This window comes from Somniosus microcephalus, unplaced genomic scaffold (genome assembly GCF_052327205.1).
Source record: "Somniosus microcephalus isolate GS21.2 unplaced genomic scaffold, FLI_Smic_1.0 unresolved_chr7, whole genome shotgun sequence".
NCBI classification, from domain to species: Eukaryota; Metazoa; Chordata; class Chondrichthyes; order Squaliformes; family Somniosidae; genus Somniosus; species Somniosus microcephalus.
The window spans coordinates 23,419,588-23,490,388 of NW_028225185.1; the positions used below are offsets into that span (position 1 = coordinate 23,419,588).

General features: G+C 58.1%; 2 protein-coding genes across 3 annotated transcripts; one reads left to right on the forward strand and one right to left on the reverse strand.

Moving 5' to 3' along the window:
- The first annotated feature begins 2,687 nt into the window (after positions 1-2,687).
- On the forward strand, positions 2,688-30,483 carry rbm8a (RNA binding motif protein 8A). 2 transcript variants are annotated; one of them, XM_085978765.1, is made up of 6 exons: positions 2,689-2,810; positions 2,901-2,960; positions 28,733-28,810; positions 29,614-29,750; positions 29,993-30,129; positions 30,269-30,483. In XM_085978765.1, exons 1-6 carry the CDS (start codon positions 2,744-2,746, stop codon positions 30,312-30,314), a joined length of 525 nt encoding a protein of 174 aa, XP_085834891.1. In that variant the 5' UTR covers positions 2,689-2,743; the 3' UTR covers positions 30,315-30,483. The 2 variants fall into 2 exon arrangements, with proteins under 2 accessions (XP_085834892.1, XP_085834891.1); XM_085978766.1 differs by lacking the exon at positions 29,993-30,129 and having other exon boundaries at positions 2,688-2,810.
- A 17,735-nt stretch (positions 30,484-48,218) lies between these two features.
- On the reverse strand, positions 48,219-49,594 carry LOC147086628 (uncharacterized). Its single transcript, XM_085978372.1, has one exon. The coding sequence runs from the start codon at positions 49,442-49,444 to the stop codon at positions 48,281-48,283; it is 1,164 nt and encodes a 387-aa protein (XP_085834498.1). The 5' UTR covers positions 49,445-49,594; the 3' UTR covers positions 48,219-48,280.
- Between the last annotated feature and the right edge of the window lie 21,207 nt (positions 49,595-70,801).

The window sequence follows — 70,801 nt, forward strand, 5'->3', positions numbered from 1 at the left end:
GAAAGAAGGGGTTCAGAGGTCGAACGCGTGCGCGGGAGAGGCAGCACGTGCGCATCGAACTTCGTTTTTTTTTTTGCCGGTTTTCCCAGGAGGGTAAGTCTCCAGAAGTTACACATATAAAAAGCAGGCGTAAGGCCTGCTTTTTACAAGGTAAGTGGTGAATTAATTAAAATTAAAACATTTTTTCCACAGGTTTATTATGTTTAGCCCCGTTAGAAAATAAAATTATTTTTTTCAAAAATTTAAATTATTGTTTAAAATAGTTATTTCATGTAATTTATAGTTTATTTAAAAAATGTGATGTTTTAAAAAAAAATTATTTGAAGATTTAGTGCTGTTTTGGGGCCGTAGTATTTATAAGTTTTGACAGCTCTTCCTGTCAATCTTATGAATGGAGCATTCCCTGCTCCGATTGGCTCCCCATGGCCCATGTGATCCCAGGGGACGCTTCGAACTAACTGCGCCCCTGGGATACGCAAGCACTAGCGCGTCGACAGCTGGAGCAGGCCCAGGATCGGAATCCCACGGGGGCCCACAGCTCAACGGCCGGCGCGCAAGGTAAGTGCAGGTCGGGGGCTTGCACACGCGGGAAGCCCCCCGACCCGAATTTCTGGGCCATTATGGTCACTTGTCCCTAAAGGCCCCTTTACCACAAGATTATTGATTAACCCTTTCTCATTACACAGTACCAGATCCGGAATAGCCTGTTCCCTGGTTGGTTCCTCCACATACTGATCCAGGAAACCATCTCTCATGCATTCCAAGAATTCGTCCTCCACACCATTAGTGGTAATTTGATTTGCCCAGTCAATATGTAGATTAAAGTCCCCCATGATTACCGTATTGCCCTTGTTACATGCACTTCTAATCTCTTGATTGATACCGTGCCCTACATTACCACTACTGTTTGGTGGCCTATACACAACTCCCACCAATGTTTTCCGCCCTTTGCTGTTTCTTAGCTCCACCCAAACTGATTCCAGTTCTACATCATGATCTGCCGAGCCAAGATCTTTTATCTCTACCGTACCGATCTCATCTCTTATTAACAGCGCTACACCACCTCCTTTTCCTTTTTGTCTGTTTTTTCCTAAATGTTGAGTACCCTGGAACATTCAGTTCCCAGCTTTGGTTACCCTGCAACCATGTCTCTGTAATGGCAATTACATCATACCCATTTACTTCTATTAGTGCCATTAATTCATCCACCTTGTTGCGAATGCTACGTGCATTTAGATAAAGTGCCGTCAACTTTGCCTGTTTAATATTTTTCTGCACTTTGACCCTCTTTACCGTTGGCCTTTGTTTCTGCTCCCTACTAGTTTTGCTGACTACTTTTCTAACTTGCACTTCCAGCTTTGTTTCTCTCCGTTCTGGGCCCACACTTAGGTTCCCAGCTTTAACCGCTTTCTCAACCTGCCCTGCCGCCTTCGAGGATTTGTGCGCACAATACCCCAGGTCTCTCCGTTCCTGCATCCCTTTCAGGATTGCACCCTTCAGTTCATTCTACCAAAATGTATCACTTGGCACTTTTCTGCGTTAAATTTCATCTGCCACGTGTCCGCCCATTCCACCAGCCTGTCGATATCTTCTTAGAAGTCTATCACTATCCTCCTCACTGTTCACTATACTTCCAAGTTTGGCGACATCTGCAAATTTTGAAATTGTGCTCTGTACACCCAAATCCAACATCAGTTTTAAAAAAAAGACAGCAAAATACTGCGGATGCTGGAAATCCGAAATAACAACAGAAACCGCTGGGAAAAACTCAGCAGGCCAGGCAACATCCGTGGAGAGAGAAACAGAGTCAATGTTTCGGGTTGAAGCCCTTCTAAGGTTGACTCTGTTTCTCGCTCCACGGGTGTTGCCCTGGCCTGCTGAGTTTTTGCAGCATTTTCTGTTATCACTAAAACTGATGATCCGGTCATTATCACATTGCTGTTTGCGGGAGCTTGCTGTGCGCAAATTGGCTGCTGCATTTCCCACATTACAACATGGTGTGGAGATGCCGGTGTTGGGACTGGGGTGGACAAATGTAAGAAATCACACAACACCAGGTTAGAGTCCAACAGCTTTATTTGAAATCACAAGCTTTCGGAGCGCTGCTCCTTCGTCAGGTGAAGTGGAGAGATGCATACAGGCACAGCATATATAGTCAGAGAATAATGTCAGATGTTTACAGGTAATCTTTTTAACTGCCATTTATCACACCTCGGCAGAGAGATGGCGGTTAGAAACCTTTGATTGCTGTGATTATCTCTCTGCCGAGGTGTGATAAAGGGCAGTTAGAAAGATTACCTGTAAACATCTGACATTATTCTCTGACTATATAAGCTGTGTTTTTATGCAACTCTCCACTTCACCTGACGAAGGAGCAGCGCTCCGAAAGCTTGTGATTTCAAATAAAGCTGTTGGACTATAACCTGGTGTTGTGTGATTTCTTACATTACAACAGTGACTGCACTTCCAAAAAAAAAAAAAGGTGTTTCATTGGCTGTGAAGCGTTTTTGGCACCTCCTGAGCTGGTGAGGGGTGAGAGGAGCTGCAGCAATGGGACTCCTTCCTTTGACAAGCACTCAGCTCCACTGCGCAGACTCAGTCGGTCGGCTGCCGGGCCCGGCCTGTGCGCCTGCGCGCTGGGGCAGGGGGCCGGGCGGAAGCGACGTATATAGCCGGCACCCCTGACTCTCGGCGGCCTCCCAGAAGTCCCCGTGGCGGCGGCGACAGTGACAGCAGCGACAAGATGGCGGACGTGCTGGACTTGCATGAGGCGGGCGGCGAGGACTTCGCCATGGATGACGAGGGAGACGGTGAATGAACTCACTCACACTCTCTCTCACTGCTGGAGACACCAGCCTCACACCCCACTCACGCTCTTTGTCCTTTCTCCCTCCTCCCAGAGAGCATCCACAAGCTGAAGGAGAAGGCCAAGAAGAGGAAGGGCCGCGGCTTCGGCTCCGGTGAGCAGTGAGTGTGTGGGATCCTGCTGTGCTGTGGGTGTGTGGGATCCTGCTGCGCTGGAGGTGGGGGGGTGGGATCCTGCTGGGGTGTGTGTGTGTGTGTGAATCCTGCTGGGGTGGGGAGGGGGGGGGTGTGTGATCCTGCTGGGGTGGGGGAGGGGGGGGTGTGTGATCCTGCTGGGGTGGGGAGGGGGGGTGTGTGATCCTGCTGGGGTGGGGAGGGGGGGGTGTGTGATCCTGCTGGGGTGGGGAGGGGGGGTGTGAGATCCTGCTGGGGTGGGGAGGGGGGGTGTGTGATCCTGCTGGGGTGGGGAGGGGGGGTGTGTGATCCTGCTGGGGTGGGGAGGGGGGGTGTGTGATCCTGCTGGGGTGGGGAGGGGGGGTGTGTGATCCTGCTGGGGTGGGGAGGGGGGGTGTGTGATCCTGCTGGGGTGGGGAGGGGGGGGGGTGTGATCCTGCTGGGGTGGGGAGGGTGGGTGTGATCCTGCTGGGGTGGGGAGGGTGGGTGTGGGATCCTGCTGGGGTGGGGAGGGTGGGTGTGGGATCCTGCTGGGGTGGGGAGGGTGAGTGTGGGATCCTGCTGGGGTGGGGAGGGTGGGTGTGGGATCCTGCTGGGGTGGGTGTGGGATCCTGCTGGGGTGGGGAGGGTGGGTGTGGGATCCTGCTGGGGTGGGGAGGGTGGGGAAGGGGGGGTGGGATCCTGGTGGGGGGGTGGGATCCTGGTGGGGAGGGGGGGGGGTGGGATCCTGCTGGGGTGGGGAGGGGGGGGTGTGGGATCCTGCTGGGGTGGGGAGGGTGGGTGTGTGATCCTGCTGGGGTGGGGAAGGGGGGGGTGGGATCCTGGTGGGGAGGGGGGGGTGTGGGATCCTGCTGGGGTGGGGGGGGGAGGGGGGTGTGGGATCCTGCTGGGGTGGGGAGGGTGGGTGTGGGATCCTGCTGGGTGGGGAGGGGGGGGTGGGATCCTGGTGGGGAGGGGGGGTGTGGGATCCTGCTGGGGTGGGGAGGGGGGGTGTGGGTTCCTGCTGGGGTGGGGAGGGGGGTGTGGGATCCTGCTGGGGTGGGGGATCCTGCTGGGGTGGGGAGGGGGGTGTGGGATCCTGCTGGGGTGGGGAGGGGGCGGTGGGATCCTGCTGGGGTGGGGAGGGGGGGTGTGGGATCCTGCTGGGGTGGGGAGGGGGCGGTGGGATCCTGCTGGGGTGGGGAGGGGGGGTGTGGGATCCTGCTGGGGGAGGGTGGGTGTGGGATCCTGCTGGGGTGGGGAGGGTGGGTGTGTGATTCCTGCTGGGGTGGGGAGGGGGGGGTGTGTGATCCTGCTGGGGTGGGGAGGGGGGGGGTGGTGTGATCCTGCTGGGGTGGGGAGGGGGGGGGTGTGATCCTGCTGGGGTGGGGAGGGGGGGTGTGATCCTGCTGGGGTGGGGAGGGGGGGTGTGATCCTGCTGGGGTGGGGGGGGGGGTGGTGTGATCCTGCTGTGGTGGGGAGGGTGGGTGTGTGATCCTGCTGGGGTGGGGGAGGGTGGGTGTGGGATCCTGCTGGGGTGGGGAGGGTGGGTGTGGGATCCTGCTGGGGTGGGGAGGGTGGGTGTGGGATCCTGCTGGGGTGGGGAGGGTGGGTGTGTGATCCTGCTGGGGTGGGGAGGGGGGGGGTGTGATCCTGCTGGGGGGGTGTGGGATCCTGCTGGGGTGGGGAGGGGGGGGTGGGATCCTGCTGGGGTGGGGAGGGGGGGTGTGGGATCCTGCTGGGGTGGGGGGGGGGTGGGATCCTGCTGGGGTGGGGAGGGGGGGTGTGGGATCCTGCTGGGGTGGGGAGGGGGGTGTGGCATCCTGCTGTGGGTGTGTGCGATCCTGCCGTGTGCGTGTGGGATCCTGCCGTGTGTGTGTGTTTGGGATCCTGCTGTGTGTGTGGGATCCTGCTGTGCTGGGGTGGGTGGCGGGTGTGGGATCCTGCTGAATTGGGGAGGGGTGTGGGATCCTGCTGTGCTGCTGGGGGTGAGGGGGGTGGGATCCTGCTGTGTGTGTGTGGGATCCTGCTGTGTGCGTGTGGGGGTGTGTGGGCTCTTGCTGTGCTGGTGGGGGGGGTGTGGGCTCTTGCTGTGTTGTGGGTGGTGGGGAGTGTGGGATCCTGATGTGCTGGTGGGGGGTGTGGTGCGGGATCCTGCTGTGCTGGGGTGAGGAGTAGGATTGTGGGGGGTGGGATCTTGCTGTGCTGGTGGTGGGGTGAGAGCGTGCTGGGGTTGGGGGGTGTGTACAATCTTGCTGTGTGGGGTGGGATCTTGCTGTGCTGTGCTTGGGGGTGAGTGGGGGGTTGGGATCGTGCGGTGGTGTGGGATCCTGCTGTGCTGCTGGGGGTGGGGGGGGGTGTTCATGCTGGAGGTTGTGTGGGGTCTTGCTGTTCTGGGGTGGGGTGGGATCTTGCTGTGCTTAGTGGGTGGGTATGTGGGGAGTTGGGATCTTGCTGGGGTGGGGTGAGTGTGGGATCTTGCTGTGCTTGGGGGAGGATGGGGGGGCGGTGGTGTGTGTGGGGGGTTGGGATCTTGCTGGGGTGGGGTGAGTGTGGGATCTTGCTGTGTTTGGGGGAGGATGGGGGGGCGGGGGTATGAAGAGCCTCCGCTCTGCAGACAAGGCTCAGGAGCAATTATATGCCCATTCTTCAAGTTTATTAATGTGTTTTCGCATTAGCATGCCAGAAATAGCGGGGAACCAAGGGGCCAATGAGCGCGAGGAACCTAAAGTAATTATAACCAGTAGAGAAAAAGTGTTTCAGAAACGAATGGGACTAAAAGCTGACAAATCCCTTGGATCTCATGGCCTACATCCTAGGGATCTAAAAGAGGTGGCTGAAGAGACAGTGGATGCCTTTGTTGTGATCTTCCAAAATTCCCCAGATTCAGGAACAGTCCCAGCGGATTTGAAGGTAGCAAATAAGAACATGAGAAATAGGAGCAGGAGTCGGCCATTCGGCCCTTCGAGCCTGCTCCGCCATTCAATGAGATCGTGGCTGATCTTCTGCCTCAACTCCATTCACCGGCCCTATCGCCATATCCCTTGATGCCCTTACTAGTCAGAAATCTCTCGACTTCTGTTTTGAATATACACAATGACTGAGCCTCCACAGCCCTCTGGAGTAGAGAATTCCAAAGATTCACCACCCTCTGTGTGAAGAAATTTCTTCTCATCTCAGCCCTGAATGGCCTACCCTTTATCCTGAGGCTGTGGCCCCTGGTTCTCGACTCCCCAGCCAAGGGAAACATTCTCCCAGCATCCACCCTAGCAAGCCCTGTAATAATTTTGTATGCTTCAATGAGATCCCCTCTCATTCTTCTGAATTCAACAGAATACAGGCCTAGTTTACTCAATCTCTTCTCATACAACAGTCCTGCCATCCCAGGAATCAATCTCGTGAACCTTCGTTGCACTCCCTCTATGGCAAGTATATCCTTTCTTAGGTAAGGAGACCAAACTTGTACACAGTACTCCAGGTGTGGTCTCACCAAGGCCCTATATAATTGGAGTAAGGCTTCTTTACTCCTGTACTTAAATCCTCTTGTAATGAAGGCCAGCATACCATTTGCCTTCCTAATGGCTTGCTGCACCTCCACATTCACTTTCAGTGACTCATGTACAAGGACACCCAGGTCCCTTTGAGCATCTGCACTCCCCAATCTTTCACCATTTAGGAAATACTCTGCCTTTCTGTTTTTTCTACCAAAGTGGATAACTTCACATTTATCCACATTATATTCCATTTGCCATGTTCTCGCCCACTCACTGAGCCTGTCGCGATCCCCTTGAAGCCTTTTCACATCCTCTTCACAACTGACACTGCCACCTAGCTTTGTGTCATCAGCAAATTTGGAAATGTTACATTTAGTCCCCTCATCCAAATCATTGATCTAGATTGTGAATAGCTGGGGCCCAAGCACCGATCCTTGCGGTACCCCACTCGTCACAGCCTGCCATCCTGAAAAAGACCTGTTTATCCCTACTCTTTGTTTTCTGTCTGTTAACCAATTCTCAATCCATGCTAGTATATTACCCCCAATTCCATGTGCCCTCATTTTGTTCACCAACCTCTTGTGTGGGACCTTATCGAAGGCCTTCTGAAAATCCAGATACACCACATCTACCGGTTCCGCTTTGTCTACTCCACTAGTTTATTCCTCAAAGAACTCCAATAGGTTTGTCAAACAGGATTTCCCTTTCATAAACCCATGTTGAATCTGCCCAATCTTACTATTAGTTTCTAAGTGCCCAGTTATTGCATCCTTTATAATAGATTCCAGCATTTTCCCAACTACTGATGTGAGGCTAACAGGTCTGTAGTTCTCCGTTTTCTCTCTCCCTCCTTTCTTAAATAGCAGGGTTACATTTGCTACCCTCCAATCTGCAGGAACCGTTCCAGAATCTAGAGAATTTTGGAAGATGACAACCAATGCGTCCACTATCCCAATGGTCACCTCTTTCAAAACCCTAGAATGTAGGTCATCCGGTCCTTGGGATTTATAGACTTTTAGTCCCATTAATTTTGCTAGTACTGTTTTTTACTAATGATAATTTCTTTAAGTTCCTCATTCTCGTCACACCCTTGGTTTTCTCGTATTTCTGGGAGGTTTTTTGTGTCTTCCTCCGTGAAGACAGAAACAAAGTATTTATTTAATTTCTCCACCATTTCCTCATTCCCCATTATAAATTCTCCCGTCTCTGACTGTAAAGGACCTACATTTACCTTCGCCAGTCTTTTCCTTTTCACATACCTATAGAAGATTTTACCATCCGTTTTTATATGTTTGTGCATTTATTCCATTTTCACTTTCTTTATCAATTTCTTGGTCCCCCTTTGCTGATTTCTAAAAAGATCCCAATCCTCAGGCTGACCGCTTTTTCTGGCAACTTTATAAGCTTCCTCCTGTGACTTAATAACAGCTTTAATTTCTTTTGTTAGCCATGGTTGGATCACTTTTCCTTTTGGGTTTTTATGCCCTAGAGGAATATATGTTGGTTGCAAATTATGTATTATTTCCTTGAATGTTAGCCATTGTATGTCCGCCTTCACACCTTTTAGTGTAGTCTCCCAATCTACCATGGCCAACTTGTCCCTCATACCCTTGTAGTTCCCTCTGTTTAGATTGAAGAACTTAGTTTCAGGTTGGACTACATCACTCTCAAACTTAATATAAAATTCAATCATATTATGGTCACTTTACCACAAGATTATTGATTAGCCCTTTCTCATTACGCAGTACCAGATCCAGAATAGCCTGTTCCCTGGTTGGTTCTTCCACATACTGATCCAGGAAACCATCTCTCATGCATTCCAAGAATTCGTCCTCCACATCATTAGTGGTAATTTGATTTGCCCAGTCAATATGTAGATTAAAGTCCCCCATGTTTACCATATTGCCCTTGTTACATGCACTTCTAATCTCTTGATTGACACTGTGCCTAAATTACCACTACTGTTTGGTGGCCTATACACAACTCCCACCAATGTTTTCCGCCCTTTGCTGTTTCTTAGCTCCACCCAAACTGATTCCAGTTCTACATCACGATCTGCCGAGCCAAGATCTTTTATCTCTACCGTATCGATCTCATCCCTTATTAACAGCGCTACGCCACCTCCTTTTCCTTTTAGTCTGTCCTTCCTAAATGTTGAGTACCCTGGAACATTCAGTTCCCAGCTTTGGTTACCCTGCAACCATGTCTCTGTAACACAAATGTAACACTGCTATTCAAGAAAGGAGGGAGACAGAAAACAGAACTACAGGCCAGTTAGCCTGACATCAGTCGTTGGGGAAATGCTGGAATCCATTGTTAAGGAAATGGTATCAGGGCACTGAGAAAATCATAATATGATCAGGCAGAGTCAGCATGGTTTTATAAAAGGGAAATCGTGTTTGACAAATTTATTAGGATGCAACTAGTAGGATGGATAACGGGGAACCAGTGGATGTAGTGTGTTTGGATTTCCAAAAGGCATTCGATAAGGTGCCACTTAAAAGGTTGTGACGTAAGATTAGGGCTTGTGGGGTTGGGGGTAATATAGTAGCATGGATAGAGGATTGGTTAACGGACAGAAAGCAGAGAGCAGGGTCATTTTCAGGTTGGCAGGCTGTCACTAGTGGGGTGCCGCAAGGATCAGTGTTGGGGCCTCAGCTATTTACAATCTATATCAATGACCTAGATGAAGGGACCGAGTGTAATGTATCCAAGTTTGCTGATGATACAAAGCTAGGTGGGACAGTAAGCTGTGAGGAGAACACAGAGTCTGCAAAGGGATATCGATAGACTGAGTGAGAGGGCAGTAAGGTGGCAGATGGACTATAATGTAGGGAAATGTGAGGTTATTCACTTTGGTAGGCAGAATAGAAAAACAATATTTTTTCGAAGGTGAGAAACTGTTAAATGTTGGTGTTGAGAGAGATTTGGGTGTCCTTGTACAGGAAACACAGAAAGCTAGCACACAGGTACAGCAAGCAATTAGGAAGGCAAATGGCACATTGGCCTTTATTGCAAGAGGGTTGGAGTATAAGAATAAGGAAGTCTTGCTCCAATTGTACAGGGCCTTGGTGAGACCACACCTGGGGTACTGTGCACGGTTTTGGTCTCCTTATCTAAGGGAGGATATACTTGCCTTGGAGGCGGTGCAACGAAGGGTCACTAGATTGATTCCTGGGATGCGAGGGCTGTCCAATGATGAGAGATTGTGTAGAATGGGCCGATACTCTCTGGAGTTTAGAAGAATGAGAGGTGATCTCATTGAAACATGCAAGATTCTGAGGGGGATTGACAGGGTAGATGCTGAGAGGTTGGTTCCCCCTGGCTGGAGTGTCTAGAACCAGGGGGCCGGCCTTTCAAGACTGAGATGAGAAGGAATCTGTTCACTCCCCTGAAGGTGGCAGGACATATTGAGAGAGTGGTTAGCAAAGCATACGGGATCTTGGGCTTCATAAATAGAGGTATTGGGTACAAAAGTAGAGAAGTTATGCTGAACCTTTATAAAGCGCTGGTTAGGCCACGACTGGAGTATTGCGTCCAGTTCTGGTCACCACACTTTAGGAAGGATGTGAAGGCCCTCGAGAGGGTGCAGAGGAGATTTACCAGAATGGTTCCGGGGATGGGGGATCTCAGCTACAAGGACAGGTTGGAGAAGCTGGATTTGTTTTCATTAGAGCAAAGGAGGTTGAGGGGTGATTTGATCGAGGTGTAGAAGATTATGACAGGTTTGGATAGGCTAGACGGGGAAAGGCTGTTCCCACTAGTTGATGGTACAAGGACGAGGGGACACAGATTTAAGGTTTTGGGCAAGAGATACAGGGGGGAACGTGAGGAAAAACTTTTTTACGCAGCGAGTGGTGAGGACCTGGAACTCGCTGCCGACGGACGTGGTGGAAGCGGAGACACTCAATGTTTTCAAGGGGAGACTGGATAGGCACTTGAGGGAAATAAACTTGCAGGGCTACGGGGATAGAGCGGGGGAATGGGACTGACTGGATCGCTCTACAGAAAGCCGGCACGGACTCGATGGGCCGAATGGCCTCCTTCTGTGCCGTTATTCCTCTGAGGGGGTGGTGAATCTTTGGAATTCTCTGCCCCAGAGGGCTGTGGAGGCTCAGTCGTTGAGTATATTCAAGGCCGAGATCGATAGATTTTTGGACTCTCGGGGAATCGAGGGATATGGGGATCGGGCGGGAAAGTGGAGTTGAGGTCGATGATCAGCCGTGATCTCATTGAATGGCGGAGCAGGCTCGAGGGGCCGAATGGCCGACTCCTGCTCCGAATTCTGATGTTCTTATGTAGACAGCAATGCGATGATGACCAGATCATCTGTTTTTTTACCTTTTTTTTTTTGATTCGTTTGCAGGATGTGGGTTTCACTGGCAATGCCGCACTGTCGGAGGGGCAGTACTGAGGGAGTGCCGCACTGTCGGAGGGGCAGTGCTGAGGGAGTGCCGCACTGTCGGAGGGGCAGTGCTGAGGGAGTGCTGCACTGTCCCATCTCTATTATCCCTTGAGAAGGTTGTGGCGAGCTGCCTTCTTGAACAACCGTGCTGACTTTGTCATTGCTGGGCCATTTCAGAGGGCAGTTAGAGTCAACCACATTGCTGTGGGTCTAGAGTCACGTACAGGCCAGACCGGGTGGCAGGTTAAGGAACCACTTGGGTTTTTACGACAATCTCATAGTTCCATAGTCACTGTTAATGATACTAGCTTTTTATCCCAGAGCTGGCGTCTCCTGGATTATTAGTCCAGGCCGCTGGATCACTAGTTCAGTAACATAGCCACTGTGCTTCCGGACCCCTGATGTTGGTTGAGGGATAAATATTGGACCAGGACACTAGGGAGAACTCCCCGCCCCGCTCTTCTTCCAATAGTGGCCATGGGATGTTCTGAGTCCACCCGTGAGGGCAGGCGGGGCCCATGTTTAATGTCTCATCCAAAAGACGGCCCCTCTGACAGTGCGGCGCGCCCTCAGTACTGCCCCTCCTACAGTGCGGCGCTCCCTCAGTACTGCCCCTCCGACAGTGCGGCGCTCCCTCAGTACTGCCCCTCCCGACAGTGCGGCGCTCCCTCAGTACTGCCCCTCCGACAGTGCGGCGCTCCCTCAGTACTACCCCTCCGACAGTGCGGCGCTCCCTCAGTACTACCCCTCCGACAGTGCGGCGCTCCCTCAGTACTACCCCTCCGACAGTGCGGCGCTCCCTCGGTACTGCCCCTCCGACAGTGCGGCGCTCCCTCGGTACTGCCCCTCCGACAGTGCGGCGCTCCCTCGGTACTGCCCCTCCGACAGTGCGGCGCTCCCTCAGTACCGCCCCTCCGACAGTGCGGCGCTCCCTCGGTACTGCCCCTCCGACAGTGCGGCGCTCCCTCGGCACTACCCCTCCGACAGTGCGGCGCTCCCTCAGTACCGCCCCTCCGACGGTGCGGCGCTCCCTCAGTACCGCCCCTCCGACGGTGCGGCGCTCCCTCAGTACCGCCCCTCCGACGGTGCGGCGCTCCCTCAGTACCGCCCACTCCGACGGTGCGGCGCTCCCTCAGTACCGCCCCTCCGACGGTGCGGCGCTCCCTCAGTACCGCCCCTCCGACGGTGCGGCGCTCCCTCAGTACCGCTCCTCCGACGGTGCGGCGCTCCCTCAGCACCGCTCCTCCGACGGTGCGGCGCTCCCTCAGCACCGCCCCTCCGACGGTGCGGCGCTCCCTCAGCACCGGCCCTCCGACGGTGCGGCGCTCCCTCAGCACCGCCCCTCCGACGGTGCGGCGCTCCCTCAGCACCGCCCCTCCGACGGTGCGGCGCTCCCTCAGCACCGACCCTCCGACGGTGCGGCGCTCCCTCAGCACCGCCCCTCCGACGGTGCGGCGCTCCCTCAGCACCGCCCCTCCGACGGTGCGGCGCTCCCTCAGCACCGCCCCTCCGACGGTGCGGCGCTCCCTCAGCACCGCCCCTCCGACGGTGCGGCGCTCCCTCAGTGTGTGCATTAGCTGCAGTGGCTTCTCTTCCCGCTCCCACATCGTTACCTCTGGTGTCCCCCGAGGATCTATCCTTGGCCCCTCCTATTTCTCATCTACATGTTGCCCCTTGGCGACATCATCCGAAAACGCAGCGTGAGTTTCCACATGTATGCTGATGACACCCAGCTCTACCTCACCACCACCTCTCTCTGTCTCGCCGCTGTGTCTAAATTGTCAGGCTGCTTGTTCAACATCCAGTACTGGATAAACTGAAATTTCCTCCAAATAAATATTGGGAAGCCCAAAGCCATTGTTTTCGGTCCCCGCCACAAACTGCATTCCCTAGCCGCCGACTCCATCCCTCTCCCTGGCAACTGTTCGAGGCTGAACTGCACTGTTCACAACCTTGGTGTCGTACTTGACCCGGCAATCAGCTTCCGACCACATATCCGCGGCATCACTAAGACCGCCTATTTCCACCTCCGTAACACCTCTCTCTTCCACCGCCCACCCCCCCCACCACCAGCCTCAGCTCATCTCCTGCTGAAACCCTCATCCCTGCCTTTATTATCTCCAGACTTGTCTATTCCAACACTCACAGGACCGGCCTTCCATCTTCCACCCTCCATAAACTTGTGTTCATCCAAACCTCTGCTGCCCCGTGTCCTAACTCACACCCAGTCCCGTTCATCCATCACCCCCTGTGCTCACTGCCCCGTGTCCTAACTCACACCCAGTCCCGTTCACCCATCACCCCCTGTGCTCACTGCCCCGTGTCCTAACTCACACCCAGTCCCGTTCATCCATCACCCCCTGTGCTCACTGCCCCGTGTCCTAACTCACACCCAGTCCCGTTCATCCATCACCCCCTGTGCTCACTGCCCCGTGTCCTAACTCACACCCAGTCCCGTTCATCCATCACCCCCTGTGCTCACTGCCCCGTGTCCTAACTCACACCCAGTCCCGTTCATCCATCACCCCCTGTGCTCACTGCCCCGTGTCCTAACTCACACCCAGTCCCGTTCACCCATCACCCCTCTGTGATCACTGCCCCGTGTCCCAACTCACACCCAGTCCCGTTCACCCATCACCCCCTGTGCTCACTGCCCCGTGTCCTAACTCGCACCCAGTCCCGTTCACCCATCACCCCCTGCGCTCACTGCCCCGTGTCCTAACTCACACCCAGTCCCGTTCACCCATCACCCCCTGTGCTCACTGCCCCGTGTCCTAACTCACACCCAGTCCCGTTCACCCATCACCCCCTGTGCTCACTGCCCCGTGTCCTAACTCACACCTAGTCCCGTTCACCCATCACCCCCTGTGCTCACTGCCCCGTGTCCTAACTCACACCCAGTCCCGTTCACCCATCACCCCCTGTGCTCACTGCCCCGTGTCCTAACTCACACCTAGTCCCGTTCACCCATCACCCCCTGTGCTCACTGCCCCGTGTCCTAACTCACACCCAGTCCCGTTCACCCATCACCCCCTGTGCTCACTGACCCGTGTCCTAACTCACACCCAGTCCCGTTCACCCATCACCCCCTGTGCTCACTGCCCCGTGTCCTAACTCACACCCAGTCCCGTTCACCCATCACCCCTCTGTGATCACTGCCCCGTGTCCTAACTCACACCCAGTCCCGTTCACCCATCACCCCCTGTGCTCACTGCCCCGTGTCCTAACTCACACCTAGTCCCGTTCACCCATCACCCCCCGTGCTCACTGCCCCGTGTCCTAACTCACACCCAGTCCCGTTCACCCATCACCCCCTGTGCTCACTGCCCCGTGTCCTAACTCACACCCAGTCCCGTTCACCCATCACCCCCTGTGCTCACTGCCCCGTGTCCTAACTCACACCCAGTCCCGTTCACCCATCACCCCCTGTGCTCACTGCCCCGTGTCCTAACTCACACCCAGTCCCGTTCACCCATCACCCCCTGTGCTCACTGCCCCGTGTCCTAACTCACACCCAGTCCCGTTCACCCATCACCCGCTGTGCTCACTGCCCCGTGTCCTAACTCACACCCAGTCCCGTTCACCCATCACCCCCTGTGCTCACTGCCCCGTGTCCTAACTCGCACCCAGTCCCGTTCACCCATCACCCCCTGTGCTCACTGCCCCGTGTCCTAACTCACACCCAGTCCCGTTCACCCATCACCCCCTGTGCTCACTGCCCCGTGTCCTAACTCACACCCAGTCCCGTTCACCCATCACCCCCTGTGCTCACTGCCCCGTGTCCTAACTCACACCCAGTCCGGTTCACCCATCACCCCCTGTGCTCACTGCCCCGTGTCCTAACTCACACCCAGTCCCGTTCACCCATCACCCCCTGTGCTCGCTGCCCCGTGTCCTAACTCACACCCAGTCCCGTTCACCCATCACCCCCTGTGCTCACTGCCCCGTGTCCTAACTCACACCCAGTCCCGTTCACCCATCACCCCCTGTGCTCACTGCCCCGTGTCCTAACTCACACCCAGTCCCGTTCACCCATCACTCCCTGTGCTCACTGCTCCGTGTCCTAACTCACACCCAGTCCCGTTCACCCATCACCCCTGTGCTCACTGCCCCGTGTCCTAACTCACACCCAGTCCCGTTCACCCATCACCCCCTGTGCTCACTGCCCCGTGTCCTAACTCACACCCAGTCCCGTTCACCCATCACCCCCTGTGCTCACTGCTCCGTGTCCTAACTCACACCCAGTCCCGTTCACCCATCACCCACTGTGCTCACTGCCCCGTGTCCTAACTCACACCCAGTCCCGTTCACCCATCACCCCCTGTGCTCACTGCCCCGTGTCCTAACTCACACCCAGTCCCGTTCACCCATCACCCCCTGTGCTCACTGCTCCGTGTCCTAACTCACACCCAGTCCCGTTCACCCATCACCCCCTGTGCTCACTGCCCCGTGTCCTAACTCACACCCAGTCCCGTTCACCCATCACTCCCTGTGCTCACTGCCCCGTGCCCTAACTCACACCCAGTCCCGTTCACCCATCACCCCCTGTGCTCACTGCCCCGTGTCCTAACTCACACCCAGTCCCATTCACCCATCGCCCCCTGTGCTCACTGCCCCGTGTCCTAACTCACACCCAGTCCCGTTCACCCATCACCCCCGGTGCTCACTGCCCCGTGTCCTAACTCGCACCCAGTCCCGTTCACCCATCACCCCCGGTGCTCACTGCCCCGTGTCCTAACTCACACCCAGTCCCGTTCACCCATCACCCCCTGTGCTCACTGCCCCGTGTCCTAACTCACACCCAGTCCCGTTCACCCATCACTCCCTGTGCTCACTGCCCCGTGCCCTAACTCACACCCAGTCCCGTTCACCCATCACCCCCTGTGCTCACTGCCCCGTGTCCTAACTCACACCCAGTCCCGTTCACCCATCACCCCCTGTGCTCACTGCCCGTGTCCTAACTCACACCCAATCCCGTTCACCCATCTCCCCCTGTGCTCACTGCCCCGTGTCCTAACTCGCACCCAGTCCCGTTCACCCATCACCCCCTGTGCTCACTGCCCCGTGTCCTAACTCGCACCGAGTCACGTTCACCCATCACCCCCTGTGCTCACTGCCCCGTGTCCTAACTCACACCCAGTCCCGTTCACCCATCACCCCCTGTGCTCACTGCCCCGTGTCCTAACTCGCTCCCAGGCCCGTTCACCCGTCACCCCCTGTGCTCACTGCCCCGTGTCCTAACTCGCACCCAGTCCCGTTCACCCATCACCCCCTGTGCTCACTGCCCCGTGTCCCAACTCACACCCAGTCCCGTTCACCCATCACCCCCTGTGCTCACTGCCCCGTGTCCCAACTCACACCCAGTCCCGTTCACCCATCACCCCCTGTGCTCACTGCCCCGTGTCCCAACTCACACCCAGTCCCGTTCACACCATCACCCCCTGTGCTCACTGCCCCGTGTCCTAACTCACACCCAGTCCCGTTCACCTATCACCCCCTGTGCTCACTGCCCCGTGTCCTAACTCACACCCAGTCCCGTTCACCCATCACCCCCTGTGCTCACTGCCCCGTGTCCTAACTCACACCCAGTCCCGTTCACCCATCACCCCCTGTGCTCACTGACCCGTGTCCTAACTCACACCGAGTCCCGTTCACCCATCACCCCCTGTGCTCACTGCCCCGTGCCCTAACTCACACCCAGTCCCGTTCACCCATCACCCCCTGTGCTCACTGCCCCGTGTCCTAACTCACCCCCAGTCCCGTTCACCCATCACCCCCTGTGCTCACTGCCCCGTGTCCTAACTCACACCCAGTCCCGTTCACCCATCACCCCCTGTGCTCACTGCCCCGTGTCCTAACTCACACCCAGTCCCGTTCACCCATCACCCCCTGTGCTCACTGACCCGTGTCCTAACTCACACCGAGTCCCGTTCACCCATCACCCCCTGTGCTCACTGACCCGTGTCCTAACTCACACCCAGTCCCGTTCACCCATCACCCCCTGTGCTCACTGCCCCGTGTCCTAACTCACCCCCAGTCCCGTTCACCCATCACTCCCTGTGCTCACTGCCCCGTGCCCTAACTCACACCCAGTCCCATTCACCCATCACCCCCTGTGCTCACTGCCCGTGTCCTAACTCACACCCAATCCCGTTCACCCATCTCCCCCTGTGCTCACTGCCCCGTGTCCTAACTCGCACCCAGTCCCGTTCACCCATCACCCCCTGTGCTCACTGCCCCGTGTCCTAACTCGCACCGAGTCACGTTCACCCATCACCCCCTGTGCTCACTGCCCCGTGTCCTAACTCACACCCAGTCCCGTTCACCCATCACCCCCTGTGCTCACTGCCCCGTGTCCTAACTCGCTCCCAGTCCCGTTCACCCGTCACCCCCTGTGCTCACTGCCCCGTGTCCTAACTCGCACCCAGTCCCGTTCACCCATCACCCCCTGTGCTCACTGCCCCGTGTCCCAACTCACACCCAGTCCCGTTCACCCATCACCCCCTGTGCTCACTGCCCCGTGTCCCAACTCACACCCAGTCCCGTTCACCCATCACCCCCTGTGCTCACTGCCCCGTGTCCCAACTCACACCGAGTCCCGTTCACCCATCACCCCCTGTGCTCACTGCCCCGTGCCCTAACTCACACCCAGTCCCGTTCACCCATCACCCCCTGTGCTCACTGCCCCGTGTCCTAACTCACCCCCAGTCCCGTTCACCCATCACCCCCTGTGCTCACTGCCCCGTGTCCTAACTCACACCCAGTCCCGTTCACCCATCACCCCCTGTGCTCACTGCCCCGTGTCCTAACTCACACCCAGTCCCGTTCACCCATCACCCCCGGTGCTCACTGCCCCGTGTCCTAACTCACACCCAGTCCCGTTCACCCATCACCCCCCTGTGCTCACTGCCCCGTGTCCTATCTCACACCCAGTCCCGTTCACCCATCACCCCCTGTGCTCACTGCCCCGTGTCCTAACTCACACCCAGTCCCGTTCACCCATCACCCTCTGTGCTCACTGCCCCGTGTCCTAACTCGCACCCAGTCCCGTTCACCCATCACCCCCCGTGCTCACTGCCCCGTGTCCTAACTCACACCCAGTCCCGTTCACCCATCACCCCCTGTGCTCACTGCCCCGTGTCCTAACTCACACCCAGTCCCGTTCACCCATCACTCCCTGTGCTCACTGCCCCGTGCCCTAACTCACACCCAGTCCCGTTCACCCATCACCCCCTGTGCTCACTGCCCCGTGTCCTAACTCACACCCAGTCCCGTTCACCCATCACCCCCTGCTCACTGCCCCGTGTCCTAACTCACACCGAGTCCCGTTCACCCATCACCCCGTGCTCACTGCCCCGTGTCCGAACTCACACCCAGTCCCGTTCACCCATCACCCCCTGTGCTCACTGCCCCGTGTCCTAACTCACACCCAGTCCCGTTCATCCATCACCCCCTGTGCTCACTGCCCCGTGTCCTAACTCGCACCCAGTCCCGTTCACCCATCACCCCCTGTGCTCACTGCCCCGTGTCCTAACTCGCACCGAGTCACGTTCACCCATCACCCCCTGTGCTCACTGCCCCGTGTCCTAACTCACACCCAGTCCCGTTCACCCATCACCCCCTGTGCTCACTGCCCCGTGTCCTAACTCGCTCCCAGTCCCGTTCACCCGTCACCCCCTGTGCTCACTGCCCCGTGTCCTAACTCGCACCCAGTCCCGTTCACCCATCACCCCCTGTGCTCACTGCCCCGTGTCCCAACTCACACCCAGTCCCGTTCACCCATCACCCCCTGTGCTCACTGCCCCGTGTCCCAACTCACACCCAGTCCCGTTCACCCATCACCCCCTGTGCTCACTGCCCCGTGTCCCAACTCACACCCAGTCCCGTTCACCCATCACCCCCTGTGCTCACTGCCCCGTGTCCTAACTCACACCCAGTCCCGTTCACCCATCACCCCCTGTGCTCACTGCCCCGTGTCCTAACTCACACCGAGTCCCGTTCACCCATCACCCCCTGTGCTCACTGCCCCGTGTCCTAACTCACACCCAGTCCCGTTCACCCAACACCCCCTGTGCTCACTGCCCCGTGTCCTAACTCACACCCAGTCCCGTTCACCCATCACCCCCTGTGCTCACTGCCCCGTGTCCTAACTCACACCCAGTCCCGTTCACCCATCACCCCCTGTGCTCACTGCCCTGTGTCCTAACTCACACCCAGTCCCGTTCATCCATCACCCCTCTGTGCTCACTGCCCCGTGTCCTAACTCACACCCAGTCCCGTTCACCCATCACCCCCTGTGCTCACTGCCCCGTGTCCTAACTCACACCCAGTCCCGTTCACCCTTCACCCCCTGTGCTCACTGCCCCGTGTCCTAACTCACACCCAGTCCCGTTCACCCATCACCCACTGTGCTCACTGCCCCGTGTCCTAACTCACACCCAGTCCCGTTCACCCATCACCCCCTGTGCTCACTGCCCCGTGTCCTAACTCACACCCAGTCCCGTTCAACCATCACCCCCTGTGCTCACTGACCCGTGTCCTAACTCACACCGAGTCCCGTTCACCCATCACCCCCTGTGCTCACTGCCCCGTGCCCTAACTCACACCCAGTCCCGTTCACCCATCACCCCCTGTGCTCACTGCCCCGTGTCCTAACTCACACCCAGTCCCGTTCACCCATCACCCCCTGTGCTCACTGACCCGTGTCCTAACTCACACCGAGTCCCGTTCACCCATCACCCCCTGTGCTCACTGCCCCGTGTCCTAACTCACACCCAGTCCCGTTCACCCATCACCCCCTGTGCTCACTGCCCCGTGTCCTAACTCACACCCAGTCCCGTTCACCCATCACCCCCTGTGCTCACTGACCCGTGTCCTAACTCACACCGAGTCCCGTTCACCCATCACCCCCTGTGCTCACTGCCCCGTGCCCTAACTCACACCCAGTCCCGTTCACCCATCACCCCCTGTGCTCACTGCCCCGTGTCCTAACTCACCCCCAGTCCTGTTCACCCATCACCCCCTGTGCTCACTGCCCCGTGTCCTAACTCGCACCGAGTCCCGTTCACCCATCACCCCCTGTGCTCACTGCCCCGTGTCCTAACTCACACCCAGTCCCGTTCACCCATCACCCGCTGTGCTCACTGCCCCGTGTCCTAACTCACACCCAGTCCCGTTCACCCATCACTCCCTGTGCTCACTGCCCCGTGCCCTAACTCACACCCAGTCCCATTCACCCATCACCCCCTGTGCTCACTGCCCCGTGTCCTAACTCACACCCAGTCCAGTTCACCCATCACCCCCTGTGCTCACTGCCCCGTGTCCTAACTCACACCCAGTCCCGTTCACCCATCACTCCCTGTGCTCACTGCCCCGTGCCCTAACTCACACCCAGTCCCGTTCACCCATCACCCCCTGTGCTCACTGCCCCGTGTCCTAACTCACACCCAGTCCCGTTCACCCATCACCCCCTGTGCTCACTGCCCCGTGTCCTAACTCACACCCAGTCCCGTTCACCCATCACCCCCTGTGCTCACTGCCCCGTGTCCTAACTCACACCCAGTCCCGTTCACCCATCACCCCCTGTGCTCACTGCCCCGTATCCTAACTCACACCCAGTCCCGTTCACCCATCACCCCCTGTGCTCACTGCCCCGTGTCCTAACTCACACCCAGTCCCGTTCACCCATCACTCCCTGTGCTCACTGCCCCGTGTCCTAACTCACACCCAGTCCCGTTCAGCCATCTCCCCCTGTGCTCGCTGCCCCGTGTCCTAACTCACACCCAGTCCCGTTCACCCATCACCCCCTGTGCTCACTGCCCGTGTCCTAACTCACACCCAGTCCCGTTCACCCATCACCCCCTGTGCTCACTGCCCCGTGTCCTAACTCACACCCAGTCCCGTTCAGCCATCTCCCCGTGCTCGCTGCCCCGTGTCCTAACTCACACCCAGTCCCGTTCACCCATCACCCCCTGTGCTCACTGCCCGTGTCCTAACTCACACCCAATCCCGTTCACCCATCTCCCCCTGTGCTCACTGCCCCGTGTCCTAACTCGCACCCAGTCCCGTTCACCCATCACCCCCTGTGCTCACTGCCCCGTGTCCTAACTCGCACCGAGTCACGTTCACCCATCACCCCCTGTGCTCACTGCCCCGTGTCCTAACTCACACCCAGTCCCGTTCACCCATCACCCCCTGTGCTCACTGCCCCGTGTCCTAACTCGCTCCCAGTCCCGTTCACCCGTCACCCCCTGTGCTCACTGCCCCGTGTCCTAACTCGCACCCAGTCCCGTTCACCCATCACCCCCTGTGCTCACTGCCCCGTGTCCCAACTCACACCCAGTCCCGTTCACCCATCACCCCCTGTGCTCACTGCCCCGTGTCCCAACTCACACCCAGTCCCGTTCACCCATCACCCCCTGTGCTCACTGCCCCGTGTCCCAACTCACACCCAGTCCCGTTCACCCATCACCCCCTGTGCTCACTGCCCCGTGTCCTAACTCACACCCAGTCCCGTTCACCCAACACCCCCTGTGCTCACTGCCCCGTGTCCTAACTCACACCCAGTCCCGTTCACCCATCACCCCCTGTGCTCACTGCCCCGTGTCCTAACTCACACCCAGTCCCGTTCACCCATCACCCCCTGTGCTCACTGCCCCGTGTCCTAACTCACACCCAGTCCCGTTCACCCATCACCCCCTGTGCTCACTGACCCGTGTCCTAACTCACACCGAGTCCCGTTCACCCATCACCCCCTGTGCTCACTGCCCCGTGCCCTAACTCACACCCAGTCCCGTTCACCCATCACCCCCTGTGCTCACTGCCCCGTGTCCTAACTCACCCCCAGTCCCGTTCACCCATCACCCCCTGTGCTCACTGCCCCGTGTCCTAACTCACACCCAGTCCCGTTCACCCATCACCCCCTGTGCTCACTGCCCCGTGTCCTAACTCACACCCAGTCCCGTTCACCCATCACCCCCTGTGCTCACTGACCCGTGTCCTAACTCACACCCAGTCCCGTTCACCCATCACCCCCTGTGCTCACTGCCCCGTGTCCTAACTCACACCCAGTCCCGTTCACCCATCACCCCCTGTGCTTACTGACCCGTGTCCTAACTCACACCGAGTCCCGTTCACCCATCACCCCCTGTGCTCACTGCCCCGTGCCCTAACTCACACCCAGTCCCGTTCACCCATCACCCCCTGTGCTCACTGCCCCGTGTCCTAACTCACCCCCAGTCCTGTTCACCCATCACCCCCTGTGCTCACTGCCCCGTGTCCTAACTCGCACCGAGTCCCGTTCACCCATCACCCCCTGTGCTCACTGCCCCGTGTCCTAACTCACACCCAGTCCCGTTCACCCATCACCCGCTGTGCTCACTGCCCCGTGTCCTAACTCACACCCAGTCCCGTTCACCCATCACTCCCTGTGCTCACTGCTCCGTGTCCTAACTCACACCCAGTCCCGTTCACCCATCACCCCCTGTGCTCACGGCTCCGTGTCCTAACTCACACCCAGTCCCGTTCACCCATCACCCCCTGTGCTCACTGCCCCGTGTCCTAACTCACACCCAGTCCCGTTCACCCATCACTCCCTGTGCTCACTGCCCCGTGCCCTAACTCACACCCAGTCCCATTCACCCATCACCCCCTGTGCTCACTGCCCCGTGTCCTAACTCACACCCAGTCCTGTTCACCCATCACCCCCTGTGCTCACTGCCCCGTGTCCTAACTCACACCCAGTCCCGTTCACCCATCACTCCCTGTGCTCACTGCCCCGTGCCCTAACTCACACCCAGTCCCGTTCACCCATCACCCCCTGTGCTCACTGCCCCGTGTCCTAACTCACACCCAGTCCCGTTCACCCATCACCCCCTGTGCTCACTGCCCCGTGTCCTAACTCACACCCAGTCCCGTTCACCCATCACCCCCTGTGCTCACTGCCCCGTGTCCTAACTCACACCCAGTCCCGTTCACCCATCACCCCCTGTGCTCACTGCCCCGTGTCCTAACTCACACCCAGTCCCGTTCACCCATCACCCCCTGTGCTCACTGCCCCGTGTCCTAACTCGCACCCAGTCCCGTTCACCCATCACCCCCTGTGCTCACTGCCCCGTGTCCTAACTCGCACCGAGTCACGTTCACCCATCACCCCCTGTGCTCACTGCCCCGTGTCCTAACTCACACCCAGTCCCGTTCACCCATCACCCCCTGTGCTCACTGCCCCGTGTCCTAACTCACACCCAGTCCCGTTCACCCAACACCCCCTGTGCTCACTGGCCCGTGTCCTAACTCACACCCAGTCCCGTTCACCCATCACCCCCTGTGCTCACTGCCCCGTGTCCTAACTCACACCCAGTCCCGTTCACCCATCACCCCCTGTGCTCACTGCCCCGTGTCCTAACTCACACCCAGTCCCGTTCACCCATCACCCCCTGTGCTCACTGACCCGTGTCCTAACTCACACCGAGTCCCGTTCACCCATCACCCCCTGTGCTCACTGCCCCGTGCCCTAACTCACACCCAGTCCCGTTCACCCATCACCCCCTGTGCTCACTGCCCCGTGTCCTAACTCACCCCCAGTCCCGTTCACCCATCACCCCCTGTGCTCACTGCCCCGTGTCCTAACTCACACCCAGTCCCGTTCACCCATCACCCCCTGTGCTCACTGCCCTGTGTCCTAACTCACACCCAGTCCCGTTCACCCATCACCCCCTGTGCTCACTGACCCGTGTCCTAACTCACACCGAGTCCCGTTCACCCATCACCCCCTGTGCTCACTGCCCCGTGCCCTAACTCACACCCAGTCCCGTTCACCCATCACCCCCTGTGCTCACTGCCCCGTGTCCTAACTCACACCCAGTCCCGTTCACCCATCACCCCCTGTGCTCACTGACCCGTGTCCTAACTCACACCGAGTCCCGTTCACCCATCACCCCCTGTGCTCACTGCCCCGTGCCCTAACTCACACCCAGTCCCGTTCACCCATCACCCCCTGTGCTCACTGACCCGTGTCCTAACTCACACCGAGTCCCGTTCACCCATCACCCCCTGTGCTCACTGCCCCGTGCCCTAACTCACACCCAGTCCCGTTCACCCATCACCCCCTGTGCTCACTGCCCCGTGTCCTAACTCACCCCCAGTCCCGTTCACCCATCACCCCCTGTGCTCACTGCCCCGTGTCCTAACTCACACCCAGTCCCGTTCACCCATCACCCCCTGTGCTCACTGCCCCGTGTCCTAACTCACACCCAGTCCCGTTCACCCATCACCCCCTGTGCTCACTGACCCGTGTCCTAACTCACACCGAGTCCCGTTCACCCATCACCCCCTGTGCTTACTGCCCCGTGTCCTAACTCACACCCAGTCCCGTTCACCCATCACCCCCTGTGCTCACTGCCCCGTGCCCTAACTCACACCCAGTCCCGTTCACCCATCACCCCCTGTGCTCACTGCCCCGTGTCCTAACTCACACCCAGTCCCGTTCACCCATCACCCCCTGTGCTCACTGCCCCGTGTCCTAACTCACCCCCAGTCCTGTTCACCCATCACCCCCTGTGCTCACTGCCCCGTGTCCTAACTCGCACCGAGTCCCGTTCACCCATCACCCCCTGTGCTCACTGCCCCGTGTCCTAACTCACACCCAGTCCCGTTCACCCATCACCCGCTGTGCTCACTGCCCCGTGTCCTAACTCACACCCAGTCCCGTTCACCCATCACTCCCTGTGCTCACTGCCCCGTGCCCTAACTCACACCCAGTCCCATTCACCCATCACCCCCTGTGCTCACTGCCCCGTGTCCTAACTCACACCCAGTCCAGTTCACCCATCACCCCCTGTGCTCACTGCCCCGTGTCCTAACTCACACCCAGTCCCGTTCACCCATCACTCCCTGTGCTCACTGCCCCGTGCCCTAACTCACACCCAGTCCCGTTCACCCATCACCCCCTGTGCTCACTGCCCCGTGTCCTAACTCACACCCAGTCCCGTTCACCCATCACCCCCTGTGCTCACTGCCCCGTGTCCTAACTCACACCGAGTCCCGTTCACCCATCACCCCCTGTGCTCACTGCCCCGTGTCCTAACTCACACCCAGTCCCGTTCACCCATCACCCCCTGTGCTCACTGCCCCGTGTCCTAACTCACACCCAGTCCCGTTCACCCATCACCCCCTGTGCTCACTGCCCCGTGTCCTAACTCACACCCAGTCCCGTTCACCCATCACCCCCTGTGCTCACTGCCCCGTGTCCTAACTCACACCCAGTCCCGTTCACCCATCACCCCCTGTGCTCACTGCCCCGTGTCCTAACTCACACCCAGTCCCGTTCACCCATCACCCCCTGTGCTCACTGCCCCGTGTCCTAACTCACACCCAGTCCCGTTCACCCATCTCCCCCTGTGCTCGCTGCCCCGTGTCCTAACTCACACCCAGTCCCGTTCACCCATCACCCCCTGTGCTCACTGCCCGTGTCCTAACTCACACCCAATCCCGTTCACCCATCTCCCCCTGTGCTCACTGCCCCGTGTCCTAACTCGCACCCAGTCCCGTTCACCCATCACCCCCTGTGCTCACTGCCCCGTGTCCTAACTCGCACCGAGTCACGTTCACCCATCACCCCCTGTGCTCACTGCCCCGTGTCCTAACTCACACCCAGTCCCGTTCACCCATCACCCCCTGTGCTCACTGCCCCGTGTCCTAACTCGCTCCCAGTCCCGTTCACCCGTCACCCCCTGTGCTCACTGCCCCGTGTCCTAACTCGCACCCAGTCCCGTTCACCCATCACCCCCTGTGCTCACTGCCCCGTGTCCCAACTCACACCCAGTCCCGTTCACCCATCACCCCCTGTGCTCACTGCCCCGTGTCCCAACTCACACCCAGTCCCGTTCACCCATCACCCCCTGTGCTCACTGCCCCGTGTCCCAACTCACACCCAGTCCCGTTCACCCATCACCCCCTGTGCTCACTGCCCCGTGTCCTAACTCACACCCAGTCCCGTTCACCCAACACCCCCTGTGCTCACTGCCCCGTGTCCTAACTCACACCCAGTCCCGTTCACCCATCACCCCCTGTGCTCACTGCCCCGTGTCCTAACTCACACCCAGTCCCGTTCACCCATCACCCCCTGTGCTCACTGCCCCGTGTCCTAACTCACACCCAGTCCCGTTCACCCATCACCCCCTGTGCTCACTGACCCGTGTCCTAACTCACACCGAGTCCCGTTCACCCATCACCCCCTGTGCTCACTGCCCCGTGCCCTAACTCACACCCAGTCCCGTTCACCCATCACCCCCTGTGCTCACTGCCCCGTGTCCTAACTCACCCCCAGTCCCGTTCACCCATCACCCCCTGTGCTCACTGCCCCGTGTCCTAACTCACACCCAGTCCCGTTCACCCATCACCCCCTGTGCTCACTGCCCCGTGTCCTAACTCACACCCAGTCCCGTTCACCCATCACCCCCTGTGCTCACTGACCCGTGTCCTAACTCACACCCAGTCCCGTTCACCCATCACCCCCTGTGCTCACTGCCCCGTGTCCTAACTCACACCCAGTCCCGTTCACCCATCACCCCCTGTGCTTACTGACCCGTGTCCTAACTCACACCGAGTCCCGTTCACCCATCACCCCCTGTGCTCACTGCCCCGTGCCCTAACTCACACCCAGTCCCGTTCACCCATCACCCCCTGTGCTCACTGCCCCGTGTCCTAACTCACCCCCAGTCCTGTTCACCCATCACCCCCTGTGCTCACTGCCCCGTGTCCTAACTCGCACCGAGTCCCGTTCACCCATCACCCCCTGTGCTCACTGCCCCGTGTCCTAACTCACACCCAGTCCCGTTCACCCATCACCCGCTGTGCTCACTGCCCCGTGTCCTAACTCACACCCAGTCCCGTTCACCCATCACTCCCTGTGCTCACTGCTCCGTGTCCTAACTCACACCCAGTCCCGTTCACCCATCACCCCCTGTGCTCACGGCTCCGTGTCCTAACTCACACCCAGTCCCGTTCACCCATCACCCCCTGTGCTCACTGCCCCGTGTCCTAACTCACACCCAGTCCCGTTCACCCATCACTCCCTGTGCTCACTGCCCCGTGCCCTAACTCACACCCAGTCCCATTCACCCATCACCCCCTGTGCTCACTGCCCCGTGTCCTAACTCACACCCAGTCCTGTTCACCCATCACCCCCTGTGCTCACTGCCCCGTGTCCTAACTCACACCCAGTCCCGTTCACCCATCACTCCCTGTGCTCACTGCCCCGTGCCCTAACTCACACCCAGTCCCGTTCACCCATCACCCCCTGTGCTCACTGCCCCGTGTCCTAACTCACACCCAGTCCCGTTCACCCATCACCCCCTGTGCTCACTGCCCCGTGTCCTAACTCACACCCAGTCCCGTTCACCCATCACCCCCTGTGCTCACTGCCCCGTGTCCTAACTCACACCCAGTCCCGTTCACCCATCACCCCCTGTGCTCACTGCCCCGTGTCCTAACTCACACCCAGTCCCGTTCACCCATCACCCCCTGTGCTCACTGCCCCGTGTCCTAACTCGCACCCAGTCCCGTTCACCCATCACCCCCTGTGCTCACTGCCCCGTGTCCTAACTCGCACCGAGTCACGTTCACCCATCACCCCCTGTGCTCACTGCCCCGTGTCCTAACTCACACCCAGTCCCGTTCACCCGTCACCCCCTGTGCTCACTGCCCCGTGTCCTAACTCGCTCCCAGTCCCGTTCACCCGTCACCCCCTGTGCTCACTGCCCCGTGTCCTAACTCGCACCCAGTCCCGTTCACCCATCACCCCCTGTGCTCACTGCCCCGTGTCCCAACTCACACCCAGTCCCGTTCACCCATCACCCCCTGTGCTCACTGCCCCGTGTCCCAACTCACACCCAGTCCCGTTCACCCATCACCCCCTGTGCTCACTGCCCCGTGTCCCAACTCACACCGAGTCCCGTTCACCCATCACCCCCTGTGCTCACTGCCCCGTGCCCTAACTCACACCCAGTCCCGTTCACCCATCACCCCCTGTGCTCACTGCCCCGTGTCCTAACTCACCCCCAGTCCCGTTCACCCATCACCCCCTGTGCTCACTGCCCCGTGTCCTAACTCACACCCAGTCCCGTTCACCCATCACCCCCTGTGCTCACTGCCCCGTGTCCTAACTCACACCCAGTCCCGTTCACCCATCACCCCCTGTGCTCACTGACCCGTGTCCTAACTCACACCGAGTCCCGTTCACCCATCACCCCCTGTGCTCACTGCCCCGTGTCCTAACTCACACCCAGTCCCGTTCACCCATCACCTCCTGTGCGCACTGCCCCGTGTCCTAACTCGCACCGAGTCCCGTTCACCCTTCACTCCCTGTGCTCACTGACCTACATTGGCTGCCGGTCTGGCAACGTCTGGAATTTAAAATTCTCATCCTTGTGTTCAAATCCCTTCACGGCCTCATCCCTCCTTATCTCTGACCTCCTTCAGCACTAAAACCCTCCGCGATGTCTGACTTCTTGAGCATCCCCCGATTACCATCGCTCCACCATTGGTGGCCGTGCCTTCAGCTCCCTGGGCCCTGAGCTCTGGAATTCCCTCCCTAAACCTCTCCGCCTCTCCTCCTTTAAGACGCTGCTTAAAACTGACCTCTTTGACCAAGCTTTTGGTCACCTGTCCTAATATCTCCTGATGTGGCTCAGTGTCAAATTTTGTCTGATAATCGCTCCTGTGAAGCACCCTGGGATGTTTTGCTAGATTAAAGGTGCTGGATAAAGGCAAGTTATTGTTGTGTCTGCTGCCTGTGTGTGCTTGCTTACACGGACCATATTTGTGTGGGATCATCCTGTGCTGCTATTTACTGACTGACTGACTCTCCTTTGTGCAGAGGAAGGTGCTCGGTCCAGACTGCGTGAGGACTACGATTCGGTGGAGCAGGATGGCGATGAGCCAGGGCCCCAGCGCTGTAAGTACACGACCTGGGTTCAGGGTTCAGCTCAGTTCAGGGTTCAGCACAGCCCGGGGGTCAGGGTTCAGCACGGCCCGGGGTTCAGAGTTCACGGTTCAGGGTTCAGCTCCTGCTAGCGTACAGTGACACAGCCACTGCTTAAAGCCGTCGCCTGATTGATTTGCCCCGCTGGCAGTGAGTGGGCAGTGCTGCCGTTTTTATGCCCAGCTTCAGCTCCCGAGTTAAATTGTGTGGCCGGGAACGTGAGCCAACTCAGTCTGTGACTCCCTGCCGGCCCACCCGAAGCCTGTGGGTGGGGTACAGCTCTGTGGGCACTGATGCCACTCGGCACCCCTTGGCCGGGGCTGGTGCAGTGGGTCAGACACAAGCCTCTCACCCCGGGACTGGGCTTCAGACCCTGTCCACATTGGTGGGCGGAGAGGTGGTGAGGTCGGGGCCGTGGATGAAATGAGTTTACCGCGGGGAAGGGCTGAGGCTCGGGCTCTCTCTGTCCTGGGCTGATGTTCCACTCCCTGTGTTTGGGCTCTCTCTCTCTCTCTCTCTGTCTGTCTCTGTCTCTCTCTCTCTCTGTCTCTCTCTCTCTGTCTCTCTCTCTCTCTGTCTCTCTCTCTCTCTCTCTGTCTCTCTCTCTGTCTCTCTCTCTCTCTCTGTCTCTCTCTCTCTCTCTGTCTGTCTCTCTCTCTCTGTCTCTCTCTGTCTCTCTCTCTCTCTGTCTCTCTCTCTGTCTCTCTCTCTCTGTCTCTCTCTCTCTCTGTCTCTCTCTCTCTCCCTGGCTAATATTCCACTCCCTGTGTTTGCAGCTGTTGAGGGTTGGATTCTGTTTGTGACGGGTGTTCATGAAGAGGCCACAGAGGAAGACATTCACGACAAATTTGCAGAATACGGAGAAATAAAGAACCTGCACCTGAATCTGGACCGACGCACGGGCTACCTGAAGGTGAGGGGGCGCTGTAAGTGCCAAACATCCCCCCCCCTCCAAAAGGGGGCTGGTGGAGTGATGAGGGGCGGGGCGGAGTGCTGTGAGATGGGGTGAGGGGCAGGATGGGGTGAGGTGGAGCAGTGAGGGTTGGAGTGGTGAGGGGCGGAGTGGTGAGATAGGCTGAGGGGCCGACGGGTGGGTTGGTGAGGGCGAGCGTGGCGCGGTGCGGAATGAATCTGAAGCCTGTGTTTGTGCCGCAGGGTTACGCCCTGGTGGAATACGAGACCTACAAGGAGGCGCAGGCGGCGATGGAGGGGCTCAACGGCTCTGAGCTGGCGGGACAGCCCATCAGTGTGGACTGGGGCTTCGTCAGAGGGCCCCCCAAGAGCAAGAGACGGTGAGTTAATCAGAGCGAAACTCCGGGGGGGGCAGGGTTCGCACCACGTGGAGGGTGGGTGGGGGGGATCGGGGCAGGTGGTTTTGGTTGGGGGGAAAGGTGTGATTATTTACCTCTTCTCTCTGCTCTTCCCGTGCAGGAGTGGGCGCAGGAGGAGCCGGAGTCCGGACCGGAAACGACATTGATCCAGAGCGGACAGAGAGCCGGCGGGAAGAGGCTGCTCGGCGGGGTGGAGGGAGCGGAACTGTGGCGGGGGTTTACCCTATGTTGTGTTTACTAGTGAATTATCTGTTTATTGGCGTGGACTGTGATCGTGATATTGGTGCTTGTCAGAAATAAAACTCTTCCATTCAACCCTGTCATTCCTGAAACCTTCAAACGCAGCTCGGTACCACGTGGGGAGGGGCCTGAATACCCCGCTCACTCCGGGAGGGGCCTGAATATCCTGGCCACTGGCCCGCCAATGGTGGAGCGATGGAGATCGGGGATGCTCAAGAGGCCAGAATCGGAGGAGCTCAGAGATCTCGGGGAGGTTGTGGAGCTGGAGGAGATTAGAGAGATAGGGAGGGGGCGAGTTCACAAAGAGATTTGAAAACAAGGTTGAAAATTTTAAAAATCGAGGCGTTGCAGGACCAGGAGCCAGTGTAGGTCAGCGAGCACAGGGGGTGAGGGGTGAACGGGACTCGGTGCGAGTTAGGATACAGAGCAGCAGAGTTTAAGATGAGCTGAAGTTTACGACGGCTGAAAGGTGGGAGGTCGGTCATGAGAGCGTTGGAATAGCCGGCATAATAACAGAAAATGCTGGAAAAACTCAGCAGGCCAGGCAACATCCGTGGAGAGAAATAGAGGCAACGTTTCGGGTCAAAACCCTTTGTCAAGACTGAAGAAGCACAGGAAATGAAACCGATTAAAAGGCCAGTTTGGAGGCTGGGAGAGAACAAAAGAGAAGTGAAGAGACATTTAAGAGGTATTCAAAACAAGACGAGATGGTGATAGGACTAGTGGAGACAAAAGACGGCTCTAGATTAGGTGTGAAATGCGCTGGCAGAGTGGGAGACAGCTGCCATGTGGGAGAGAGAAAAAGGAGGGGGGGGGGAAGGGCCAAAACATAGGTGTGGATAAAAAATAAGTAAAAATGTAATAGGGGCCGAGTCTGGAGGTTACAAAGGCAAGGATGAGGGTTCCAGCAGCAGGTGAACTAAGGCGGGGCGGAGACGGAAGTAATGGGGTCGGCAGCTCAACTCAGGCTCCCATAGGGTGCCGAGGTTCAACCTCGGACAGTGTCCAGGGCGAGGGATGGAGTTTGTGGCCGGAGCCTGAAAACAATGGCTTCAGTCTTCCCAATATTCAGTTGGAGGAAATTTCTGCTCGTCCAGCACTGTAAACACGACCCTTTATTCATGAAGTATATAGAATGTACAGCACAGACACAGGCCATTCGGCCCAACTGGTCCGTGCCGGTGCTTATGCTCCACACCAGCCTCCTCCCACCGCGAGCACAGAGTGCTGCCCCCCCAGGGTTAGAGTTTGGGACTGTGCACTTCACAATATATAAAGAAATAATCTGGGCTTGGGCACAAGATCAGCATTTCCAGAGGACTCTGAAATGGGGAGCGTGGATAATGTGAAGGAGGATCATGAGTGACTTGTGAGGAAATTGCAAGAGTGTTGGTAATCTTCAAACCTTGCGCGATTCAGGAATTGTACTGTTGGATTGGAAAATTGCAGCTATCTCCCCATTATTTAAGAAGGGTGGGAGAGAGAAAGCAGGTAACTACAGGCCTGCCAATTTCACGTCCGCTGCGGGGGAATCTGTTGCTGGGGACAGTGACTGGGCACTGTTAGGAGCTGAGTGGCTGAGAGAGTGGCGGGCGCGGGTTTGTGACAGGTAGGTCATGTTTGACTAGTTGAATTTTTCGAGGTCGCCACTTGTGTGGGAGACCAGAACTAGGGCCGTCAATACAAGACACAAAACGTGTGCCAAAAATAGTGGGGAACAAGGGGTCTAATGAGGGTGAGGAACTTAACGTAATTAATATAAGTAGAGAAAAAGTACTAGAGAAACTAATGGGACTAAAAGCCAACAAATCCCCTGGACCTGACGGCCTACATCCTAGGGTTCCGAAAGAGGTGGCTGAAGAGATAGTGGATGCATTGGTTTTGATCTCCCAAAATTCCCTAGATTCTGGAATGGTCCCAGCGGATTGGAAGGTCGCAAATGTAACATCGCTATTCAAGAAAGGAGGGAGAGAAAAAACAGGGAACTCCAGGCCAGTTAGTCTAACATCAGTCATCAGGAAAATGTTGGAATCTATTGTTAAGGAAGTGTTATCAAGTCATTTAGAAAATCATAACATGATTAGGCATAGGATTTATGAAAGGGAAATGGTGTTTGACAAATTTATTAGAGTTTTTTGAGGATGTAACTGGCAGGGTAGATAAAGGGGAACCAGTGGATGTACTATATTTGGATTTCCAAAAGGCATTCGATAAGGTGCCACATAAAAGATTATTACACAAGATTAGGGCTCATGGGGTTGGGGGTAATATAGTAGCATGGATAGAGGATTGGTTAACGGACAGAAAACAGAGAGTAGGGTTAAACAGATCTTTTTCAGGTTGGCAGGCTGTAACTAGTGGGGTGCCGCAAGGATCAGTGTTGGGGCCTCAGCTATTTACAATCTATATTAATGACCGAGATGAAGGGACCGAGTATAATGTATCCAAGTTTGCTGATGATACAAAGCGAGGTGGGACAGTAAGCTGTGAGGAGAACAGAGAGTCTGCAAAGGGATATAGATAGACTAAGTGAGTGGGCAGTAAGGTGGCAGATGGAGTATAATGTAGGGAAATGTGAGGTTATTCACTTTGGTAGGCAGAATAGAAAACAATATTTTTTAAATGGTGAGAAACTTTCAAATGTTGGTGTTCAGAGAGATTTGGGTGTCCTAGTGCAAGAAACACAGAAAGCTAGCATGCAGGTACAGCAAGCAATTAGGAAGGCAAATGGCACATTGGCCTTTATTGCAAGGGGGTTGGAGTATAAGAGTAAGGAAGTCTTGCTACAATTGTACAGGGCCTTGGTGAGACCACACCTGGGGTACTGGGCACAGTTCTGGTCTCCTTATCTAAGGAAGGATATACTTGCCTTGGAGGCGGTGCAACGAAGGTTCACTAGATTGGTTCCTGGGATGAGAGGGCTGTCCTATGATGAGAGGTTGTGTAGAATGGGCCGATACTCTCGAGTGATCCCATTGAAACATATACAATTCTGAAAGGGATTGACAGGGTAGATGCTGAGAGGCTGTTTCCCCCTGGCTGGAGAGTCTAGAACCAGGGGTCACAGTCTCAGGATAAGGGGTCGGCCATTTAGGACTGAGATGAGGAGGAATTTCTTCACTCAGAGGGCGGTGAATCTTTGGAATTCTCTGCCCCAGAGGGCTGTGAGTGCCGAGTCATTGAGTATATTCAAGGCTGAGATCGATAGATATTTGGACTCTAGGAGGATCAAGGGATATGGAGATGGGGCGGGAAAGTGGAGTTGAGGTCGATGATCAGCCATGATCTCATGGAATGACGGAGCAGGCTCGAGGGGCCGTGTGGCCGACTCCTGCTCTTACTACTTATGTTCTTATAAGATAGTTACCAATAAATCCAATGGGGAATTCAGGAGAAACTTCTTTACCCAGAGAGTGGTGAGAATGTGGAACTCGCTACCACAGGGAGTGGTTGAGGCGAATAGTATCGATGCATTTAAGGGGAAGCTCGATAAACACACGAGGGAGAAAGGAATAGAAGGTTACTTTGCTGGGGTGAGATGAAAAGGGGTGGGAGGAGGCTGGTGTGGAGCACTAACCCCAGCACTGACCAGTTGGGCCGAATGGCCGATTACTGTGCTGTAGTCTCGATGTAAACTTAAAATTAGAGCCAGGCCGTTCGGGGTGATGTCAGGAAGCACATCTTCACACAAAGGGCGATGGAAATCTGGAACTCTCGCCGCCAAAAAGCTGTCGAGGCCGGGGGTCAATTGAAAATTTCTAATTTGGACCGACAGATTTTTGTTGCGCAAGGGTGTTAAGGGTTATGGAACCATGGGAGGGTAAATGGAGTTAGGATACAGATCAGCCCTGATCTCATTGAATGGCGGAACAGGCAGGAGGGGCTGATGGGAACAGTAGGAGGCCATAGAGTCACAGTTCAGACCCTGAGTATTTAATGCTAACCTGTGTCTGTCTCGGAGGAAGAGCAAATCACAGGGGCAGAGTCTCAGGATAAGGGGTCGGCCATTTAGGACTGAGATGAGGAGGAATTTCTTCACTCAGAGGGCGGTGAATCTTTGGAATTCTCTGCCCCAGAGGGCTGTGGAGGCTCAGTCATTGAGTATATTCAAGGCTGAGAGCGATAGAGTTTTGGACTCTCGGGGAATCAAGGGCTAAGGGGATCGGGCGGGAAAGTGGAGTTGAGATCGATGATCAGCCATGATCTCATGGAATGGCGGAGCAGGCTCGAGGGACCGTATGGCCTACTCTTATTTCTTATGTTTCTTAGTCAAGTCTGGCGGTAACTAAGACACGGACGAGGAATTCGGCAGCGGATGAAGTCGGGCGATGTTAGGAGGTGGGATGAGGCGGCCTTGGTGATGGAGCTTATATGGAGCCGTGAAACTCGACTAACTTGGGGGGTCGTATAGGTCACTGGTTCTCAAACTGGGGTCTGCGGACCCCGGGGTGCGTGAGAAAATCCCCAATCGGCGCTGGTGAGCGAGCCGGTGCGGAGTGGCCGGGCGCTGCCGAACGGGGTGGCGAACGCGGTGGCGGCAGCCTCGGCCGTGTGCCGCAGTAAAAGGAGGAGAAGGAGGGAGGGGAGAAGGCGGCTGCTGTGGATTTTGTGGATGTCGACGGGCGGCTGTCCGCATTTGAGCGTTTCACCGCTACCACGTTCACTCGCGCTGTAAAGTGGCGTCGGCCGCAGCAGCACTTTCTGTGTCGGCCATGTTCACCGCCAGAGGCTTGCACCATCTGCGAGTGGGTGACCCACTGTCTGCTCGCTGTTGCCATGGCGAGGTACACAAATAACGATGAGGGAAGCACAGCACCTCCGAGAAAGACCCAGGGCAAGAATTCATCGACTCAAGAAGTTCCCAGAAGAGTCATAGAAGATAGGAGCAGAAGTAGGCCATTCGGCCCCTCGAGCCTGTTACGCCATTTAATGAGATTATGGCTGATCATCCAAATTCAGTACCCTGTCCCTGCCTTCTCCCCATATCCCTTGATGCCTTAAGAAATATATTTAATGAATTGGCCTCCACTGCCTTCTGTGGTAGAGAATTCCACAGGTTCACCACTCTCTGGGTGAAGAAATTCCTCCTCATCTCAGTCCTAAATGGCTTACACCTTATCCTTAGACCGTGGCCCCTGGTTCTGGACTCCCCCGCCATCGGGAACATCCTTCCTGCATCTAGTCTGTCTAGTCCTGTTAGAATTTTATAAGTTTCAATGAGATCCCCTCTCATTCTTCTAAACTCCAGCGAGTATAAGCCCAATCGACCCAATCTCTCCTCATACGTCATTCCTGCCATCCCAGGTATCAGCCTGGTGAATCTTCGCTGCACTCCCTCCATGGCAAGAACATCCTTCCTCAGATAAGGCGAGCAAAACTGCACAAAATACTCAAGGTGTGGTCTCACCAAGGCCCTGTACAATTGCAGCAAGATGTCCCAGACGAGCGCTACGGGGCAGGACGATGACACCACTGCAAAGTTTATTGGTGCTGGAGCTGCCACCGTCGGAGTGGCTGGTTCCTGGTGCTGGTATTGGAACAGTTTCTGCACCCTGACTGGCTATGCCAGGAACCCTGTCCTGATGCAGCAGTTGTTCTCGAGTTCTATCCTTGGGTTAGCCCAGTCTGAAGCTGTGGGACTCCTCTGTTAAATGCTCGCTCTCCTGATTGTTTGCCACGTAATATATGCTGACGAACAGAATAGCTGAATCAAGTACATGTGTCATTCCTCTCTTAGGCAGTCCCTCGGAACCGAGGATGACTTGCTTCCACACTAAAAATGAGTTCTCAGGTGACTGATGAGTCCAATGCGGGACCTACAGTCTCTGTCACAGGTGGGGCAGACGGTGGTTGAAGGCGCGGGTGGGTGGGGTGCTTGGGTTGATGTGCGCTCCTTGCGCTGCCTGCACTTGGCTTCCGCTTGCTCCCAGCGAAGAGACTCGAGGTGTTCGGCGCCTTCCCGGATGCTTCTCCTCCACTTTGTGCGGTCTTGGGCCAGGGATTCCCAGGTGTCGGTGGGGATGTTGCACTTTTTCAAGGAGGCTTTGAGGGCGTCCTTGAAGCGTTTCCTCTGCCCACCTGGGGCTCTCTTGCCGTGCCGGAGCTCCGAGTAGAGCGCTTGTTTTGGGAGTCTCGTATCGGGCATGCGGACAATGTGACCCGTCCATCGGAGCTGATCGAGCGTGGTCAAAGCTTCGATGCTGGGGATGTTGGCCTGAGCAAGAACACTGACGTTGGTGCGCCTATCCTGCCAATGGATTGGCAGGATCTTGCGGAGGCAGCATTGGTGGTACCTCTCCAGTGCTTGTGTACATGTGTAATTAATATTTCACTGGCTCCCACAAATATTTATGTTGAGGTCACGGGAAATGTACATTTCCCAAGTGTTGTGAAATGTTCCAATTAATCCCAATACAAGAAAGAATAGGACTGCGGGCCCAGCAGCAGGAGTCCGAGGCGGCCAAGCGCAGGACCGGCTGTTTGGACATGCATTACATTCGCTCTGTCTGTCCACGGTCATGGGCTGGCCAAGGAGCAAATCTGACATCATCCGGGCAGCACCTGAATCACCAACCCATTTGTAACATTAAAAAATCAATGCTTTAAAATCACTCATTTTCTACATTCCCATTTTGTAAATGTCACCATGGCTATATTGCAATTCATCGTCAAAAGATCCTGGTGCAGTCTCAACACAAGGGGGCTCAAATAATTTAGATGGGGTCTCGTGATTACTAATCCATTTGAAAAGCGGTCCTTCAACCAATAAAGTTTGAGAACCACAAATACGGCGCCAAGGCTGCGAACAGTCTGGTTCAGCCGCAGACCGTGGCCAGGGGGAGGGATGGAGTCGGTGGCTCGGGAACGCAGTTTGTGGTGAGGACCGAAAACAATGGCTTCGGCCTTCCCAATATTTAATTGGAGGAAATTTCTGCTCATCCAGAACTGGATGTGGGACAAGCAACGAGAGGAGTCGAGAGAGGTGGTGGTGAGGTAGAGCTGGGTGTCGTCGGCGTCCATGTGGAAACGGACGCTGTGTTTTCAGATGATGTCGCCAAGGGGCAACATGTAGATGAGAAATAGGAGGGGGCCGAGGATAGATCCTTGAGGGACACCAGAGGTAACGATGCCTTGTGTAGGCAGGTGATTCTCTGGGTGCAACTGGATAGATAAGTGGAACCAGGAGAGGGCAGCACCTCCTCCAGCACTGGAGCGAACAGATCCTGCTCTCTGGCTTTTCTCAAATCTCTTGTTGGAACAAAGCTAAATCGTGTCAGTGATGCAACCACAGCCCCAAACCAATCCCACCTGAACCCACAGCCCCAAACCAATCCCACCTGAACCCACAGCCCCAAACCAATCCCACCTGAACCCACAGCCCCAAAGCAATCCCACCTGAACCCACAGCCCCAAACCAATCCCACCTGAACCCACAGCCCCAAACCAATCCCACCTGAACCCACAGCCCCATCCCACCTGAACCCACAGCCCCATCCCACCTGAACCCACAGCCCCATCCCACCTGAACCCACAGCCCCATCCCACCTGAACCCACAGCCCCATCCCACCTGAACCCACAGCCCCATCCCACCTGAACCCACAGCCCCATCCCACCTGAACCCACAGCCCCAAACCAATCCCACCTGAACACACAGCCCGAACCCCATCCCACCTGAACCCACAGCCCCAATCCCATCCCACCTGAACCCACAGCCCGAACCCCATCCCACCTGAACCCACAGCCCGAACCCCATCCCACCTGAACCCACAGCCCCAATCCCATCCCACCTGAACCCACAGCCCGAACCCCATCCCACCTGAACCCACAGCCCCAATCCCATCCCACCTGAACCCACAGCCCGAACCCCATCCCACCTGAACCCACAGCCCGAACCCCATCCCACCTGAACCCACAGCCCCAATCCCATCCCACCTGAACCCACAGCCCGAACCCCATCCCACCTGAACCCACAGCCCCAACCCAACTGAACCCAGAGCCGCAACCCCATCCCACCTGAACCCACAGCCCGAACCCCATCCCACCTGAACCCACAGCCCCAATCCCATCCCACCTGAACCCACAGCCCGAACCCCATCCCACCTGAACCCACAGCCCCAACCCCATCCCACCTGAACCCACAGCCCCAATCCCATCTGAACCCACAGCCCGAACCCCATCCCACCTGAACCCACAGCCCCAACCCAACTGAACCCAGAGCCGCAACCCCATCCCACCTGAACCCACAGCCCGAACCCCATCCCACCTGAACCCACAGCCCCAATCCCATCCCACCTGAACCCACAGCCCGAACCCCATCCCACCTGAACCCACAGCCCCAACCCAACTGAACCCAGAGCCGCAACCCCATCCCACCTGAACCCACAGCCCGAACCCCATCCCACCTGAAACCACAGCCCGAACCCCATCCCACCTGAGCCCACAGCCCGAACCCCATCCCACCTGAACCCACAGCCCCAACCCCATCCCACCTGAACGCACAGCCCCATCCCACCTGAACCTCAGCCCCAGCCCCATCCCACCTGAACCCACAGCCCCAACCCATCCCACCTGAACCCACAGCCCCAACCCATCCCACCTGAACCCACAGCCCCAAACCAATCCCACCTGACCCCACAGACCCAAACCAATCCCACCTGAACCCACAGCCCCATCCCACCTGAACCCACAGCCCCAATCCCGTCCCACCTGAACCCACAGCCCCAAACCAATCCCACCTGAACCCACAGCCCCAAACCAATCCCACCTGAACCCACAGCCCCATCCCACCTGAACCCACAGCCCCAACCCCATCCCACCTGAACCCACAGCCCCAAACCAATCCCACCTGAACCCAAACCCCATCCCACCTGAACCCACAGCCCCAAACCAATCCCACCTGAACCCACAGCCCGAACCCCATCCCACCTGAACCCACAGCCTCAACCCTGTCACACCTGAGTCCAGAGTTGCAAACCAATCCCACCTGGGCCCACAGGAACAGGCCTAGGGTCTGTGTGTGACACGGGGACGAGCCCGGGGCCTGTGTGGGACACGGGGACGAGCCCGGGGCCTGTGTGCGACACGGGGACGAGCCCGGGGCCTGTGTGCGACACGGGGACGAGCCCGGGGCTTGTGTGCGACACGGGGACGAGCCTGGGGCCTGTGTGCGACACGGGGACGAGCCTGGGGCCTGTGTGCGACACGGGGACGAGCCTGGGGCCTGTGTGCGACACGGGGACGTGCCTGGGACCTGTGTGCGACACGGGGACGTGCCTGGGACCTGTGTGCGAAACGGGGACGAGCCCGGGGCCTGTGTGTGACACGGGGACGAGCCCGGGGCCTGTGTGCGACACGGGGACGAGCCCGGGGCCTGTGTGCGACACGGGGACGAGCCCGGGGCCTGTGTGCGACACGGGGACGAGCCCGGGGCCTGTGTGCGACACGGGGACGAGCCCGGGGCTTGTGTGCGACACGGGGACGAGCCCGGGGCCTGTGTGCGACACGGGGACGAGCCCGGGGCCTGTGTGCGACACGGGGACGAGCCCGGGGCCTGTGTGCGACAGGGGGACGAGCCCGGGGCCTGTGTGGGACACGGGGACGAGCCTGGGGCCTGTGTGCGACACGGGGACGAGCCTGGGGCCTTTGTGCGACACGGGGACGAGCCTGGGGCCTGTGTGCGACACGGGGACGAGCCCGGGGCCTGTGTGCGACAGGGGGACGAGCCCGGGGCCTGTGTGCGACAGGGGGACGAGCCCGGGGCCTGTGTGGGACACGGGGACGAGCCTGGGGCCTGTGTGCGACACGGGGACGAGCCTGGGGCCTTTGTGCGACACGGGGACGAGCCTGGGGCCTGTGTGCGACACGGGGACGAGCCCGGGGCCTGTGTGCGACAGGGGGACGAGCCCGGGGCCTGTGTGGGACACGGGGACGAGCCCGGGGCCTGTGTGCGACACGGGGGCGAGCCCGGGGCCTGTGTGCGACACGGGGACGAGCCCGGGGCCTGTGTGCGACACAGGGACGAGCCCGGGGCCTGTGTGCGACACGAGGACGTGCCTGAGGGCTGTATGTGATATGGGGACAAGCCTCACCACTGGGGTACCTGGACTTGCACCTTATGGGTTGGGTGAGTCTCAGCAATAGAGCCTGAACACTGGACTCAGGAACTGATCACTGACATGGCGAAGGCAGTGTTGGTGAGTCATTGTCAATCGATACAGGATATGTGCCGAGAGTCTCCACCTCATGGTCAATGAGCCTGGCAACAACAACAACCTGCCTTTATATAGCGCCTTTAAAGTAGTAAAACGTCCCAAGGCGCTTCACAGGAGCGATTATCAGACAGAATTTTGACACCGAGCCACATAAGGAGATATTAGGACAGGTGACCAAAAGCTTGGTCAAAGAGGTCGGTTTTAAGGAGCGTCTTAAAGGAGGAGAGAGAGGCGGAGAGGTTTAGGGAGGGAATTCCAGAGCTCGGGGCCCAGGCGGCTGATGGCACGGCCGCCAATGGTGGAGCGATGGGAGTGGGGGGATGCGCAAGAGGCCGGAATTGGAGGAGTGCCGAGATCTCGGCGGGTTGTGGGGTTGGAGGAGGTTACAGTGATAGGGAGAGGGGCGAGGAGGCCATGGAGGGATTTGAACACAAGGATGAGAATTTTGAAATCGAGGCGTTGCCGGACCGGGAGCCAATGTAGGTCAGCGAGCACAGGGGGGTGATGGGTGAACGGGACTGGGTGTGAGTTAGGACACGGGGCAGCGAGCACAGGGGGTGATGGGTGAACGGGACTGGGTGTGAGTTAGGACACGGGGCAGTGAGCACAGGGGGTGATGGGTGAACGGGACTGGGTGTGAGTTAGGACACGGGGCAGTGAGCACAGCGGGTGATGGGCGAACGGGACTGGGTGTGAGTTAGGACACGGGGCAGTGAGCACGGGGTGATGGGTGAACGGGACTGGGTGTGAGTTAGGACACGGGGCAGTGAGCACAGGGGGTGATGGGTGAACGGGACTGGGTGCGAGTTAGGACACGGGGCAGTGAGCACAGGGGGTGAAGGGTGAACGGGACTCGGTGCGAGTTAGGACACGGGGCAGTGAGCACAGGGGGTGAAGGGTGAACGGGTCTCGGGGCGAGTTAGGACACGGGGCAGCAGAGTTTGGGATGAGCTGAAGTTTACGGAGGGGGGAAGATGGGAGGTCAGTCCTGAGAGCATTGGAATAGTCGGAGTCTGGAGGTAACAGGCAGGGACGAGGGTTTCAGCAGCAGATGAGCTGAGGCAGGGACGGAGACAGGCGATGTTACGGAGGAGGAAACAGGCGGTCTTGGTGATGGAGTTTATATGGGGTCGGAAACCCAATGCAGGGTCAAGTAGGGCACCAAGGTGGTAAAGAGTCTGGTCCAGCCTCAGACAATGGCTCGGGAACAGAGCTTGTGGCAGGGACCGAAGACAATGACCTCGGTCTTCCCAATATTTAGTCGGAGGAAATTTCTGCTCATCCAGAACTGGATGTCGGACTAGCAGCGTGACAAATCGGCGAGAGTGGAGGGAGCGAGAGAGGTTGGTGCAGTCAGCGTACACGTGGAACCGGACGTGTTTTCGGGTAATGTTGCCGAGGGGCAGCATGTAGATAAGGGAGCCAAGGATAGATCCTTGGGGGACACCAGTAGTAACAGTGCGGGAGCAGGAAGAGAAGGCATTGCAGGAGATTCTCTGGCTACGACTGGATAGATAAGAGTGGAACCAGGAGAGGGCAGCACCTCCTCCAGCATTGGAGCGAACAGATCCTTTTCTTTGTTGGAACAAAGCTCAATCATGTCGGTGATGCACCCACAGTCCCAACCCCATCCCACCTGACCCCACAGCCCCAGCCCCGTCCCACCTGACCCCACAGCCCCATCCCATCCCACCTGACCCCACAGCCCCAGCCCCGTCCCACCTGACCCCACAGCCCCATCCCTTCCCACCTGACCCCACAGCCCCATCCCATCCCACCTGACCCCACAGCCCCAGCCCCGTCCCACCTGACCCCACAGCCCCATCCCTTCCCACCTGACCCCACAGCCCCAACCCCATCCCACCTGACCCCACAGCCCCAACCCTTCACGCCTGACCCCACAGCCCCAGCCCCGTCCCACCTGACCCCACAGCCCCATCCCTTCCCACCTGACCCCACAGCCCCAACCCCGTCCCACCTGACACCACAGCCCCATCCCTTCCCGCCTGACCCCACAGCCCCAACCCCGTCCCACCTGACCCCACAGCCCCATCCCTTCCCACCTGACCCCACAGCCCCAACCCCATCCCACCTGACCCCACAGCCCCAACCCTTCACGCCTGACCCCACAGCCCCAGCCCCGTCCCAGCTGACCCCACAGCCCCATCCCTTCCCACCTGACCCCACAGCCCCAACCCCGTCCCACCTGACCCCACAGCCCCATCCCTTCCCACCTGAACCCACAGCCCCAACCCCTTCCCACCTGACCCCACAGTCACATCCCTTCCCACCTGACCCCACAGTCCCAACCCCGTCCCACCTGACCCCACAGTCCCAACGCCGTCCCACCTGACCCCACAGCCCCATCCCTTCCCACAAACACTAGTGAGTCTCAGAGCGGACTACCAACCCAGAGGGAGTTCAGATCCCACCAGGGCAAGGAGTGATTTGTGAAACTGGTTACCTGTAGCTGGCGTCAGAAGGTGAAGCTGTCGGATTGTTGTAAACCCGCCACTAATGTGCTGCAGGGATGGAAACTTGCCGAACCCCCCGCCTCCCTCCCGGTGTGGCCTATACGTGACTCCAGTCCCGCACTACTTTTAGTCGAGTCTTAATGCCCCCGGGGTAACTCGGTCTGGGTAAATGAAGTACTTTCTGAAGTGTGGTCACTGTTGTAAGGAAACGTGGCAACCAATTTGCGCACAGCAAGCTCCCACAAACAGCAATGTGATAATGACCAGATCATCTGTTTTTAGTGATGTTGGTTGAGGGATAAATATTGGCCCCAGGACACCGGGGAGAACTCCCCCTGCTCTTCTTCCAATAGTGGCCGTGGGATCTTTTACGTCCACCTGAGAGGGCAGACGGGGGCCTCGGTTTAACGTCTCATCTGAAAGACGGCACCTCCGACAGTGCGGCTCTCCCTCAGAACTGCCCCTCCGACAGTGCGGCGCTCCCTCAGTACTGCCCCTCCGACAGTGTGGCGCTCCCTCAGTACTGCCCCTCTGACAGTGTGGCGCTCCCTCAGTACTGCCCCTCCGACAGTGCAGCGCTCCCTCAGAACTGCCCCTCCGACAGTGCGGCGCTCCCTCAGTACTGCCCCTCCGACAGTGCGGCGCTCCCTCAGTACTGCCCCTCCGACAGTGCGGCGCTCCCTCAGTACTGCCCCTCCGACAGTGTGGCGCTCCCTCAGTACCGCCCCTCCGACAGTGCGGCGCTCCCTCAGTACTGCCCCTCCGACAGTGCGGCGCTCCCTCAGTACTGCCCCTCCGACAGTGCGGTGCTCCCTCAGTACCGCCCCTCCGACAGTGCGGCGCTCCCTCAGTACCGCCCCTCCGACAGTGCGGCGCTCTCTCAGTACTGCCCCTCCGACAGTGCGGCGCTCCCTCAGTACCGCCCCTCCGACAGTGCGGCGCTCCCTCAGTACCGGCCCTCCGACAGTGCGGCGCTCCCTCAGTACTGCCCCTCCGACAGTGCGGCGCTCCCTCAGTACTGCCCCTCCGACAGTGCGGCACTCCCTCAGTACTGCCACTCCGACAGTGCGGCGCTCCCTCAGTACTGCCCCTCCGACAGTGTGGCGCTCCCTCAGTACTGCCCCTCTGACAGTGCGCCAGTCCCTCAGTACTGTCCCTCCGACAGTGCGGCACTCCCTCAGTACTGTCCCTCCGACAGTGCGGCGCTCCCTCAGTACCGCCCCTCCGACAGTGCGGCGCTCCCTCAGTACTGTCCCTCCGACAGTGCGGCGCTCCCTCAGTACTGCCCCTCCCACAGTGCGGCGCTCCCTCAGTACTGCCCCTCCCACAGTGCGGCGCTCCCTCAGTACTGCCCCTCCGACAGTGCGGCGCTCCCTCAGTACCGCACTGAGAGTGTCAGCCTAGATTATGAGCTCGGGCCTCTGGAGTGGGACTCGAACCCACAACCTTCTAACTCACTGAGCCATGGCCGACACGGATGAAATGGAGGCCTCGTGGATCAAGCTCTTGCTGTCACAGCCCGGCCTCCATCAGAGAGCAGGGCCTCTCGGGCCCAGGTTCTGTCAGCCCCCCGGGGGCAGGGTGACGCCGGCTTAAAACAAACTCGCTTCCATCCACCCACCCCCCCCCAACCCCCTGCGATCAGCTTCTCAATCAGCAGGATGGCCTCCCACTGAGATTCCCGTTGCCATGGCGACGGGGTGTGGGGAATGCCGATAATCAGGAACAGCCACAGGCTGACAGGGCGAGCGACGTGGGCAGAGAAAATGGGCAGAATGACAAAGGATGATGAGTCCGGGGCCGGGAGAAGCAGCAGGAAGTGGAGAGAGATCCTCAGTGATACAGGGCCCGTGTCACAGCGCACCGTGACCCCTCCACACTGCCCAAGTCAAACATTCAACCACAGTTCCGGCCTCTCGACCCCTCTCTCCTTTAAGACGCTCCTTAAAACCGACCTCTTTGACCGAGCTGTCCTAATATCTCCTTATGTGGCTCGGGGTCAAATTCTGTTTGATAATCGCTCCTGTGAAGCGCCCTGGGAGGTTTTACTCCGTTAAGGGCGCTATATAGACGCAAGTAGTTGCGACGCACAGCAAGATCCCACAAACGGCCATGAGATAAATGACCAGTTTGGGAGGGGGAGGCGGAGTTGTTGGTTGAGGGAGGAGTTTTGGCCGGGACACTAGGAGAATGCACTGCTCTTTATGGAATGGGATCTTTAACATCCATCTCAATTGGAGAGGGGCCTGGAGCGGTGGGGGAGGGGAAAGTGCGTCCGTCCCACACTGGGCGGTGCTCCCCGGGGCTCAGTCCCACACTGGGCGGTGCCCTCCTGCTCCCCGGGGCTCAGTCCCACACCGGGCGGTGCCCTCCTGCTCCCCGGGGCTCAGTCCCACACTGGGCTGCGCCCTCCTGCTCCCCGGGGCTCAGTCCCACACTGGGCGGTGCCCTCCTGCTCCCCGGGGCTCAGTCCCACACCGGGCGGTGCCCTCCTGCTCCCCGGGGCTCAGTCCCACACTGGGCAGCGCCCTCCTGCTCCCCGGGGCTCAGTCCCACACTGGGCGGTGCCCTCCTGCTCCCCGGGGCTCAGTCCCACACTGGGCAGCGCCCTCCTGCTCCCCGGGGCTCAGTCCCACACTGGGCGGTGCCCTCCTGCTCCCCGGGGCTCAGTCCCACACCGGGCGGTGCCCTCCTGCTCCCCGGGGCTCAGTCCCACACTGGGCAGCGCCCTCCTGCTCCCCGGGGCTCAGTCCCACACCGGGTGGTGCCCTCCTGATCCCCGGGGCTCAGTCCCACACCGGGTGGTGCCCTCCTGCTCCCCGGGGCTCAGTCCCACACTGGGCGGTGCCCTCCTGCTCCCCGGGGCTCAGTCCCACACCGGGCGGTGCCCTCCTGCTCCCCGGGGCTCAGTCCCACACTGGGCAGCGCCCTCCTGCTCCCCGGGGCTCAGTCCCACACCGGGTGGTGCCCTCCTGATCCCCGGGGCTCAGTCCCACACCGGGTGGTGCCCTCCTGCTCCCCGGGGCTCAGTCCCACACCGGGCGGTGCCCTCCTGCTCCCCGGGGCTCAGTCCCACACTGGGCGGTGCCCTCCTGCTCCCCGGGGCTCAGTCCCACACTGGGCGGCACCCTCCTGCTCCCCGGGGCTCAGTACCACACTGGGTGGCGCCCTCCTGCTCCCCGGGGCTCAGTCCCACACTGGGCGGCACCCTCCTGCTCCCCGGGGCTCAGTCCCACACCGGGCGGTGCCCTCCTGCTCCCCGGGGCTCAGTCCCACACTGGGCGGTGCCCTCCTGCTCCCTGGGGCTCAGTCCCACACTGGGCGGTGCTCCCCGGGGCTCAGTCCCACACCGGGTGGTGCCCTCCTGCTCCCCGGGGCTCAGTCCCACACCGGGCGGTGCTCCCCGGGGCTCAGTCCCACACCGGGTGGTGCCCTCCTGCTCCCTGGGGCTCAGTCCCACACTGGGCGGTGCTCCCCGGGGCTCAGTCCCACACCGGGCGGTGCCCTCCTGCTCCCCGGGGCTCAGTCCCACACCGGGTGGTGCCCTCCTGCTCCCCGGGGCTCAGTCCCACACCGGGTGGTGCCCTCCTGCTCCCCGGGGCTCAGTCCCACACTGGGCGGTGCCCTCCTGCTCCCCGGGGCTCAGTCCCACACTGGGCGGTGCTCCCCGGGGCTCAGTCCCACACCGGGTGGTGCCCTCCTGCTCCCCGGGGCTCAGTCCCACACTGGGCGGTGCCCTCCTGATCCCCGGGGCTCAGTCCCACACTGGGCGGTGCCCTCCTGATCCCCGGGGCTCAGTCCCACACCGGGCGGTGCCCTCCTGCTCCCCGGGGCTCAGTCCCACACTGGGTGGCGCCCTCCTGCTCCCCGGGGCTCAGTCCCACACTGGGCGGTGCCCTCCTGCTCCCCGGGGCTCAGTCCCACACTGGGCGGTGCTCCCCGGGGCTCAGTCCCACACCGGGTGGTGCCCTCCTGCTCCCCGGGGCTCAGTCCCACACTGGGCGGTGCCCTCCTGATCCCCGGGGCTCAGTCCCACACCGGGCGGTGCCCTCCTGCTCCCCGGGGCTCAGTCCCACACTGGGTGGCGCCCTCCTGCTCCCCGGGGCTCAGTCCCACACTGGGTGGTGCCCTCCTGCTCCCCGGGGCTCAGTCCCACACGGGGCGGTGCTCCCCGGGGCTCAGTCCCACACCGGGTGGTGCCCTCCTGCTCCCCGGGGCTCAGTCCCACACTGGGCGGTGCCCTCCTGATCCCCGGGGCTCAGTCCCACACCGGGCGGTGCCCTCCTGCTCCCCGGGGCTCAGTCCCACACCGGGTGGTGCCCTCCTGCTCCCCGGGGCTCAGTCCCACACTGGGCGGTGCCCTCCTGCTCCCCGGGGCTCAGTCCCACACCGGGCGGTGCCCTCCTGCTCCCCGGGGCTCAGTCCCACACTGGGCGGTGCCCTCCTGATCCCCGGGGCTCAGTCCCACACCGGGTGGTGCCCTCCTGATCCCCGGGGCTCAGTCCCACACCGGGCGGTGCCCTCCTGCTCCCCGGGGCTCAGTCCCACACTGGGCGGCGCCCTCCTGCTCCCCGGGGCTCAGTCCCACACTGGGCGGTGCCCTCCTGCTCCCCGGGGCTCAGTCCCACACTGGGCGGCGCCCTCCTGCTCCCCGGGGCTCAGTCCCACACTGGGCGGCGCCCTCCTGCTCCCCGGGGCTCAGTCCCACACTGGGCAGCGCCCTCCTGCTCCCCGGGGCTCAGTCCCACACTGGGCAGCGCTCTCCTGCTCCCCGGGGCTCAGTCCCACACTGGGCAGCGCTCTCCTGCTCCCCGGGGCTCAGTCCCACACTGGGCAGCGCTCTCCTGCTCCCCGGGGCTCAGTCCCACACCGGGCGGTGCCCTCCTGCTCCCCGGGGCTCAGTCCCACACCGGGCGGCGCCCTCCTGCTCCCCGGGGCTCAGTCCCACACTGGGCGGCGCCCTCCTGCTCCCCGGGGCTCAGTCCCACACTGGGCGGTCCTTTCCTCACTGACACCATTGGGGGACGCAAGGTTTGATTAGAAGGGAAAGGGACCCGAGATTATACTGGGTCGCTCCGCGCTTTCGCTGATGTAGCGCGCAATGAGAAGAGAGCGAGACGTGCGTCGAGTTTTGATTCTGTTTATTAGAATGTTAGCACTCGCTCACTTTACACGTCAACAATCTCTCAGAAACACTTGCGGTGGACAATCACCGGGCCCTTCTCGTCGTATTCCTTCCTGCGGACCCACATGGATTGGAAGGTGTTGAGGCAGGCGGTGATGGAGCCTCCGATCCACACCGAGAACTTGCGCTGGGGAGAGGCGTAGAAGTTGAGCTTGGATCTGTTGGGGGCCAGCTTGCCTATCTCCCTCTGGATGCGCTCGGCAAAGCCGGGGAACAGGGAGGAGCCGCCCGACAGCACGATGTTGTTGAGGAGCTCGGGCTGGTACTTCGCGTTGCACTTCTCCAGGCTTTTCATGGCCAGGACGTGGAGACCCGGGTATGTGAGGCCCACCATCTCGGGATTGAAGAGCGACTCCGGGCAGCGGAAGCGCTCGTTGCCGATGGTGATGATGTGGCCATCAGGCAGCACATAGTCGGTCAGGTAGTCGTTCTCGTTGGCCACAATCTCCTCGTTGAAGTCCTGAGCCACGTAGCAGCAGGACTCCTTGATGTGCCTCACAACGTGCATCTCCTCGGGGCTGAAGGGGTTGCCGCACTCCTCCAGCAGCTTGGCCATGCACTCGGTCAGCCCGCCACCGGCCAGGTCCAGACGGAAGGTGGCATAGGGCATGGCGTAGCCGTTGTAGACGGGGGCCGTGTAGGAGACCCCCTGGCCGGACGCGATGATCAGTCCGGTGGTCCTCCCGGTGGAGTAGAGGGACAGCAAGGACTGGTGGGCTACGTGCATGGCCGGCACCCCGAAACCCTCAAACAAGAGCTCGGCTGACTTCTCACGGTTGGTGGTGGGAGACAAGGGGGCGTCGGAGAGGAGCACGGCGTGCTCCTCGGGGGCCACATGCAGCTCCCGGTAGAAGACGTGATGCCAGAGCATTTCCAGGGCGTCCCAGTCTGTCACGATGCCATTGGTCACCACCCGGGCCTTGATGATCCAAGGATCGTTGGGTATGGCGCTACCAATGTAATAGTCCGGCCCCTCGTAAAGCTCATCCCCAGTCTGGTTGGGGATGCCCACCAGGGAGCGGACCACCACTCGCGGCTTGTCGTCGCCGGCAAAGCCGGCCTTGGTGTAGCCGGTGCCGTTGTCCATCACCACGGCTGCGGTCTCAGTGAAGGCCTCCTGGCACATGGTGGGGCTCTGAGGGGCTGCAGGGGAGGGTTTACTCATCCTGACAGCAAGGGCGGGCGGGGGCTTCTTGCGTCTGCACCGGGTAGCAGTCGATCGCACGCTTTCACTTTTTTTGCAGCCAAACGCTGGGTCTCCTCTCTCTCTCTCGAGTGCCACCGTCTCCGTGACTCCCCCAGACCCCCACAACCGGGCTCGTCGCCGGGGGCAACGGCCCTGATCTCACAATGGCCCTTGTTGCCTCCGGCCTCGGGGTCTCACAGGAAACGAGGTCACAGACAGACCCTGAGCTGATGTCACTGAGAGGAGCAAAGGGGGCCGTCAGCAGGAGCCCCTCCCCCACCCTCAACCGCAGCCCTCCCCCACGAGCACCCCCCCCCACCCCCCCCATTCACCCCAACCCTCCAGCTGCTTGATATGAGTCAAGGTCTCAGCCTCCTCCCTGATTCTCTCAGCCATGGAGAGGCCTGTGATTCAGTCTCTCGCCCGTGGGGCCTGTGATTCAGGCCCTCGCCCGCACTCCTCCAGCAGCTTGGCCATGCACTCGGTCAGCCCGCCACCGGCCAGGTCCAGACGGAAGGTGGCATAGGGCATGGCGTAGCCATTGTAGACGGGGGCCGTGTAGGAGACCCCCTGGCCGGACGGCGTGCTCCTCGGGGGCCACATGCAGCTCCTGGTAGAAGACATGGGGCCTGTGATTCAGTCTCTCGCCCGCGGGGCCTGTGATTCAGTCTCGCCCGCCGGGCCTGTGATTCAGTCTCTCGCCCGCGGGGCCTGTGATTCAGTCTCTCGCCCCCAGGGCCTGTGATTCAGTCTCTCGCCCACGGGGCCTGTGATTCAGTCTCTCGCCCGTGGGGCCTGTGATTCAGTCTCTCGCCTGCGGGGCCTGTGATTCAGTCTCTCGCCCACCGGGGCCTGTGATTCAGGCTCTCGCCCGCGGGCCCTGTGATTCAGTCTCTCGCCCGCGGGGCCTGTGATTCAGGCTCTCGCCCGCGGGGCCTGTAATTCAGGCTCTCGCCCACCCGGGGCCTGTGATTCGGGCTCTCGCCCACCGGGGCCTGTGATTCAGGCTCTCGCCCGCGCGGCCTGTGATTCAGGCTCTCGCCCGCGGGGCCTGTGATTCAGTCTCTCGCCCGCGGGGCCTGTGATTCAGTCTCTCGCCCGCGGGGCCTGTGATTCAGTCTCTCGCCCGCGGGGCCTGTGATTCAGGCTCTCGCCCGCGGGGCCTGTGATTCAGGCTCTCGCCCTCCCGGGGCCTGTGATTCAGTCTCTCGCCCGCGGGGCCTGTGATTCAGTCTCTCCCCCACGGGGCCTGTGATTCAGTCTCTCGCCCGCGGGGCCTGTGATTCAGTCTTTCGCCCCCGGGGCCTGTGATTCAGTCTCTCGCCCACGGGGCCTGTGATTCAGTCTCTCGCCCGCGGGGCCTGTGATTCAGGCTCTCGCCCGCGGGGCTTGTGATTCAGGCTCTCGCCCACCCGGGGCCTGTGATTCAGTCTCTCGCCCGCGGGGCCTGTGATTCAGTCTCTCACCCGCGGGGCCTGTGATTCAGTCTCTCGCCCGCGGGGCCTGTGATTCAGGCTCTCGCCCGCGGGGCCTGTGATTCAGGCTCTCGCCCGCGGGGCCTGTGATTCAGTCTTTCGCCCGCGGGGCCTGTGATTCGGGCTCTCGCCCGCGGGGCCTGTGATTCGGGCTCTCGCCCGCGGGGCCTGTGATTCAGTCCCTCGCCCGCGGGGCCTGTGATTCAGGCTCTCACCTGCGGGGCCTATGATTCAGTCTCTCGCCCACCGGGGCCTGTGATTCAGGCTCTCGCCCGCGGGGCCTGTGATTCGGGCTCTCGCCCGCGGGGCCTGTCATTCAGTCCCTCGCCCGCGGGGCCTGTGATTCAGGCTCTCGCCCACCGGGGCCTGTGATTCAGTCTCTCGCCCACCGGGGCCTGTGATTCAGGCTCTCGCCCGCGGGGCCTGTGATTCAGGCTCTCGCCCGCGGGGCCTGTGATTCGGGCTCTCGCCCGCGGGTCCTGTGATTCGGGCTCTCGCCCGCGGGGCCTGTGATTCGGTCCCTCGCCCGCGGGGCCTGTGATTCAGGCTCTCGCCTGTGGGGCCTGTGATTCAGTCTCTCGCCCACCGGGGCCTGTGATTCAGGCTCTCGCCCGCGGGGCCTGTGATTCAGTCTCTCGCCCGCGGGGCCTGTGATTCAGGCTCTCGCCCGCGGGGCCTGTGATTCAGGCTCTCGCCCACCTGGGGCCTGTGATTCGGGCTCTCGCCCGCGGGGCCTGTGATTCAGGCTTTCGCCTGCGGGGCCTGTGATTCAGTCTCTCGCCCACCGGGGCCTGTGATTCAGGCTCTCGCCCGTGGGGCCTGTGAGTCAGTCTTTCGCCCGCGGGGCCTGTGATTCAGGCTCTCGCCCGCGGGGCCTGTGATTCAGGCTCTCGCCCACCTGGGGCCTGTGATTCGGGCTCTCGCCCACCGGGGCCTGTGATTCAGTCTCTCGCCCGCGGGGCCTGTGATTCAGTCTCTCGCCCGCGGGGCCTGTGATTCAGTCTCTCGCCCGCGGGGCCTGTGATTCAGGCTCTCGCCCGCGGGGCCTGTAATTCAGGCTCTCGCCCACCCGGGGCCTGTGATTCGGGCTCTCGCCCACCGGGGCCTGTGATTCAGGCTCTCGCCCGCGGGGCCTGTGATTCAGGCTCTCGCCCGCAGGGCCTGTGATTCAGGCTCTCGCCCGCGGGGCCTGTGATTCAGGCTCTCGCCCGCGGGGCCTGTGATTCAGTCTCTCGCCCGCGGGGCCTGTGATTCAGTCTATCGCCCGCGGGGCCTGTGATTCAGTCTCTCGCCCGCGGGGCCTGTGATTCAGGCTCTCGCCCACCCAGGGCCTGTGATTCAGGCTCTCGCCCGCGGGGCCTGTGATTCAGGCTCTCGCCCGCGGGGCCTGTGATTCAGGCTCTCGCCCGCGGGGCCTGTGATTCAGTCTCTCGCCCGAGGGGCCTGTGATTCAGGCTCTCGCCCACCCGGGGCCTGTGAGTCAGGCTCTCGCCCGCGGGGCCTGTGATTCAGTCTCTCGCCCGCGGGGCATGTGATTCAGTCTCTCGCCCGCGGGGCATGTGATTCAGTCTCTCGCCCGCGGGGCCTGTGATTCAGTCTCTCGCCCACCCGGGGCCTGTGATTCAGGCCCTCGCCCGTGGGGCCTGTGATTCAGTCTCTCGCCCGTGGGGCCTGTGATTCAGGCTCTCGCCCACCCGGGGCCTGTGATTTGGGCTGTCGCCCGCGGGGCCTGTGATTCGAGCTCTCGCCCACCGGGGCCTGTGATTCGGGCTCTCGCCCACCGGGGCCTGTGATTCAGGCTCTCGCCCACCGGGGCCTGTGATTCGGGCTCTCGCCCACCCGGGGCCTGTGATTCGGGCTCTCGCCCACCCGGGGCCTGTGATTCGGGCTCTCGCCCACCGGGGCCTGTGATTCAGGCTCTCGCCCACCCGGGCCTGTGATTCAGGCTCTCGCCCACCCGGGACCTGTGATTCGGTCTCTCGCCCGCGGGGCCCTCACTGAGGGAGACCGGCCGATCAGCCGGCAGTCACCAAATCCAACCCGGCTGCGGCTCTGAGTGGGGAGCTCAGCCTCGGCCCTGCAGAGAATCCCTTTGGCCTCTTTCACCCTCCACAGCAGGTGGGAGGGACGGTGAAGAAGGGGGTGGAAGTCTATTCAGGGCTAAAGCCCATGCCCTGTGAGGTTTCTGCAGCAGATAGGGAGGCGACTGAGCCAATTGAGTAGTCCCCCAGAGCCGCTGGGCTGGCCGTGAGCCAAGGCGCAGTTCAATGGTATCGGGTGCTGGGTATGGGCATCCGTCCCTGCCTCAGCTCATCTGCTGCTGAACCCTCATTCCCTGCCTCTGTCACCTCCAGACTCCGACTATCCCAACACACTCCTGGCCCGGCCTCCCATCTTCCCCCTCCGTAAACTTCAGCTCATCCCAAACTCTGCTGCCCCGTGTCCTAACTCACACCGAGTCCCGTTCACCCATCGCCCCCTGTGCTCACTGACCCGTGTCCTAACTCACACCCAGTCCCGTTCACCCATCGCCCCCTGTGCTCACTGCCCCGTGTCCTAACTCACACCTAGTCCCGTTAACCCATCACCCTCTGTGCTCACTGCCCCGTGTCCTAACTCACACCGAGTCCCGTTCACCCATCACCCCCTGTGCTCACTGCCCCGTGTCCTAACTCACACCCAGTCCCATTCACCCATCACCCCCTGTGCTCACTGCCCCGTGTCCTAACTCACACCGAGTCCCATTCACCCATCACCCCCTGTGCTCACTGCCCCGTGTCCTAACTCACACCCAGTCCCGTTCACCCATCACCCCCTGTGCTCACTGCCCCGTGTCCTAACTCACACCCAGTCCCGTTCGCCCATCACCCCCTGTGCTCACTGCCCCGTGTCCTAACTCACACCCAGTCCCGTTCGCCCATCACCCCCTGTGCTCACTGCCCCGTGTCCTAACTCACACCCAGTCCCGTTCACCCATCACCCCCTGTGCTCACTGCCCCGTGTCCTAACTCACACCCAGTCCCGTTCACCCATCACCCCCTGTGCTCACTGCCCCGTGTCCTAACTCACACCCAGTCCCGTTCACCCATCACCCCCTGTGCTCACTGCCCCGTGTCCTAACTCACACCCAGTCCCGTTCACCCATCACCCCCTGTGCTCACTGCCCCGTGTCCTAACTCGCACCCAGTCCCGTTCACCCATCACCCCCTGTGCTCACTGCCCCGTGTCCTAACTCACACCCAGTCCCGTTCACCCCTCACCCCCTGTGCTCACTGCCCCGTGTCCTAACTCACACCCAGTCCCGTTCACCCATCACCCCCTGTGCTCACTGCCCCGTGTCCTAACTCACACCCAGTCCCGTTCACCCATCACCCCCTGTGCTCACTGCCCTGTGTCCTAACTCACACACAGTCCCGTTCACCCATCACCCCCTGTGCTCACTGCCCCGTGTCCTAACTCACACCCAGTCCCATTCACCCATCACCCCCTATGCTCGCTGACCTACATTGGTTCCCGGTCCAGCAACGCCTCGATTTTAAAATTCTCGTCCTTGTTTTCAAATCCCTCCATGGCCCTCGACACCTCCCTATCTCTGTAACCTCCTCCAGCCCTACAACCCTCCGAGATCTCGGCGCTCCTCCAATCCTAGCCTCTTGCGCATCCCCCGATTTCCATCGCTCCACCATTGGCGGCCGTGCCTTCAGCCGCCTGGCCCCCGAGCTCTGGAATTCCCTCCCTAAACCTCTCCGCCTCTCTCTCCTCCTTTAAGACGCTCCTTAAAACCGACCTCTTTGACCGAAGCTTTTGGTCACCGGCCCTAATATCTCCTTATGTGGCTCGGTGTCAAATTGTGTCTGATAATCGCTCCTGTGAAGCACCTTGGGACGTTTTACTACGTTAAAGGTGCTCTATAAATACAATATTGTTTGATAAGGGCTGTGGCAGGGACAGGAGCCTGATTGGAGGGATTCAAACATGGAGTTGTGGGAAAGATGGGCACGGATTTGGGAGGCGACAACACGTTCAAGGACTTTGGAGAGGAAAGGGAGGTTGGAGATGGGGCGATAGTTTGCAAGGATGGAGGGGTCAAGGGTTGTTTTTTGAGGAGAGGGGTGACGGCGGCAGATTTGAAGGAGAGGGGGACAGTACCTGAGGAGAGAGAACCATTAACAATGTCAGCTAACATGGGAGCCAGAAAAGGAAGTTGGGTGGTCAGCAGTTTGGTGGGAATAGGGTCGAGGGAGCAGGAAGTGGGTCTCATAGACAAGATGAGCACAGAGAGTGCATGAGGGGAGAGAAACTGGAGAAAGATGTGAGTTCAGGGCTAGGGCAGGGGGGAACCTTAGAGGAAGTTTGGCCCGGTGGGCTAGGGGAAGGAAGGGAAGTGGCAGAGGCAGCTGAACGGATGGTCTCAATCTTAGAGACAAAGAAGTCCATGAGCTCCTCACACTTGTTGTCGGAGCTGAGGGTGGAGGAGACGGGAGAGGGGTTTAAGAAGACGGTTAGCAGTAGAGAATAGGAGCCGGGGTTTATCTTTGCATTCCAGAATGATTCTGGAATAGTGAGCAATTTAGGCAGACGAGAGCAGGGCCCGACAGTGCTTTATGTGGTCCAGCCAGATCTGGCGGTGAATGGCTAAACCAGTTGTCCGCCATATCCGTTCAAGTGTGCGTCCCTTGGACTTAAGATGAGGGCCGTACCAGGGGGAACAGCCAGGGTGAGCGTGGGTAATTGTTTTAATAGGGACTAAGGCATCAAATGTGGTGGTGAGGGTGTGGTTGAGCAGATCGGTAGCTGCAGATATGTCACTGTGAATGGAGGGCCAGAGGCTGGACAGTTGGGATTTCATGAGTGCAGTTGTACGAGAGTTGGGAGAGAGACTTTTCTAGGGGTAGGCACAGTAGGGTTGGGAGGGGGGTGTGGGTGGAGAGGGGTAGAAGGAACAATGTTCCCTATCAGGTGCGCGCCTCCTCTCTGTCGGTCCCACACAGCCCGGGACCGGCCTTTTCAATGTAACGTTAGCGCATGTGGGAAACTGTGAATGGGCCATGCCGCCCCTTAAAGGAGCCACACACTTAAAAAAAAACAAGAGGGAACATTGATAGGAAGTGATCAGAGATGTCTTGTCTGCGATTGACAGGATGGGAGTAGCGAGGCCACATGAGATGGCGATGTCAAGGAGGTGGCCGTGAACATGGGTTGGGGAGTTTACATGGTGGGTGTTAAGTCTGTGAGTTGTTCAAGTAATTAATACTCAGACTTAATCAGTAACAATAAAACAGGTCTTTACTGGTTGGAGGTAGGGACTACACGTAGGTCTTTACTTCATGCCCACAGGCGGGAACTGAGGGGGATCAGTACCCACAGTACTATTTATACCCCTATGGCCAGGAGTGGTACTGCGTATCACTTCGCCCAACAAGTAGTGCAGTCCTGTCCATAGGTTCAAAGTAGCACACATATTACATACACAACATTCCTCCCTTCCTAGCTTTACAGTCATCTCCCCATTTACCATAACGTAATAACATATATACATATATAACTTCAGGTTTACATAACAGAATAACATAGATACATAGATAACTTCATGTCAAAACAGATCACAGATTCAGTCTCTGCGGAAAACAGTTCACAGATTCAATCTCTGTGGTGGAGTCGGTTCACGTTGCTGGAGTGACTCATTCAATAGTCCTTCCATGGATTTAACAGTTTGAACTTCCGAACTGAATTGGCTCCGTTCGGAGGGACCACGTGTGTGAACTGGTAGAGGTAATAATGGTTCAGATGGGTCATCTTCTGTTTTGACTTTTCCTTTTCTGCTTCTTGGAGACTCTCTGGGCTCCACTGTCAGCTGCCAGCTGCATGTGCAGTTCCTCCTTCTCTTCCTCCTTTTTCCGTAGTAGAGCCACCTTCTCCCGATGTTCCGTAGACTTTCGGTGCTCCTCCATGATTTCTGTATGGTGGGAGTCGAAGTTACAAGTTGGACAGGACAGGACATAGTAATATTCGGTGTCGTCCTGATCTAGGCCAGCGAGAGGGTCTTCTATTTCCTCCATACCCAGCTGGGCGTTAGCCAGCTTTTGTTCCAAGTCCAGACATCTTTCCTGAAGAGACTTCTTCATGCGTACCTCTTCATCCAGCTTTTTCTGGGCTTTCAGCAAGTCGTTTACTAATGACCTCATTTGAGATTTTACTACTTCAACTTCTTTTGGAGATTGATTGATCGGACTATTCAATCCCTCTACCGGAGCAGCTGTTTCAGCGGTCTGTTGTTCTACGTTGACGTGAGTCAGCGTACTTTTGGCATCCAAGGGCTGCTCTGTTGCAGTCATCTCAGTCTGTGTTGCCACCTCAGCTCTTCCAATAACCTTTGAGAGCTCCGAACCCCTTTCGTTTGAATATTGAAGTTCGTGTTCAAGTTTTTTCCATTTCAGAGTCCTGTCCTTCAGCATATGCAGGAGTTGGCTGACCGTTAACTCCTCTGACACCAGACGTTTTGTGTGCTCCTGCTCCATTTTCTCCATCAGCTGCTTCTGTTGTCTTTCCAGATTCTCCAACTCTATATCAAAGAACTCTTTCGTTGCATTCAACTCTTGCTCAAAACAGCGAAGCATTTGTTCTAATTGCTGTTGTAGTTTGAAATGGAGTTGAGTTCGAGCCCGGTGTCCCTCAGAAATGGGCACATCAGTAGACTTGCCAGACTCAGAATCCACAGTTAAACTATGTTGTTGTTGCTCAGTGGAATTCTGTGCTGAAACTTTGTCTTTTGCACCTGAGTTGGGCTTACCATCATCCGTTCCAGAGTCTGGGCCGACTATCTTCACCGAGTTCTCACTCGTTATTGTTTGTAGGAAATGCCAGTCCATATTCATTTTCCTAATCCACTCCCATCCTAGTAGTGGAGAACCTCCTTCAGATATCACATATAAGTCCATTATTTGACTGTCTTCGCCCTTGTGGACCACTGCAACCTCTATTTTCCCGATGGGGTACACTCTTTGCCCCGTGTATGTTTCCAATATAATCCCCGTATCCTGTAGGGGAATATGTTGGAATAACTTTCCGTAATCTTTCTTATTTATGACCGTCAATGCCGATCCAGTGTCCAATTCCAGTTTTACTTGGACTCCTTCTATCTGAAGAGTGACCCAAATTGTCTGGAGGTCTGCACCCTTACCAGCGTTGAGTACTCTTAAGCTAGCCAGTTCATTACTGCTAGCGTCTGAATCGGACTCCTGTTCGGTCACCTTGTGTACCTTTGCGTATTTTCCTTGCGGTGACTTCTTGTTGCTGGTCTTCTTCGCTGTCCTGCATACTCTAGCTATATGTCCAAGCCTACCACAAGTTCTACATTCTTGGTTTTTAAACCAACACTGGTTCTGATCATGCGTTGTCTTTCCACAACGATAACATTTGCCAGAACTCACACCCAATTTGTGTGCACTGAGCTCCGGTGACCGTAGCTGCATTACTGCCGTGCCTCTCGCTGCGGCTTCGTGTGCTGCTGCCATAGTGACCGCCTTCTCAAGCGTCAGCTCATTCTCCTCGAGCAGTCGCTTTTGTGTATCCTGTTTAAATAAACCACACACAAATTTGTCTCGAAGTGCCTCTGTCAGTCCCGTTCCAAACTGGCAATATTTCGCTAATTTACGCAATTCCAGCAAATAATCAGCATTGCTTTCATGCTGTAGCTGCCTTCTGTCGTAAAATTTAAATCATTCCGCTAGCATCAGCGGCGTGGGGTTTAGATGATCTTTCAGGACAGTAACAATCTCATCGAACGTCTTATCCGCCGGTTCATCTGGTGATAACAGGTGTTTCAATTGCCCGTATGTCTTCGCACCCATTAAATTTAATAATGTTAGAGCTTTATCTTGGTCACGAATTTTATTGCCCTTACAATAATTTTTTACTCTTTCAACATATATGGCCCAATCTTCGAGGTCACTATCAAAGGTGCTAATATTCCCGTGTTTAGGCATTGTAGATTTGCAATTTCTCAGATTTTATTTTCTTTACTTGTTATCAAAGATGGCGGCTTCCCGCTCTTGCCGTCGTCCTCCGCCCACAAAATGGCGGTTTTCCCGCGCTTGGCGGTCTTCACCCGTCCCCCGACGCCGTCTCCCTTCAGCCCTCGAGTGCGGCCCTTATCTTCGCCGCGATCGCCCGAGTGCTGCCCTTATCAGCGGATGCGATCGCTGGATCGCGAAGTGGCTCCCGACCGAAGCGGCTCTTGCTCGCTCCCTCCCGGGCTCTGGCTTACCCGCTCGCGCGTTTCACCGCAGCTCTTATCAGGGATTGCGATCGCCCTTATCTTCTCCAACTTCCCCAGCCCTGTCTTTGCAGCCAACACTGCACGGCTTACCCCACCACCTAGGTTGAACAAGGAAACTGCAGAAAGACTTCTGTCAGTCGCTGGAAGCTGTCAGTCGCTGATGGAGGCTTCAGAGTCCTAAAGCCTGTCGCTTCTAGTGGGGTGGTGATGTTTGAAACCTCTCTTCAACTGCCGCAGGGTAAGAACCTGACTCGTCGCCAGTGTTAAGTCTGTGAGTTGTTCAAGTAATTAATACTCAGACTTAATCAGTAACAATAAAACAGGTCTTTACTGGTTGGAGGTAGGGACTACACGTCGGTCTTTACTTCAAGCCCACAGGCGGGAACTGAGGGGGATCAGTACCCACAGTACTATTTATACCCCTATGGCCAGGAGTGGTACTGCGTATCACTTCGCCCAACAAGTAGTGCAGTCCTGTCCATAGGTTCAAAGTAGCACACATATTACATACACAACAGTGGGAGAGATTAAGGGAGGATAGCAGGCTAGTGAACTCAGAGGAGAGAGAGCATGATTAATTCAGATGGAGGTTTAAATCAGAGGATGAGAAGTCGTTCGGTGCAGAGGCTGAGGGAGAAAAAGCAGTGAAGATATCCGGGTGAGAAACTTGCCGTGGTTCTTGGGTGGGCGGGAGAGAACGAGGATTTTAAATGAGAGGTGAGAGGGGTGGAATAAGGTGCGATGCTCAAAGGAGGAGAAAGTGCCGGAGGAGTAGGGGAGAAAAAGAGCAAGGCGTGATTTGGTGATGAGAGCCACACCGCCACCACGGCGGTCTGAGCGGGGCAAGTGGTGGAAGGTATAGCCAGGCGGGGAGGCTTCATTAACGGGGAAGGTGTCATCACCCATCAGCTAGGAGAGAGAGAGAGAGCTGGAGAGAGAGAGAGAGAGAGAGCCCGAATCACAGTCCCCGCAGGTGAGGGCCCGAATCACAGGCCCCGCAGGCGAGGGCCCAAATCACAGGCCCTGCGGGCGAGATCCCGAATCACAGGCCCCGCGGGCGAGATCCCGAATCACAGGCCCCGCGGGCGAGGGCCCGAATCACAGGCCCTGCGGGAGAGGGCCCGAATCGCAGGCCCCGCGGGCAAGGGCCTGAATCACAGGCCCTGCGGGCGAGGGCCCGAATCGCAGGCCCCTCGGGCGAGGGCCTGAATCACAGGCCCTGCGGGCGAGGGCCCGAATCACAGGCCCCGTGGGCGAGATCCCAAATCACAGGCCCCGTGGGTGAGGGCCTGAATCGCAGGCCCCGCGGGCGAGAGACCAAATCACAGGCCCCGCGGGTAAGGGCCTGAATCACAGGCCCTGTTGGACTAGAGCCCGAATCACAGGCCCCGCGGGCGAGAACCCGAATCACAGGCCCCGCGGGCGAGAACCCGAATCACAGGCCCCGCGGGCAAGATCCCAAATCACAGGCCCCGTGGGTGAGGGCCTGAATCACAGGCCCTGCGGGAGCAGGCCCGAATCGCAGGCCCCGTGGGTGAGGGCCCGAATCACAGGCCCTGCGGGAGAGGGCCCGAATCGCAGGCCACGCAGGCGAGAACCCGAATCACAGGCCCTGCGGGCGAGAGCCCGAATCACAGGCCCCGCGGGCAAGATCCCAAATCACAGGCCCCGTGGGTGAGGGCCCGAATCACAGGCCCTGCGGGAGAGGGCCCGAATCGCAGGCCCCGCGGGCGAGAACCCGAATCACAGGCCCTGCGGGCGAGGGCCCGAATCACAGGCCCCGCGGGCAAGATCCCAAATCACAGGCCCCGTGGGTGAGGGCCCGAATCACAGGCCCTGTGGGAGAGGGCCCGAATCGCAGGCCCCGCGGGCGAGAACCCGAATCACAGGCCCTGCGGGCGAGGGCCCGAATCACAGGCCCCACGGGCAAGATCCCAAATCACAGGCCCCGTGGGCAAGGGCCCGAATCACAGGCCTCTCCCCCTTCTGAGGACTCTCTCAGCCTGACCTTGCCTATACTCTGACGCAGCATCCAGCGACACCACAGCCGTGAGTTCGAGAAGCCTACATCATTGTCTGAGCTGCTTCCCAGGCCCAACGTGCCTGAGAAAATCAGGGAGAAACCGAGACCTTGACTCATATTAAGCAGCTGGTTCACAGCACTGGGGGAGGGTGGGAGAGCAAGGCCTCCTCCCACCCCTCTTCAGCTCACCCTATTCCCATAACCCTCTATTCCTCTCTCCCTCATGTGTTTATCCAGCTTCCCCTTAAATGTATCTCTGCTATTCACCTCAACCACTCCCTGTGGCAGCGAGTTCCACATTCTCACCACTCTCTGGGTAAAGAAGTTTCTCCTGAATTCCCGATTGGATTTATTAGTGACTCTCTTATATTGACGGCCCCTAGTTCTGGTCTCCCCCACAAGTGGAAACACCTTCTCTCCGTCTACCCTATCGAACCCTTTCATCATCTTAAAGACCTCGATCAGGTCACCCCTCGGCCTTCTCTTTTCTAGAGAAAAGAGCCCCAGCCTGTTCAATCTTTCCTGATTGGTACAACCTCTCAGTTCTGGTATCCTCCTTGTAAAGCAGCTCGCTTGATCGGCACCCCATCCACCACCTTAAACATTCACTCCCTCCACCACCGGCGCACCGTGGCTGCAGTGTGGACCATCTACAAGATGCGCTGCAGCAACATGCCAAGGCTTCTTTGGCAGCACCTCCCAAACCCGCGACCTCTTCCACCTAGAAGGACAAGGGCAGCAGGCGCACGGGAACACCACCGCCTCCAAGTTCCCCTCCCACGTCACACACCATCCTGACTTGGAAATATATCGGTCGATCCTTCATCGTCGCTGGGTCAAAATCCTGGAACTCCCTCCCTAACAGCACTGTGGGAGTACCTTCACCACACGGACTGCAGCGGTTCAAGAAGGCGGCTCACCACCACCTTCTCGAGGGCAATTAGGGATGGGCAATAAATGCCGGGCCTTGCCAGCGACGCCCACATCCCATGAACTAATTTAAAGAAGAATCTTTTTTGCACTTTTTCGGTGCCCCTATATCCTTTTATACTATGGAGAACAGAACTGTTCACAGCACTCCAAGGTTCTATACAAGTTTAACATAATTTCCCGGTTTTTATAGAGTCATAGGGGGAGAAATTCAGTAGGTTGCACCACCCGTTAGCGCCTTAAGAGGGCGCTGAGTGGGTCGCAAGCCAACTGGCGCCCGGGCGCGGCACTGCCCACGCCTCCCGCTAAATTCCGCGGGACGTTAGTGGTGGTGCTAACCGTTAGCGCTGCGCCGCTGCCAATGACGCCATCGGTGTGCGCAGCGCCCCGCTGACGCCCCGGCCGTGATATTTGGCAGCGCCCCCTGATATACCGCCGGACGCTATGTCCGACCGGTTCAGGGGGGGCCTACCTGCGGCCGGGGAGGCGCAAGTTAAAGGCGAGGTGCGGGGCGGCCATTTTTGCTGTTGGCCGCCTGCCAGCACCTGCCTGCGTTCCCATCCCCAGCCTCCTGAACGCACCCCCCCCCACCCGCCGGAGTGCCGGCTGTGCTCCAAGAGCCCGGCACTTCTCCTCGGTGCCGGGCTCTTTCGCCGTCACTCCCGACCCTCGTGGGCCCAGCTGGGCCCCAGATCGCGCTGCACAAGGCCCCTCCCCTTTAAGAAGGGGAGGAAGGCCTGCAATACCGCAGCGCGACGTGCCGCAGCGTGTGGCACTGCGGCACTTTGCGCCACGATATTCACTCGCAGCGCCCCAAGAGGGAGGCAGGGCGCCTCCAGTAGCGCCGCGCTTCCCTTTGGGGCGCAACCACTCAATTTCCGGTGCGGGGGCGCGAATGTTTCCGGGGCGCTACTTTTAGCGCCCTGGCGAGGCTGGCGCCCCAAACAGGGCTATACTCAATTTCTCCCCCATCGAGTTATACAGCACAGAAAGAGGCCCTTCGGCCCGTCGTGTCCGCGCCGGCCATCAAGCCCCGTCTATTCTAATCCCATTTTCCAGCACTTGGTCCGTAGCCTTGTATGCAATGGCGTTTCAAGTGCTCATCTAAATGCTTCTTGAATGTTGTGAGGGTTCCTGCCTCTACCACCCTTTCAGGCAGTGAGTTCCAGATTCCAACCACCCTCTGGGTGAAAAAGTTTTTCCTCAAATCCCCTCTAAACCTCCTGCCCCCCTTACCCTGAGACTATGCCCCCTGGTTATTGACCCCTCTACTAAGGGGAAAAGTTCCTTTCTATCTACCCTATCTATGCCCCTATCTAATTCGATCTCTCTATGGATGAACCCCAGTGCTTTGCAATTTTAATTAAGGCGTTGCTGCTTTTAATGATTTGTGAATCTGTATCCGTTTAGACTCTTATTTTCCAAGGAGTATGTGATCTCCTTGTTCCTTGTATCAAGGTGCACCACCTCACACTTATCCATGTTAAAATTCATTTCATTTACAGGCCAATTCTGCAAGTTTGTTAACGCCTTCTTGTATGTTGTCGCAATCCTCCTCGGTATTAACTACACCCCCGAGTGCGCTCAGCCTTCTCTTGCTATCACGTGGAGTGAATCGAATTGGCTGAAGACCGTGGTGGCGGGGACCCTCAGGAGGAGGCCGAGGTGGATCGTCCACTCGGCGCTTCTGGCCGAAGGCAGTTGCCAAGGCTTCAGCCTCATGCCCATCATCGGGGATGGGGGATATCCTTGGAGCCTCCTCCTCCTGTTAGTTCACAGAATCACAGAATCACAGAAACCCCACAGTGCAGATAGAGGCCATTTCGGCCCATCGAGCCTGCACCGACACATATTCCACTCGATCCCCGTAACCCCTACACCAACACATATCCCACCCTATCCTTGTAGCCCCACGTATTTAATCCCCCTAACACTAAGGGTCAATTTATCATAGCCAATCAACCTAACCCGCACATCTTTGGACTGTGGGAGGAAACCGGAGCACCCGGAGGAAACCCACGCAAACACGGGGAGAATGTGCAAACTCCACACAGACAGTCGCCCGAGGCCGGATTCGAACCCGGGTCTCTGGCGCTGTGAGGCAACAGTGCTAACCACTATGCCACCGTGCTTGTCCGCCGCCATTCGCGGCTGGATGGGGGCGAGCTGGAGACGAAAAGCCGCGGAGCTAACCATCCCTGCTCCTCTCCTTGGGGCCCACCGACCTAATCTTTTCAGCACTTTTGTTCTGTTTCTGTCAGCACCGATGGCATTCCTTTTATTCCTGGTTGATTGACGGTCCATTAAGGACTCGGAGTGCTTGGAGTAAGAAATGGGGACAGCTGCAGCTTAAACACAAAGGGACATTCCCTCAATGGCAGACTCAGACCAATATTTAAAAGGTGTCCTGCGGTTCGGCTCCTCCAATATATAATCAGTATTATCACCGGGCTGTTTGACTGAAACTCGATGCAGAGAAGCAATTTACAACACAAGGTAGCCAATCAGTAACACACCAGCCTTCCCCGGAGTCAAAGGTTCAGGAAGTAATTCCCTCTTTTATTAAAGTGCGGGAGATAATGATCTCGGGAACCAGCTCTTTGTCTCGAGGTATGTGGCTAATGGAGACAAAATGCTTCTAAGCCTCAGGGAAAGGTCATGACCCCAAATACCACAGCCGCCTTGTGCCTTGCTGGGACAGGCCTGAGTCAGACTGACTCCTACACTCAACTTGTAACTAACCACCAGGCTCTGAGCCATGGAACACTCCTGTCTGGGACTCCGTGTGTGTCTCAGTGTCGGCTCCTGTACATGTACAGCACACACAGCGGGTAAAAGGGAACGATTCACTCCCGTCTGGGACTGCACGGCCCGTGTGTGTCTCAGTGTCAGCTCCTGTACACGTACAGCACACACAGCAGGTAAAAGGGAACGATTCACTCCCGTCTGGAACTGTACGGCTCGTGTGTGTCTCAGTGTCAGCTCCTGTACATGTACAGTACACACAGCGGGTAAAAGGGAATGATTCACTCCCGTCTGGAACTGTACGGCCCGTGTGTGTCTCAGTGTCAGCTCCTGTACATGTACAGCACACACAGCGGGTAAAAGGGAATGATTCGCTCCCGTCTGGTACTGCACGGCTCGTGTGTGTCTCAGTGTCAGCTCCTGTACATGTACAGTACACACAGCGGGTAAAAGGGAACGATTCACTCCCGTCCGGTACTGTACGGCCCGTGTGTGTCTCAGTGTCAGCTCCTGTACATGTACAGCACACACAGCAGGTAAAAGGGAATGATTCACTCCCGTCTGGTACTGTACGGCCCGTGTGTGTCTCAGTCTCAGCTCCTGTACATGTACAGCACACACAGCTGGTAAAAGGGAACGATTCACTCCCGTCCGGTACTGTACGGCTCGTGTGTGTCTCAGTGTCAGCTCCTGTACATGTACAGTACACACAGCGGGTAAAAGGGAATGATTCACTCCCGTCTGGGACTGTACGGCCTGTGTGTGTCTCAGTGTCAGCTCCTGTACATGTACAGCACACACAGCTGGTAAAAGGGAACGATTCACTCCCGTCCGGTACTGTACGGCCCGTGTGTGTCTCAGTGTCAGCTCCTGTACATGTACAGTACACACAGCGGGTAAAAGGGAATGATTCACTCCCGTCTGGGACTGTACGGCCCGTGTGTGTCTCAGTGTCAGCTCCTGTACATGTACAGCACACACAGCAGGTAAAAGGGAATGATTCACTCCCGTCTGGGACTGTACGGCTTGTGTGTGTCTCAGTGTCAGCTCCTGTACATGTACAGCACACACAGCGGGTAAAAGGGAATGATTCACTCCCGTCTGGTACTGTACGGCTTGTGTGTGTCTCAGTGTCAGCTCCTGTACATGTACAGCACACACAGCAGGTAAAAGGGAATGATTCGCTCCCGTCTGGTACTGTACGGCTCGTGTGTGTCTCAGTGTCAGCTCCTGTACATGTACAGTACACAGCGGGTAAAAGGGAATGATTCACTCCCGTCTGGTACTGTACGGCTTGTGTGTGTTTCAGTGTCAGCTCCTGTACATGTACAGTACACACAGCGGGTAAAAGGGAATGATTCACTCCCGTCTGGAACTGTACGGCCCGTGTGTGTCTCAGTGTCAGCTCCTGTACATGTACAGTACACACAGCGGGTAAAAGGGAATGATTCACTCCCGTCTGGAACTGTACGGCCCGTGTGTGTCTCAGTGTCAGCTCCTGTACATGTACAGCACACACAGCAGGTAAAAGGGAACGATTCACTCCCGTCTGGTACTGTACCGCCCGTGTGTGTCTCAGTGTCAGCTCCTGTACATGTACTGGACACACAGCGGGTAAAAGGGAACGATTCACTCCCGTCTGGGACTGCACGGCCCGTGTGTGTCTCAGTGTCAGCACCTGTACATGTACAGTACACACAACGGGTAAAAGGGAACGATTCACTCCCGTCTGGGACTGCACGGCCCGTGTGTGTCTCAGTCTCAGCTCCTGTACATGTACAGTACACACAACGGGTAAAAGGGAACGATTCACTCCCGTCTGGTACTGTACGGCCCGTGTGTGTCTCAGTGTCAGCTCCTGTACATGTACTGGACACACAGCGGGTAAAAGGGAATGATTCACTCCCGTCTGGTACTGTACGGCCCGTGTGTGTGTCTCAGTGTCAGCTCCTGTACATGTACAGTACACACAGCGGGTAAAAGGGAACGATTCACTCCCGTCTGGGACTGCACGGCCCGTGTGTGTCTCAGTGTCAGCACCTGTACATGTACAGTACACACAACGGGTAAAAGGGAACGATTCACTCCCGTCTGGGACTGCACGGCCCGTGTGTGTCTCAGTCTCAGCTCCTGTACATGTACAGTACACACAACGGGTAAAAGGGAACGATTCACTCCCGTCTGGTACTGTACGGCCCGTGTGTGTCTCAGTGTCAGCTCCTGTACATGTACTGGACACACAGCGGGTAAAAGGGAACGATTCACTCCCGTCTGGGACTGCACGGCCCGTGTGTGTCTCAGTCTCAGCTCCTGTACATGTACAGTACACACAACGGGTAAAAGGGAACGATTCACTCCCGTCTGGTACTGTACGGCTCGTGTGTGTCTCAGTGTCGGCTCCTGTACATGTACAGGACACACAGCGGGTAAAGGGGAATGATTCACTCCCGTCTGGGACTGTACGGCCCGTGTGTGTCTCAGTGTCAGCACCTGCACATGTAAAGCACACAGCGGGTAAAAGGGAACGATTCACTCCTGTCTGGTACTGTACGGCCCGTGTGTGTCTCAGTGTCAGTTCCTGTACATGTACAGCACACACAACGGGCAAAAGGGAACGATTCACTCCCGTCTGGGACTGTACGGCCTGTGTGTGTCTCAGTGTCGGCTCCTGTACACGTACAGTACACACAGCGGGTAAAAGGGAACGATTCACTCCCGTCTGGGACTGTACGGGCCGTGTGTGTGTCTCAGTGTCAGCTCCTGTACATGTACAGTACACACAGCGGGTAAAAGGGAACGATTCACTCCCGTCTGGGACTGTACGGCCTGTGTGTGTCTCAGTGTCAGCTCCTGTACATGTACAGTACACAGCGGGTAAAAGGGAATGATTCACTCCCATCTGGTACTGTACGGCCCGTGAATGTTCCTCAGTGTTGGGTCCTGTACATGTACAGTACTCACAGCGGGTAAAAGGGAACGATTCGCTCCCATAAAGGGATATCTCTTTAAGAGAGGATAGATGGGGATTAGCCCTTTAAGGAAGGATAAATTCAGCAAAGAGAGCAGTCGCTTCTTGGCCGACACTACAGAGAGTTGAATAAAGATGCGGGTTAAACAGAGGCAGAAACAGCCAGTCCCATCAAATCGACAACATGCTCCCCAAGGGGCTGAGCTGGGAATGTGTGCGGGACTGAGGATATCCTGGGTTAGACTGGGAATGTGTGCGGGATTGAGGATATCCCGGGTCAGTTGGAAATGTGTGCGGGACTGAGGATATCACAGGTCAGACTGGGAATGTGTGCGGTACTGAGGATGTCCCGGGTCAGACTGGGAATGTGTGCGGGACTGAGGATATCCTGGGTTAGACTGGGAAAGTGTGCGGGATTGAGGATATCCCGGGTCGGTTGGGAATGTGTGTGGGACTGAGGATATCACAGTTCAGATAGGGAATGTGTGCGGTACTGAGGATATCCCGGGTCAGACTGGGAATGTGTGCGGGACTGAGGATATCCTGGGTCAGACTGGGAATGTGAGTGAGACTGAGGATATCCCGGGTTAGACTGGGAATGTGTGCGGTACTGAGAATATCCCGGGTCAGACTGGGAATGTGTGCGAGACTGAGGGTATCCCGGGTCAGTTGGGAATGTGTGCGGGATTGAGGATATCCCGGGTCAGTTGGGAATGTGTGCGGGACTGAGAATATCCCGGGTCAGACTGGGAATGTGACTGAGACTGAGGATATCCCGGGTCAGACTGGGAATGTGTGCGGTACTGAGAATATCCCGGGTCAGACTGGGAATGTGTGCGAGACTGAGGATATCCCGGGTCAGTTGGGAATGTGTGCGGGACTGAGGATATCACAGGTCAGACTGGGAATGTGTGTGGTACTGAGGATATCCCGGGTCAGACTGGGAATGGGTGCGGGACTGAGGATATCCCGGGTCAGACTGGGAATGTGTGCGAGACTGAGGATATCCCGGGTCAGACTGGGAATGTGTGCAGTACTGAGGGTATCCCGGGTCAGACTGGGAATCTGTGCAGTACTGAGGATATCCTGGGTCTGACTGGGAATGTGTGCGGGACTGTGGATATCCCGGGTCAGACTGGGAATGTGTGCGGGATTGAGGATACCCCGGGTCAGACTGGGAATGTGTGTGGGACTGAGGATATCCCGGGTCAGACTGGGAATGTGTGCGGGACTAAGGATATCCCGGGTCAGACTGGGAATGTGTGCGTGACTGAGGATATCACGGGTCAGACTGGGAATGTGTGCGGAATTGAGGATATCCCGGGTCAGACTGGGAATGTGTGCGGGACTGAGCTCTCCCGGGTCAGACTGGGAATGTGTGCGGGAATGAGGATATCCCAGGTCAGACTGGGAATGTGTGCGGGACGGAGGATATCCCGGGTCAGACTGGGAATGTGTGCGGGACTGAGGTTATCACGGGTCAGACTGGGAATGTGTGTGGGACTGAGGATATCCTGGGTCTGACTGGGAATGTGTGTGGGACTGAGGATATCCCGGGTCAGACTGGGAATGTCTGCGGGACTAAGGATATCCCGGGTCAGACTGGGAATGTGTGCGTGACTGAGGATATCACGGGTCAGACTGGGAATGTGTGCGGAATTGAGGATATCCCAGGTCAGACTGGGAATGTGTGCGGGACTGAGCTCTCCCGGGTCAGACTTGGAATGTGTGCGGGACTGAGGATATCCCGGGTCAGACTGGGAATGTGTGCGGGTCTGAGGATATCCCGGGTCAGACTGGGAATATGTGCGGGACTGAGGATATCCCAGGTCAGACTGCGAATGTGTGCGAGACTGAGGATATCCCAGGTCAGACTGGGAATGTGTGCGGGACTGAGGATGTCCCGGGTCAGACTGGGAATGTGCGCGGGACTGAGGATATCCTGGGTCTGACTGGGAATGTGTGCGGGACTGAGGATATCCCGGGTCAGACTGGGAATGTGTGTGGGACTGAGCTCTTCCGGGTCAGACTGGGAATGTGCGTGGTACTGAGGATATCCCGGGTCAGACTGGGAATGTGTGCGGTACTGGGAATATCCCGGGTCAGACTGGGAATGTGTGCGAGACTGAGGATATCCCGGGTCAGTTGGGAATGTGTGCGGGACTGAGGATATCCCGGGTCAGACTGGGAATGTGTGTGGGACTGAGCTCTTCCGGGTCAGACTGGGAATGTGTGTGGTACTGAGGATATCCCGGGTCAGACTGGGAATGGGTGCGGGACTGAGGATATCCCGGGTCAGACTGGGAATGTGTGCGAGACTGAGGATATCCCGGGTCAGACTGGGAATGTGTGCAGTACTGAGGGTATCCCGGGTCAGACTGGGAATCTGTGCGGTAATGAGGATATCCTGGGTCTGACTGGGAATGTGTGCGGGACTGTGGATATCCCGGGTCAGACTGGGAATGTGTGCGGGATTGAGGATACCCCGGGTCAGACTGGGAATGTGTGTGGGACTGAGGATATCCCGGGTCAGACTGGGAATGTGTGCGGGACTAAGGATATCCCGGGTCAGACTGGGAATGTGTGCGTGACTGAGGATATCACGGGTCAGACTGGGAATGTGTGCGGAATTGAGGATATCCCGGGTCAGACTGGGAATGTGTGCGGGACTGAGCTCTCCCGGGTCAGAATGGGAATGTGTGCGGGAATGAGGATATCCCAGGTCAGACTGGGAATGTGTGCGGGACTGAGCTCTTCCGGGTCAGACTTGGAATGTGTGTGGGACTGAGGATATCCCGGGTCAGACTGGGAATGTGTGCGGGTCTGAGGATATCCCGGGTCAGACTGGGAATGTGTGTGGGACTGAGGATATCCCAGGTCAGACTGGGAATGTGTGTGGGACTGAGGATATCCCAGG

Excerpts from the sequence above, each read along its gene's own strand:
- rbm8a (XM_085978765.1), top strand. The coding sequence starts at position 2,744 with ATGGCGGACGTGCTGGACTTGCATGAGGCGGGCGGCGAGGACTTCGCC. Across the intron at positions 2,811-2,900 it reads CATGGATGACGAGGGAGACG|AGAGCATCCACAAGCTGAAG; the intron begins GTGAATGAACTC and ends CCCTCCTCCCAG. Across the intron at positions 29,751-29,992 it reads GACGCACGGGCTACCTGAAG|GGTTACGCCCTGGTGGAATA; the intron begins GTGAGGGGGCGC and ends TTTGTGCCGCAG.
- LOC147086628 (XM_085978372.1), bottom strand. The coding sequence starts at position 49,444 with ATGAGTAAACCCTCCCCTGCAGCCCCTCAGAGCCCCACCATGTGCCAG.